The sequence below is a fragment of the Myotis myotis genome, unplaced genomic scaffold, assembly GCF_014108235.1.
Source record: "Myotis myotis isolate mMyoMyo1 unplaced genomic scaffold, mMyoMyo1.p scaffold_m19_p_3, whole genome shotgun sequence".
In the NCBI taxonomy this organism is placed as follows: domain Eukaryota; kingdom Metazoa; phylum Chordata; class Mammalia; order Chiroptera; family Vespertilionidae; genus Myotis; species Myotis myotis.
The window spans coordinates 184,067,056-184,139,144 of NW_023416335.1; positions in this window are offsets into that span (position 1 = coordinate 184,067,056).

Sequence of the window (72,089 nt, forward strand, 5' to 3'; positions counted from 1 at the left end):
TTACAGGCAATTGTAGAGTTATTTATTAGTCTGATTTCAATATTGTTGTGTCTTGGAAAATAGGGAGGCCTGATAAGAGGGAGAGAGATGGGGGAATGGCTGGTCTGTGAAGCAGTCAGAATACACATATTTATGGATGAATTTTGCCGCCTTATATGGATGCAGTTTGTGATGCTCCCAAATAAGTACAATAGTAACATCACAGTTCACTGACCACAGATCACCATAACAAATATAATAAGAATAAAAAAGTTTAAAATTTTGAGGGAGTTATTAAAATGGGACACAAGGACACAAAATGATCAACGGCACTGAGATACTTGCTTGACACAGGGTTGCCACAACCTTCAGTTTTTAAAAAATGCAGTATCTTCAAAGTGCAATAAAGCAAAGTACAGTAAAATGAGGGATGCCTGTATATTGAATCTAATCATTCTAGAAGCTGAGGTTTTAGTGTCCTAAAACTGTGGTCTCTCTTTACTGCTCACCCAGTGGTCTGCATGGTTTGTTTTTGGCCATCTCTGATTTTGAGGCCTTATTTTTTTGAACTTAAATTGTGGGAATCCTATATTTTAAATGTGGGATATATTTCTGAAATTTATTTGTGTATATGTTTTACTACCTATATTCCTTGACAAGAATATAAGCTACTTGAGGCCAGAAATCCCTGTCTTATTCACATTATATTTCCAGTGCCTTGATCGTGGTCTGACATATAGAAATTACTCACTATACAGGTGTTTTTTAATATTTTTCTTCCTCTACTCAACACATACACAGTCTCATACTTTGTTGTGCAATTTCAGAGCTTCCATTGATTCTGAATTAATAACTTCTTTAAATTTATTTAATTGTTCATATATGTATAGCACACTCAGCCTTCAAGAAAGGAAAAAATATGTGTCAAGTATTTTCAGGTCATATTTCCTTAAACTTTTAAAATTTATGCCTCTGAGATGCATACTTTTTAAAGATGTCACTATTGATTTTGGATCAATAGGGTCTCAAAACTTCAAGATAAATGCTTTTGTCATCCTGGTTACAAGGGAGAATATAGTTGGGGATTCCTTACTTAATCCTGAAAATAATTGCATATGTCTCTTGAAGAGACCTTTCTAAGTCACCATAAGTTGTTACAATCTTCAGTATAAATGAGGCAAATGCACAAACATTGCCTTTATTGAACTTGGCATTTCTTAAAATATTAAAAATTATACCTTCTTTAAAAAGTGAAGACCTATTTTATGATTAAGTAGCATACCTCAGGAACACAGAGAAAATATAACCAAATTAATAATGTATTTATGAAGCTACCCAGGAATTTTTATATTTTACCTCTAAGACAAAATATTTTGTATTTTAAAACCACAGTCTTATTAGGCTCGTGCTTAACTTGGCATAAACAATTATAAACTATTTCTCATTCTCAAAGTCTGAGTTTTTCAGACTAGAATCTTCTTTAGGCATTTATTAAATATCCATTGCAGGGTAGTAAGTAGAGCCTCCAAAATGAAACATTTATCTCAATTTAGGGGCTAGAGTACATAAGGCATTTTACAATAGCCACCATACTATCAGTAGACATTGATGTTCGTTAAGGTCATAAAAGAGAATGATAACGAGAACCATGGAATCACTTAAGAAAAATCCTTATGCCACGAGGGAAATGGTCTTAGGAACTGAGTGCTATGTACATTATTGATGGATGGTATGGCTTACCATCAAAGTATCACTCATGGACATCTAATCAGCTATCAGAAGCAACATTTTCATGTAGCTAAAGTAGTTTCATAAAAAATTTGAAGATCTTATGGGAATCACAGAAGATTTAGTGTTTCTACACTTTTCTTCCCAGACAAATGTAAAGCTGTCAGACATTCTACTTCTTCACCACCAGCGTGCTTTGCCTGCAGTTCATCGTGTGAGAATGATTTTATTAGACCACTTTTAAGATAGGAATTCTCAAGCCTGTAGAGAGCTTCTAGATCCTGTGGGTACGCAACAGGGAAGGGAGGCAGTGACTCAATTATCTATGTCGCTGCTTCAGTTCTCTCATTTTGTAGTCCCAGATTTCAACACCGTTTCTGTTATTTATTCTCTTGTGCTTTATTCATTCTGACACTCAGAGTATGGGTGATGGAGATTGATTGAAAGTTTCTTCAACTCACACCAGGGGAACGATGCTTGACGTAGTTGGCAAGAAGACATTATGCATTTCTGAAAATATCAAGACTCTCAGGAAAGACTTTAGCCTTGGAATAGTAGGATAGGGGTCATATTATGCTTGATTTCATGAATAATGGCACGCATAAGACACTAGATGATATTCAGGAAATGTGTGTTGAATGAGAGACTTATTGAATGAGGTAATTACACATTGAAAACAGGATGCCAATATAGCTGGCTCTATCGATGCCAGATAAAAGTAAGGCATTTTTTTTTTTCTGTCAGAGCATCTGAACTGTCTTCCAGAATTATACTCAGAGGTTAAATCTTCAAACCAGAAGTTGAAAACACACTACAAAAATTTGCAAAGTAAAGCAAAAAGCCAGTGCAGGTTGGTTTAAAAAATAAATGTACACTGAGTAAGTATCAGGTTTGTAGTTGTACAAATGACTAATGAAATCACTACCACAATAACACAGAACTTAGCCTGGAAAATATCCAGGTGGACTTGATTATATTACAGTTCCTTTATATCCTTCTCCAAAGCCCAGTGTGGCCTCTTTTATATTCAGGTATTTCCTTCTGGATGAGATTGGTGTGCTATTTGGACTTGTCCTCAGATTGCCTGTTAGATTTCCTTAAAGGACCAAGGTCTCCTTCTTCAACACATTAAGGCAAATGAATCTTTTATAAGATATTAGGAAGCTAATAAAGTCTTCTTTACCTTTTCTTTCCTTTGGGTTGAATGTATTGAAATCCTTCACCCTGTATGTCCCTTCTCTAAGGCACACAGAAATATAATATAAACCTATTATCCAACCAAATGTACTGGAAGAAATTGTTCAAAGCAAAAGGTGCATGAAAAAAAAAAGAGTCATTATGAATACTGACATCTATGGACTGTGCTTGATGGTTAACAAAGAAACTGAATTCATAAGCAAAAAGAAATTTTTGTGATGCAGCATTTCAGTGGAGGCTTTCGTTATGGGACATTAAAGTTTAATAATCATTACCATTATTAAGAATAATGCCACCTGCACAACCAGTCACTCTAACCCAGTCATCTGGAAAAATCACGGCAGCCTCTTTTCTAATTAGTACTTTGAGCTTTTTATTCACAATACAAATTAATCTGAATTTATCAACTTTTTAGGTTTTAGGGCATCCTAGGTGGCAACTGCAACATCACAAGTTCTTCTAAAGATGAAAACTGCTACACTTTCTTCCCACAACTAAAATAAAATTATTTTGGAATCAATGCTTTATCTCTTTCTTAGTAAAAAAATTCTCAGAATTTGGGGGTGATAAAATAATAATAATAATGACAGCAGCTCCTACTTAATGAATGCTTCAGATGTATCAGGCACTAGGGTAAGTGATTTACAAATAAATTTTCTCATTTGTTTTTCTAACTCTCAGACCTCAAAGTAGGTATTATCCCCATTTTACAAGTAAAAATGGAAGCTTAGCAAGTTTAACTTGCCCAAAGACACTTTGCTAATGAGCAGAAGAATGATGAACCTTAGGCTGGGTCTGATATCCAAACCTTTTCTTTTGTGGTCATGTTGCTCTTTTGATTGTGTGGAATATAATAAAAAAGGTTTTACTGCTGGGAAACTTGGTATGGCTAGAGCAGGGTCAAATTTAAGAGACGGCTCTTGACACTTTAGTTTTTTATGGGTACTCTGTCTATGCCTGGGAAGGTGTCATTAACCAGTTGATGATGCCAGCGGGGAGAACTAGTAGTCACTAATTAGGACCTTTCCCTAGGCATCTGTATTTGAGACTTTCAGACACACACACATATAATTCAGTAATTATGTTAGGCAGTTATGTAGAAATTTAACTGTTCCATCCATATATTTATGGCTTATTGAATGTTTTCTACTCGCCTGGTATTGTTTAAATTTCTAAGAACTGTTATTTTCTCTGTTTTCCTGATGAAAAATCTGATGCACAAAGAGTTTAAGCAGGTTGCTCTAAAGAGCACAGATTGTACCTGGCAGAGCTAGGAGTGTAATCAGACCACCCAAGCACAGAGCCCATCACCTAAGCCATGACAGACATTGCTAGGTACTGGGGATTCAGTGACGAAAAGCTCTTTAACCTCCAAAAAAGGTAGAAGAGAGAGATACAAACAAGCAGTTCTCTGCTTTAGTCCATAAATACCAATGAGTTTTCCAAATCTATTGTCAATAGACAACAGAAACTCCCAAGAGGTTGTGAAGAAACTTTCCTCCTTGAGATGAATTTATTTATTAATAGAGTCTTGAACTAATAAAGGTAAGGGTGACAATTAAGATTAACCTGGCTTGAAATTCCACACCTGTATTATTCATGTCAAAACAAGTACTTTTTAAACCAGAATTTCCTAGATATTTAGAATAGTGGCCAATAAATAATCTACTTGTGTTGATATTTTTCCAAACCTATTCTGCACTTATGTGAATTTAGATAAAGAAGACTTGTATAACCCTGATAAAATGAAGCTTGTCTTAATGATATATTTTTTTATGATGGTGGCATAGATATTTTTTTATGTTATTTCTTCCAATATTGTCTAGTGTAGCAACTGGTTAGAATTAACCTCCAGAAATAAAACCTAAAAACATTACAAATATAAGCCATTAGTTAGCTTCTTGAGATTGTCTCGAGTAGTTTAAGTCAATGAAATTTTCAGAAATATAATTTTGTATCAAATACAATACAGAATAACAATAATGCCAATAAACAAATGTGGTGATTTTTAGCACTTATCTCTTACTAATGTATTATCCTTTGATCTTTAAAAATATTTTTAAATAAAAAACTCTTATGAGGTATCTTAGTCAGTTAGGGCTGCTATAACAAAATACATCAGACTAGGTGGCTTATAAACAACATAAATTTATTTCTCACAGCTCTGGAGGCTGGGAATTCCAAGATCAAGGCTCTTTGAGATTCAGTAACTTGTGAGAGCTCTCTTCCTGGTTCACATGTGCTTACATACCAAAAGAAGGGAAGGGAGCTCTCTGGAGTATCCTATCTAATAAAAGAGAAACATGGTAATTAGCGTACGACTGCTACCCTTCCCATTGGCTAATCAGGGCGATATGCAAATTAACTGCCAGCCAAGATGGCGGCCGGCAGCCAGGCAGCTTGAAACTAACATGAGGCTTGCTTGCTTCAGTGACGGAGGACTCCAACGTTCCCCGCCTGCCGCTGCTGGCCTCTGAGCTTGCAGTTTGAAACATTGTAACAAATATAGAAGCTAAACAAAACCCCAGAAACCTGCTTTCAGCCCGCCAGGATCTCAGAGCTGGAGTTGATACAGAGTTTTGATTATAGAACCCAAACAAACCAGATACCTGCTTTCAGCAGCAGAGGCCTCAGAGCTGGAGCCAGAGCTAAAGCTGGCCCAGAATAAAAAAAAGAAAAAAGAATAAAAGGAGCGGTTGGGAGCTTCAGTCACCTGCCAGCCTGAAAACAGCCCTCAGCCCCTCACCCAGACTGGCCAGGCACCCCAGTGGGGACCCCCACCCTGATCCAGGACACCCTTCAGGGCAAACCAGCCAGTCCCCACCCATGCACCAGGCCTCTATCCTATATAGTAAAAGGGTAATATGCCTCCCACCACTGGGATCAGCGGAGCCGAGAGGCCTCCCGGCACCAGGATCAGCATGACAGGGGGCAGCGTCCAAACCCCCTGATTGCCCTGAGGCTCTGTGTGTGACAGGGGGTGGGGCCACAACCTCCCTATCCGCCCTGCTCTGTTCGTGACAGGGGAAGGCACCCCAACCCCCTGATCAGCCCTGCTCTGTGCCTGATAGGGGGGAGCTCCCCAACCCCCTGATTGCCCTGCAGCTCTGTATGTGACAGGGTGCATCACCCCAACCCCTTGATTGGCCCTGCTCTGTGGGTGACGGGGTAGAGCCATAACCTCCCCATGGGCCCTGCCCTGCCCTGAGTGTGAGAGTGGTGGCGCCCCAACCCCCTGATCCGCCCTGCTCTGTGTGTGACAAGGGCGGTGTCCCAACTCCCCTATCGGCCCTACTCTGTGAGTGACAGGGGGGAGCTCCCCAACCCCCTGATTGGCCCTGCTCTGTGTGTGACAGGGGGGAGCTCCCCAACCCCCTGATGGGCCCTGCTCTGTGCGTGACAGGGGGGAGCTCCCCAACCCCCTGATGGGCCCTGCTCTGTGTGTGACAGGGTACAGAGCCCCAACCCCCCTGATGGGCCCCGCTCTGTGCTTGACAGGGGGGAGCTCTCCAACCCCCTGATCGAGCCTGCTCTGTGGGTGATTGAGGGCGGCGCCCCAACTGCCCCCCACGAGCCCTGCTCTGTGTGTGAAGGGGTAGAGGCATAATCTCCCCATCGGCCCTGCCCTGAGGGTTACAGGTTGCAGCGCCCCAACCCCCTGATAGGCCCTGCTCTGATCCCGACCAGGGGCTGCACCTAGGGATTGGGCCTGCCCTCTGTCACCCGGGAGCAGGCCTAAGCCAGCAGGTCGTTATCTCCCGAGGGGTCCCAGACTGCGAGAGGGCACAGGTCGGGCTGAGGGCACAAATTTTTGTGCACCGGGCCTCTAGTCCTATATAATAAAAGCCTAATATGCAGATTGTCCCCTTGACTGGGAGTTCGACTGCTCACTATGATGTGCAATAACCACCAGGGGGTGGTGTGGAACATGGCAGATGTTGGCGACATGGCGCTGGAATCGGGTGACAGTGGAGGTGCTGCTGGCACCAAAGGGCCCCGACTGAAAGTGGGACTGTGGTGGGGTGGTGGAGCAGGTGAATGGGTGGTCCCAGGCCAAGGCAGGTGTGAACGGGACCTGATTGCTCTGCTGATCACCCCGCAGATGGCGACCAGTGGCAGCGGTGGAGGTGGGGGGGAGTGGAGGGGGAGTGGGGGGGCGCCGCCTGGCTCCCAGGTACTGAGGGGCTGGGATGGGGCCTGATGTCTCAGGTGGAGAGGGGTGCATGGGGGACCGGGGTCCCAGGTGCTGCCCAGGGCCCAGAGGTCAGCTGGGACCTGCCCTCTCACACCAGATGCTTGCGCTTTGACCGCCGGCCAGGCCTAGGGACTGCACCCATGCACGAATTGCACTGGGTCTCTAGTCTTTTATAAGAGCACTAATCTCATTGTAAGGGTTCCACCCAAATGGCCTAATTACCTCTTAAGGACCCCTCGCCTCCAAATAACATCACATTGGAGAGTAGGTGTCAATGTATGAATTCTGGTAAGACACCAATTTTGGGAGTCTATAACATGAGGTCAAATTATAAATGAGGCAGTAAAAATGAAAAACAAAACAAAAACAAAAACAAAAAAACCCAGCACCACACCACTTTATAAGCTAAAAAATCAGAATAGAGATCAAGACTTATGGTTTAGATGGCTTGGTAAAGACAGAATTTACTCCTTTATTTATTTGTTTGTTTTTAAACTCATATTGTTCCACAAAGGATTTGAAGTGGTTTACACCAAAACACATATACAATTATGTTAAGAACAGTAGAATTTTTAAATAAAAATATCAAGTAAGTATAACCTAGAAGATCAAGGCAAAATTATGGGCAGAATTAAGTAAAGAGTTTGAGGTAATTATGCATCTGAGTCAGTTCTTAAATTGCTATATATGAAAAGGTAAAAACTTATACTCCTGAATTAACTGCATGGGGCACCTCTACCAGATAATTTGCCTGGGTAGATGCATGATTCACTGGGCATTTCAATATAATTTTTTAGCATGTGTGTAAGTTACAAGATTGCTCTGAAAAGCACAGGCCTATTCATTCATAGAACAAAAGCAGGGCAGACATAAAATCAAGAGGTGATGTCACAGTATTAGTTAAAATATCAAGTCAGTCTCATTTATTTTTTACATCCATAGACTTGATTTGGGAATTTTCCATTGGAAACGGCATTGTGATTGACTTGGAGTACTTTAGCAACACAGACTTAATGAACTACAATATATTTGCCTGCATTAGACATTTCATTGTCAGAAGGATTGGCAGTAGAACGATTCTGGGCTGCTTGTTGGGTACCACCCACACTCCCACCTGCCTCACCATGACCCAACCATTCAGCCACCAGGCTGTGGGACTTGGGAAGCCACCTGTGATCCCTAATGGAAAGCACTCCATGTTCCTGCAGTGAAATCAGCAGGCAACTGCTTATTACTGTTATCACTATCATTCTTTTTGAATGGAACGGGGAAGAAGGAGATGAGGGGGAGAATAGGGATGGGATGGAGATAGCAGATGCCACAAGGGAGAAAAAAAGAGAAGGAAAATACCAGATAGAGGGGAAAAGTGTTTAACAAAGGAGAACTGAGAGGAAAAGAGAAAGAATGAGAGAGAAACTGATAGGAAAGAAACAAGTTTAAGGAGTAGAAACCAGAGATAGAATCAATATGACATCTTTACTTGTCCTGATTGGACCCAACTAATTCCCTGGGGATGTCAACTTGTTCTGGGATGTTGGAGGAGGACAAGCAACAAGATATTAGAGGGCATTGTGGCGGTCACTCTTCAGTAACTCTCTAACCTCTAAGAACTGAAGGCAGCTGTGGCCACAGTGGGAACAAAGCGTGGGGGAGGAGGAAGAGCCTCTGAATGTTGTGATTCATTCTGGCACTGACTTGGCCTTATGAAAGTAATTTAGCTCCACTGGGCTGAACCCAGTCATAATTAATAGCAGGACACCTACTTATATAGTAGTTCATTATTACTAACAAAGAGCTGCCTGGGGCAGAGGCAGGAAGAAACAAAGGCAGAAAGAGAAAAGGAAAGCAAGATAAAGGAATGGAGAGAAGACACTGACTTCCAATATTCTTTAGGTTGAGTCCTGGAAGCGTTTTTAATGCAATTTATGTAATCTGCCCAGCAGTCCTGGGAAGCGGCTGTTATAATCCTCCTTGAACTGACACGAAGAGAAGATAATAGTTTGCTTGGCATGACAGGTTTAAACTTAGGTCTTCAGAGCTTGAATCCTGTTAAATGTTTTTAACTACCAAATAATTGTAAAAATCTAGGTTATTCTTAAAAGAGACAGCTTGCTTATGTATTTAAAAAACAAGTAAGTTTCTACTGGAGTCATTACCTCTCTTTTCCAGTGTCTAACTTTGTCTTACATTCTTAATGTATCAATCTAGCTTTACAAAATATTCGATGATTTTGTGAGGGAAGAAAATGGAAGGAAATGGACTTTGAAGGCAGAGAAATCTGGCCTCAAATTCCATTTTCACAGTTTATTAGCTACAGGATCTTAGGTATCTGTAAAATAGTATTAAGTATATTTTTGAGGATTAAATGAGTATGTGAACATACCTAGCTAGCATAGTGCTTTCCACTTAGGGGGCACTGAATTATTGGTTCCTTTTTTCTTGAAATGTTAGATAGAATTCACTGGTTCCAGAATTTTCCAAATTATGCTCTGAACATTAGGGGCTCTGAAAGATATAATTAAAGTTCTTCATAAAAATATTTTTTAATGGTCAGATATGTATATTTCTGTTTCCTCTTCATTCTTACCTCCCCTATCCCCTAAGTATCCCATGACCTATAGCTCATTGATCAGTTCCAGACAGATTAAACCACTAAATGTGAAAAATAAAAGTAATTTAGGAGAAAATGTAGAAAAATATTTATATGATCTTTTGATAGTGAAAATTTCTTTATTTTTTATTTTAATTTTTTCTTTATTGATTAAGGTATTACATATGTGTCCTTACCCCTCCCTTGCCCCCCACGCCCCCTCATGCCCTCACCCCCCTGGTGTCTGTGTCCATTGGTTAGGCTTATATGCATGCATACAAGTCCTTTGGTTGCTCTGAAAATTTCTTTTAAAAGACACAAAATTCAAAACACGGAGAGAATTTGATTACATTAAACTTCTGTATGACAAAAGATACGATTAAAATTATATACAGGCCATAGACTATAAGAAAGTATTCAAATACATTTAACCAACAAAAGATTAGTATCTAAATATATAAGCACTTATATATTAGTACAAAAAGGCAAACAGTGCAATAAGAAAAATAAGCAAAGGGTGTGAATTCACAAAAGGGTAAGTTGCTTGGCCAAGAACACCCTCCCCCAATTCAACCTCATAGTAATTGAGGAAATGCCAACTAATACAAAAATGAGATGCTTCCAACATACTAAATTTGCAAAAATTAGAAGGGCGAACAATATACACATTTTTATTCAGTTATTATTTCTTCAACATTTTATTAGACGTTCTAGCCAGCACAGCAACATACCTTAACACACTAACACACTAACAGACATAACACCTGAGATAAATCATATAAAGATTGGGAAAAAAAGACACAAACTGTCATTATTTGTAAACAGTGGAATATTTACAAAGAAAGCCAACAGAAACTACAGATAAACTATTAAAACTAATAAGATCATTTATCAAGCTGATAGGATTTAAGATTAAGATTTTTAAAAATTCAATTTTTGTAAACTGTGATCAAACAAATAATAACTGTGAGAGCCATTCATGTTGTTCACTAAATGTTTTTGGTTTTGTCTTAGTACATGGCGGGATTTTACTTTCTTCTCCCTTGAAGTTAGGTTTGACCAGATGGCTTGCTCTGACCAATGACATGTAAGCAGAAGTGATGCCTATCACTTTCAAGTGAAAGCTTTAAGAGCTACAACATGACTTGTAATATTTTTTCACTGTTCCTCAGAATGTGGCAATCTTCTATATGATAACTGTTCTATCAGTTTGAGCCCTGGGTGAGAAGTATCCCAACTGATGCAAGCCAGACATGCAGCATAAACAAAAAGGAAGCTTTGTTGGTCTCAGTCACTGAGATTTTAGGGTTACTTGTTAATGTAGCTTCTTCTAGCTCATTCTGAGTCAACAAATAAACATTTGTTAAGCATTTACCATGTGCCAGAACTGTTCTAAGTATTTCTCTCTTTCTGCTCATTTATCACAATAATTCTTTGATGCAGGAATTTTTAGAATCCTTGGTCTTATAGGTGAATGAATTATCTCCCAGAAGTACAAAGAGGGTAAATTATTTGCTTGAGGTAATACCCTTTCTAAATGGCAAAGCCAGGATTTGAACTCAAGCATTTTGGTTTCAAAATCCGAACTTGTGCTATTAATCACCTGGTAGACGGTCTCCCTTAGAAAATGTACTATAAAGTTTATATATCATTTATAATGGAAAACAAAACTAAACTATAGATATAAAAAAACTTATAAAAAGGTTATTAAGACCCTTATAAAGAAAATGACAAAACTTCATTAAAAGAAAAACTAACTGGGAAGATATAGCATGATCGTGATACCATGATTTGTGGACGGGAAGAACCAAAGTCATAAAGTTGGAAACTTATTCCAAATTAATCTATAGATTCAATGCACTTTGAATAAAAAAATCACCAGTTTCTTTTTAATGGGATTTGACAAGCTAATCAAACTTTTATTGTAGAGATACAGAGGACCAAGAATATTCAATACAATCTTGAAAAAAGAGAATAATGGTGAATTTTCCTGTCTAGATATTAAGATTTCTGTAAATTCATAGGAATAAAATCTGTGAGGGATGACACAAGAATAGGTAAACCAATGGAAAAGAAAATAGAATTTAAAATCAAACCTATTTATTTGGTAACAGTATAATTTGGGAGAAACAAGATAGATTATTAAATAAATGATACTGGGACAATTATTGGTATGAAAAGGTTTATATCTGTACATATATACAAGTTGAATTTCAGGTGGACTAAAAGGCTAAATTTTAAAAAACAAAATAGTAAAATGTTTACAGAAAAACATGGGAAAATAACATTTTAATTATATCAGGTCTAGGTTTCTTATACCTGATGGAAAAGCACAAACTAATAAGGAAAATATTAACAAATCTGACTGCATAATAAAATTTTAAAGATATCATAAAAATGTGAAAAAAGGAGATAAAAAATATTGGAAATTTGTAATGCATGCAACCATCAAAATACGGTATCTAGAATATATAAAGAGCTTCTACAAATTAATGATAAGAAAACAACCTAACCCAATAGAAAAATAGGCAAAGGCCCTGATAGGTAATTAATAAAGAAGAAACTGAATGCCAATAAAAATTTGAAAAGATTTTCAACATGTTTAATATTTAGGGAAATACAAATTAGAAGTCATGACATACCATATCAAGTGTATGAATAAAACAATTCTGATGACACCTACTGGAGAGGTTATGTATTACTAATGGTGTTAGAAGATGATTGTCTGCTGTACTCCAGCAATTATGTTTTTAGGAAGAAATTTATAAGGAAACACAAATATAGTTGTTTTTGACATCATGTTACAGAGCTGTCCAAATAAACTAAATCTGCAGACAACACACAGATAAACCTCAGAAACATTTTTAAGAGGAAAGAGGTTAAAGGGGTGGGTATGTATGTGAAGATTGAAAATATATAAATAGTAGTTAGTATATTTTCTTCATATAAGTAAATTTGCCAAAACTTACGTGGGAATGATTCATAGCAATTTCAGAAAGTGGTTGTTTGAGAGGAAGGAAAGAAGAAAACAAAGGCGGTAGGACTTTAAATTTAGCTGTAACATTTTATTTCTTCAACAAAAGGGGAAGATCTAAAACATATGATGGGAAATGTTCACATGTTTAATATTAACATTTTACTAAATGGGAAATGTTAACATGGTGTGTTAATAAGTAAATGTTACAGTATTTTCTATACTTTTTATGTTTGAAATATTTCATGATTAAGATTTGAATTTAAATATGCTTTGATGGTATATCTTCACATATATACTGTAGTACAATTATTCTTAAATATTACAGCTAAGCCTTAAAATTGTTCTTTGTTTACTATAAATAAGGTAGACATTTTCTTTTTTTAAAGTCTTTTAAGTAGGAGGTCTAATTATTTCTAGGCCCTCATCACTAATCATGGATGTCCTTAAAACATTTTAAAGCCTATAGATTTATTTCAGAGAATTAGCTTTATTGTCACACACCCCAGGAGGTACATGTTGCGATCTTATATGAAAAAAGCGAGAAGACCAGGTCAGATTACCTACAGTCATCAATTAAAATGTAGCAAGACTATTTTTTGGTCTAGATTTTATCCTCTAAAACAAATGATGACCTGACTTTTTTTCTGCCTCCAGTTGTCTTTTTGTTTTGTTTTGGTACAGGATTGCCGGGAGCCGCTCCATCCTTGCTGTTTCAAAGGACCTGGCATATATGGCATACTGTTCTTAAAATGTTTGCTCACCTTCTTGGCACTATGTGTTTTAACCAAGGTCTCCTCTCTGAGAAAGGTTGTTTCCCCAGGTAGGGATTTTCCCCTGAATCCTAAGCAGAACCTCTCTGGAGATCCAGACCAGAACTTGGCTGGAGATCCTGGCTGGAGATCCTGGCTAGGCTGCTGATCAACTGAACACTGTCTCCGTGTCCTTCCTTCTTTGCCGACTCCGTCTACACCTTTGGGATCCCCTGGACCTGCTGGGGTTGGACCCCGGCATCTGGCGCCCAAACAGGGACCCCTAGGTAAGCCCCACTCTCGGGATGGATAGGACTCCACTGTAGGAAGAGGGTGGATAGTCTTCGCCGACTCCGTCCACACCTTTGGGAACCCCTGGAACAGGATTCCCCTGGGTAAGCCCCCCCCCCCCTCATTGAGAACCCCACACTCGGGACGGATAGGACTCCACCAGGGTACTGCAGACCCCCCTATAGAGGATAAGTAGGGTAAGTAGGTGGATAGTACAGAACTTAGATTGAGAAGATGTGCCATACTGAGTCTAAAGAAATAAGACTCTGTATTGATCTTTTAACACATATGCTTGCTAGCAGAGGAATTAAGGTTACTCCCAGTCAGATGGAACATTTTATACAAGAAATACGTCCATGCTTTTCTGAGGAAGGAAAGGTGCCCGAAAGGTAAATGTAGAGGCATGGGAGAAGGTAGGCCCAAGGAGCCTTATTCTTAACCCCACTGCAGCCTTTCCACCCCGGGAACTTGCAGGATTGGCAAGTTCTCCCTGGGGTGATAGATCAGGACTCAGGTAATAGCGGAAAGCGCCAATCCTACTCTTAAAATGGATACAAGAGAGCATTTCAGGTTTTTCTTTTTAATGCCTGGCTTTTAAAAAATAAAAAAGGGGGAATTTGCCGGGAGCCGCTCCATCCTTGCTGTTTCAAAGGACCTGGCATATATGGCATACTGTTCTTAAAATGTTTGCTCACCTTCTTGGAACTAAGTGTTTTAACCAAGGTCTCCTCTCTGAGAAAGATTGTTTCCCCAGGTAGGGATTTTCCCCTGAAGTTAGGGAGGGAATAAAACCCCTCAACTAAGTGCCAGGCGGGTAATTAATCACTTTAACTATGAACAATCATGCTTAAGCTACATAATCTTTACTCCCTGGAATGGAGATAAGAAACGCCCTAACCTTTGTAATAGAGATTGATAGGATTGAATCAACTGGTATAAATACAGATGTAACAAGACAGCAAGAGACAGAACTTAGAAGACAGAACCAAGAAGACAGAACCTACACAGAACCTAGAGACAGAAGAACTTCGCTGGAGAGAACATGGCAAAAGATCCTGGACAGAAACTGGCAACAGAACCTAGAGACAGAACCTAGCGAGAGAACATGGCTGAAGAACCTAGAGACAGAACCTAGCGAGAGAACATGGCAAAAAATCCTGGACTGAACCTGATTACAGAAATTGGCAAGAGAACCTGACTAGAACCTGGTGACTGAACCTGGCTGGAGAACCTGGTGACTGAACCTGGCTGGAGAACCTAGTGAGGGATCATGGCTACAGAACCTGGCTACAGAACCTGGCTACAGAACCTGACTGGAGAACCTACAGAACCTGGCAAGAGAACCCAACCATGCTGATCAACTGAACGCTGCCTCTGTGTCATTCTTTCCTTCTTTGCCGACTCCGTCCACCCTGGACCCACTGGGGTTGGACCCCAGCACAGGATGGGGTCCATATTAGAGCAAAGGTGATTTAGATTTACAGCTCTTTGGCCCCAGCTTCAATGATCTCCTTCCTCATAGCATGCAAATTTGCCTCCAATGGAGGGGAATGCTATGCTAATTATTTTAAGCTTCGCTATAAAAAAATGTGGGGTTTGGGGGAATGAGAGGAGATAAACCAAAGAATTTACATGCTTATAGGCATAGCCCTTGGATACAGGCCAGGGGTGGGCAAACTTTTTGACTCGAGGGCCACAATGGGTTCTTAAACTGGACCGGAGGGCTGGAACAAAAGCATGGATGGAGTGTTTGTGTGAACTAATATAAATTCAAAGTAAACATCATTACATTAAAGGGTACGGTCTTTTATTTTTTTAGTTTTATTCATTTCAAACGGGCCGGATCTGGCCCGTGGGCCATAGTTTGCCCACGGCTGATATAGGCATTATCCAATTACAGGATATTGAAGACATGGGGTGGGTGGGTAGGGGGTGGGAGGGTGGAGGTAAAGGAGGGGAAAAGAGGAGATTTCTGTAGTACTATCAACAATAAAAAAGTATATTTAAAAAAGACAGTCTATAAAAAATTTAAAGGACCTACTTTTAACAAGCATTATAAATTCAGCTGAGAATAAGATGTCCTTCAGGTAACAACTATCTGCGGAAGGAAGGAAGAAGTGAGCAAGGCATGGTGAAATGAACAGGGAGCAGGATGATGGACTGCATACTCATGTGAAAAGGTTAGAGCAGACTCACTTATTTCATCTTAGGTAGGAAGAGAAGGACTGAGGGTTGGGGAGAGAGAGAGAGAGAAGAGGTGCAAGGACCTGGATGATCCAGTGTTGCTGACAACTGCCTCATGGGCTCCTCAGTGGGTTAGGGTTAGGGTTAGGGTTATTATAATCTATTCTCTCCTGTCATGTAGGGCTTTAGGGTGGGATCCTGACTTTAGGAACCCGACACATAACCCAATCTGTTGCAGTCTATGAGCTGACTGTGTGTAGAGCTTGCAATTGGCATTATTAAAAGTGGAATTAGATAAGATATTGGAAGGGCAAGGAAGGAGGAAAAACTTGGCCTTGTGGGAGCTGCAGGAGAAGGGAGTCACTGAAGTGTGTGACGTGTAGGTCTTCTGTCTGCCAAGCGAAGTTCATTAAGTGGCAAGAGTCTACTGTTTTTAGCTCACAAACAGAAAGACGGCAATGACAGCTTGGTTGTCAGTACTAGAAAAAACAACTCTTTCTTGACACTGTTTCTGCAATTATAAGAGGTATCAACTCAAACATTGGAATGATTGTAATTAAAATATATGGCATGATGACTTTCTATATAAATTTTATTTAAAGCATTAGAAGTGAAGACATTTTAGCTAAGTTCCAGCTGAAATTTTATATGAAAAGGAGGAGACAAGTTTAGTAGAGATGGTTTTCATAAATATAATAATAATAAAAGGCCAGAGTCATCATGACCGAAATGACCAAATAACCGGTAACCATGAAGTGCATGGAGCACCTCTCGGTCCCTCCCCTGTGGCCCACAGGCTCTGATTGAAGCGGGCGCAATGAGGCGAGGCGAGGAGAGCGTGGCGAGGTGCTCTCGGGTGGGTGAGGCTATGCAATTTTGCACACTGGGCCTCTAGTATAAGTATAAATGAAAGTTTTAATTACAGATAGATTTGAAAATACTGCACTATTAAGAAAAGCAGATTCTAAGAAGAGAAAAGTAGGGAGATGTGGGAAGCATGGTTGGAATGTCTGTAAGGAGGATTCTCCGAAAGGTGGGGGCCTCTGGGGGACCTTGCCGAAGGCAGCAGCCCCTACTTTGACTTTTCCAAACAAGTTCGATTCCCCAGGTGTTTTGCTGGAATCTCTATGTTTAGTCTTTAAAGACCCGACCTTGTAGAAGCATGAGCTTTCTCAAGGATGCTTACCCTGCTGATTGTATCTAGAGGTTAATTTTAGTTCAAGCTGTTGTTAAAATAAAAGTCCAAGGAGGCAGGCAAATAGGGCAGCTTGCTCCTAAAGCAAAACAGCCCCTTAGCCTCTCTTTCACAGAAACATGTGTCAGAGTAATCTACTCATCCATTGCTCAGGGTCTGCCGATCAGCCCCGGCAGGCAGAACAATAAATATATATATACATAGAAAAATCTCCAATTGCATTTATTTTGGAAAATATCCATCTTGCTGTATGAGACAGATGCATTTAGTAATTGAACTATTTTATTTATTAACTTATAAATTTATATATTAAACCCATATTTATTGAAGGCCTATTATTGTGCCAGGTGTTGTTCTATGTGTTTGGGTTGTGTAACTAAAGCAAAGACACACAAATACCTGATTTTGTGAGTTTTACATTCTAGTGGGGGGAGAAATAAACATAATACCAATAAACAAGCTAATTATTTCATACATTAGAAAGTGATAAGCACTTTAAAAATCAAGCTGAGGAGGGGACAGGGAGTGTCCCCTGGGGAGAGGCAGGCTGAAGAGAACAATATTATGTTTGCAAGGCCTCATGAGGAGTTAATAATTGAGCAAAGACCTGAAGGAGGGGAAAGACCATTTCAGGCAGAGACAACAGCCAGGGGGAAGCCCTCACGTTGCAGCATGCTCCCTGTGTTAATGGATAGCATGGAGGCCAGTGTGGCTGGAGCAGAGTGAGCAAGATGGAGCGTAGAAGATGATATCCAAGGTAACAGGGGCCAGAACCTAAAGGCTACGGTAGGATTTTACCTTCGGGGAGCCATTGGAGCATTTTTGAGAAGAGGGTGACATGATCTAACTTAGATTTTAAAAGAACCACTCTGTTGAGACTAGGTTGTGGGATGGCCAGTGTGGAAGCATGTAGACTGGTAAGGATGGTACTGCAGTAACTCAGGTAAAAGATGATGGTTGGAGCAGGTGACAGCAGGGGAGGTGGTGAGAAGCACTTGGCTTCTGGATATATTTTAGAGGCAAAGCCAATGAGTTTCTCTGATGGAATAGAAGGAAAGGACATGAAGTGAAAAAGAATGACAGAAACCCAGGGTGACCTTAAGGTTTTGACAAGAGCATGTGTAAGGATAGAATTGCTGTCAACTGAGGTGGAAATTCTGCAGGTTTAGATGGAAAGATAAGGAGCTTAATTTTGAACACGTTAAGTTTGAAGTGGCTATTAGATATGCAAATAGAGATGTTGTATAGGAAGTTGGATGAAAGAACCTGAAATCAGAAGAGAAGTCTGGTTGGAGATATGGAAATCATCTTCTGACCCAAGGTGATGGACTGGATAGGACTACCTGGTAAATAAATGTAGATGAATAAAAAGAGAGGTCCAAGGACTAAGCCCCAAGGTCCTCCAATATTAAGAGGTTGAGAGAAGAAGAAAAACCAGCAGCGGAGATTGAGAAGGAAAGCTTGATGAGGCAGGAGGAAAACCAAGAAAATATAATATCACAATAGACCAATGAAGTGAATGTATTAAAAAGGAGTGAGTGATCGAATGCGGGTAATGGGATTCAGTGATGGGGAGGTTATTGGTGACATCAAAAGTACCAGTATGAAGTGGTCAGAGCAAAAGCCTTGCTGGAGCAGATTTTTAACAGCTCTTATATTTTACAAAACATTTTTACAGCTCTGTTAAAAAATTACTTACAAGCCTGTCATTTAGAGTGGACTTTAAAATGTAAACTTGCATTAATTTATCCAAATTATATCTTTGTCTCTTACCACTTTTATTTGTTTTGCAATGTAATTAAGACTACACAATACCCATATCATGTCAAAATGATATTGCTTGTAGTTGCACTGTGTTATTGCGTTAATTATTTTCTCATTTGCCTTTATTTTTCTTCATGGCAGTAACTGTGATAATTTGGGGCCAATTATGTAATATGTACTTACTCATAACTTTTCAAAATATGATAATGTAGTAATTGAAAAAATCTTTGCTTTAATTACACCAAGCACCTTGGCTGGAAGCTTGTTCCCAGTATGAGCACGTTATTTTTAAAGACACAAATGTTGAAATATTTCATCCTGAGTTGTGGGTTTACGGTGATGAAACAGCATATGTTCCTCACTTTGTTCATGCACCAGGCAAGAGTTCAATGGTAGTGGTCAATTTTTCACCCCTCTCTTTAGCCACATTTTTGCAGTGCTCTTTCACCATGGGTGGGGTGACTGGTCCCCGTCCTTGACAGTGGGTTCAACCATGTGACTTGCTTTGTCCATTGTAATATTCACAGACATAATACAAGAAGGGGCTTGAAATGGGGTTGAGTTTGCTCTCTCGTGCCTCTGTAATCAGCCTGGGAACATACTCAAACTGTCCTGCTAGAGATGAGAGATGTGGAACAGAATCATGTCACTCGAGTTTTCCAGTCAAGACTAGTCTATATCTGTCAACTGCCAGCTAACTCCCGAATATGAACAATAAACACTCCTGAAAGCCACTGCAGCTTTGTGGCAATAAATAGCGAGTACTGTACCCTTTTCTGGTCAGGTATGTTCCAGTCAAATATACTTTCAGTACAGTCATGCCATGAGGAGTAGGTAATTGATTTACAAGAATGCAGCTTAGAAACTTTTGTATTTTTCTACCATTGACACATTTCCAATTTTAATCCACTTACCTGTCCACAAGCCTATAGTTGAAATACTGCCCCCATCCCAAGCAGGTGGCTTCATATTCTACTTGTCTGAAAAGATTACATTAAGTAACTATAAGCTCTCTTAACTTTCTCCCTGATAGTGCTCTAATTTGCCTTACAATTATTACTTTATTTCCTTCTTTCAAACTCAAAAGCAGGTACATATCTTCTTAGCTAACCCTGCGGCATTTTTTCTCTTGATTCATCCTTTTTAATGCTCTCCCTGAATTTGCTTCATCGAATATTCTTTTTATTTTCTGTCTTCACTCATTTTTTCTCTACTTAATCTTTCTCCTCAGCATGTAGATTAACTTAGGTTCATTTTGAGAAGAGAACCCCACCTTTTTTTTCAATGTTTCTCTGTCCTCAAGTTATCATTAAAGCTCTTTCCATAGTTTTACTTTTATTGTGTCTGCTTTCTCATTTCTTTTCTATCTTCTTAATGGAGCTATCTAAATCCTGCCAATTGGAACTGCTCTCTTAGACTGCCAATGATCCTCTCCAGCCTTCTAGTAGGCAACCTCTTAAATTTAACAAACTGTTTTACTTACTTTTTTATGAAACTCTCTGTCCTCATTCTTGAGGTACAATACCCAGCCATTTCCGGCTTCCCCTTGCTTCTTGTTTTTGTTTCTTCTCCTAATCTCTCAAATTTAGTTACTCTCCATTGGCTCTTTCCTCCTCTCTCTCTCTGTTAGTATCTTGGCAATTTTGCAGGCTCACATGGCTGCAACTATAATGTCTATGCAGAGGACTCATAAAACTACCTCTTTTGAACCTATCTGACTCCAAATATGTAATTCCAATTGCTCACAGAATATCTTCAGTACTTCATACTCATGTGTACAGAATAATAAGTTATTTTCATGCACTTGTGCTGCATTATTACAAACAGCATGCTCCTCCTCCTGCCATGATAATGTTGGGTTGAGGGTGGGAGAATAACAAGATAGAAAGATATGAGGTACATAATACTGCCCAACTGCAATATAATTCTCTGGACCATCTATTCAGATTTTTAATTATGAGGGAAAACCCCTCTATCTATCTTCTCTACCTAGTTATATTTTTTTCATTGTGTTTGGACTTGAATCTGTTAAAGGCACCTGTTTTATAATAAATTAAAACAAATTTTATGTCTACCAGGTAAATCTGAAACCAAGGAGACTAAAGCTTTCTGATGAGCAAAAGAAACTACCCTTATATATAGGGTGTTGAGATAATAATGATGAGTTGTATAAGGACATTGTAGCTCAGATGGCCAAATTAAAATTTGTATTGAAAATATTGCTTGGAAGAGAAATAAAATTTCCTAAGACAAGATTTGTAGTTATCATATGCTTCAGGGTTAAAGGCCACATTCTTTGATGTGTAACACAAAACTTTGTTAAATGATTTGGGGATCTTTGTTCTCCTCAGTAAACACCGAAAAGGGGCATTTACTTTAATGAAAATAGTAAAACAAACTTACATAGACTTAGATTTAAATAATATCATCTTCTCTCTTAGAAAATACCTGATTTCATAGGTATTTTTTTATTTTACTTCAGTGGTTGGTGAAATATTAGTATTTTTAAATCATTTCCTTCTCTTCCTGAGACAAATAGTGGTCAGGACAACACTTTGACTTCTCACCCAATTTGTTCAACCCAAGGTTTCTTCCAAATATCACTATGACATACATTTTCTATCAATTTTACCCAATGCTGCGTTAAAATTTTTAGATTTATTATTAATATTTCCACTGTAATAAAGAATAAAACCGGCATGACAATGACACACACTGACTCCGGCAGTGACAACCTCTGGGAATAGTAAGATATTAATACCTGCCTAATCTCTGTGGAGGCTACATATATATTGAATTATTTTCTATTTGAAATGCTTTATGATTAGACATTTAAAATGGAGGGATTGGAAGAACAAAAATTGCTCTCAAGTAGGATAATCTTGGAATGTCCTGACCACCTTGGGTTAAACACATAGTCAATCCAAGATCTATTGGTGATTTTTAAAAGCTTTTAATAGATAAATGAATGGAGCTTTTATCCTGTTAAGCTTCCCTACCAATGGACAGGTTATCTGCGGTCTGACTGCCTTAGCACTGTGGTCCTGCATTTTACAGTCACCTGGATCAATACATGTGTAGATCCCGATCTTGCTCTTGACCAAGCTCTTGCCTCAGTTCCTGCCTCTGTTCACCTTCAATCAGTTTTATTACCCCTTGCTCATGACGTTCAACTGCTTGACACTGACACTATCTTGGGGCTTTAGGGTCTCTGAGTTGGATCGATCTACTCAGTCACTAGCTTTCTGTTTCCTGGGCTAATGCCACTGGTTCTCATTATGTCTCATATACTGGGTCTATCTAATCTGAGGCAGTTCTATCAGAGCACTTTTCCCAACTGTTCCCAGATTTTATTTGAGCAGTTCCACTTACTGCTTTTTTTGCTACTCCTCTCTCAAATCTACTTAATCCTTGAAGGCATCTATTGGTGAGCACTGGAGGTTAATGGCCACAGTTAAAAAAAGACCCAGGATTGGAAATAGAGACTTGAGAATGATAAAAATATAATCCATGGAAAAAGAAATGGAATAAATGAAATTATCCCCCAAAACAGCTTAGAAATAACAAAGGAAAAACAAGGACTGAACTCTGGGAAAACCACAAATGTATGGGCAAAGCAGTGGAAGAGGATCCAGCAAAGTGAGTAGGAACTTAACCTGGAGTGAAGCCAGGAAGTAGAAAGTCCCAAGAAAGGGAAGGGGGGGGGGTGTGTGGCGGGAAATGTTCGCTGTTTTGGAAGAGTTAATAAAAATAATGCCATTGGAGCTGAAAATTAAGAGTCATGAAATATTTCAGCAAGAGAAGATCCAAGTGGGGCAGTAGCAGCTGGATCAAATTGCATAGAAGTATGAAGTGAGGAAGTGGAAGTGAGTCCAGCCCACACCAAAGATTCTCTAATGCACCTGAAAAACATTTGGATGGAGCGGTGAAGCAATTAAAAAATATAGATTTTCGAGTCTCACTCTCAGAAGTTTGAATTTAGTCTTAGTAAGGGCCCAACATTTACAGTTTTAAAAGCATCCTACTTTTAATAAAATTTGGATTGTATTAAAAGTGACAATGGCCCTGACCTGTTAGGCTCAGTGGATAGCGCTTCGGTCTGGGGACTGAAGGGTCCCAGGTTCGATTCCGGTCGAGGGCATGTACCTTGGTTGCGGGCACATCCCCAGTGGGGGGTGTGCAGGAGGCAGCTGATCGATGTTTCTCTCTCATCGATGTTTCTGACTCTATCCCTCTCCCTTCCTCTCTGTAAAAAATCAATAAAATATATTTTTTTAAAAAAGTGACAATGAAAAAGATGGAAGGCATGAGGGACAACCTTTCTGTTGGGCAGTGTGTGTGTGTGTGTGTGGGGGGGGGGGTGGGGGGTGGGGGTGAGGGTTTGACACACAAATACCTTGTAATTTTCAACTTGTTTCACTGGGAAAGCTTCTCCCCTGGAGCAATAACATATGTTGGGCGGTCAATACCAAGAGCAGTCTGCTCAACAGTTGTGCTTTTTATTGTAAGTTATTTAATTGCTTTTTTGGTATAAGTCAGTTTGGCCACCATGACTTAATATATCCCAGGGCCTGATGACCCTTGGATAAACTGAATGTTAACATTTTAGCCTTCAATAATTATTTGTTGTTTGATTCTAGCAGAGCCTAGAAACCAAGTACTTGAGAATTAAAAATAAAATTTTGAATCCTTTCCCAATCATCATTTTATTAGCTTCCTTCTGCATTTGCCAAGAACAAAGATGATTAGTGATAAAATTCTAGACAGTCTTTTTTTTAAAAAAAAGCCTTTCACTGTTTCCAATCTTCGACCTTTTACGATTTTCAAGTCCTTTAAAGCGCTTTCTCTTTTTAACCCTTGCCATTTGAATTCTGTGCCTCCTATTCTATTTAATCAAACTATTCAAAGTCACCCAATGCTGCCAAGATCCATATTTAGTTACCTTTTTCTTTACATTTTTGACTACTCTAAAATATTAGAGATTGTTAATGCTACTGTCCTAAAATTATTCTTTGGATGTTCCTTCATTGTGGATGGTCTCAAAGTACCACAATTTCCCAAGTTCATGGTGCCAACAGAAAAACATTAACAGTCGTGATAGTGATTTTCAATCACACCAACATTTGGTGGTTTTCTATTCCATTAGACTTATTAGTCATACGTCATTTATTAGATAACTTTACTTATTAGATTATGTTACTAGATAAACATTAAACCATTTGCATTTGCATTATAGGCTTCCAAGATTTATCTCAATATACCTTTTCAGGTATATTACTCACCCATTATTCATTTTGTGCTCAACTATGCTCCCGGATTATTTACCATACCCAGCATGACTTGCACTTCAATTTATTAATATTTATTTAATGCTTTATGATTAATTACTTACCATGTAGATGAGAGATGTAATATGAAGTGGCTATTAGATATGTAACACCTCATTGAAAAAGCACAGAAACCTAGGAAAGTGAAAGTTTGAATACTTCCGGCCTCTGTTTATACCATCAATTTAAGTAGAATTTAGCCAAGTAAACATTTATTGATTACCTACCATGTAAAAATTACAATTCTTTGTAGATACAAGTGTTTCTTGCTGATCAAGTCCTTTTGGTTTCTGAATTTCTGTGAGCAAATAGTGAGACTCCAGCTAATGAGAGATACTGGCTCTACTTAATTAATTAATTTTTATTTATTTATTTTTCTTTATTGATTAAGGTATTACATAAGTGTCCTTATCCCCCCATTGCCGCCACACCTCCGCACTCATGCCCTCACCCCCCTGTTGTCTGTGTCCATTGGTTAGGCTTATATTCATGCACACAAGTCCTTTGGTTGATCTCTTCCCCTTACTCCCACCCTCCCCTACCTTCCCTCTGAGGTTTGACGGTCTGATTATTTATTTATTTTTAAATACATTTGTATTTATTTCAGAAAGAAAGGGAGAGGGAGAGAGAAAATCATTGATCGGCTGCCTCCTGTACACCCCCTACTGGAGATTCAGCCCATAACCCGGAAGCTGACCAGTCACCAAACACTCAACCAGCCACACCAGGCGGGGCAATACTGGCCCTATTTAAATATTTCTTTGCGTCTTTTTGAACTCAGATAGTGACAGGAGAATTTCTAGTTCCACATAAGTGTCTTATAGATAATGTTTGCTTAATAAGTGCATGTTTAAATAAATGTAATTGATATCAATTACATGAGCATTGGGGTAGTTTTCAGGTAAGTATGGTGAGTTTATTTTTAGGCATACTGGAATAGAGGCATCATATAATGTAAGAGGGGAATTAAAGAGAGATCACATTGGAAGACATAGCTTGAAGCAGCAATTACATAGCCAGGGTAGTTGATGCCAAGGAAGTGAATAAGGTCCCTTAGGGAGAAAGTAAAGAATGGGGAGAGGCAGAACTGGGAAAGCATTGGGGAATGCGTACATTTCATATGTGCTTGCTAGAGCAGGACTGAGATAATTAAAGCATGAATGGAGCAAAAGCAGTAGGAGGTATGAGAATATGCAGGCAGTGTCCAAGGTAATGGAGAGGGAGAGGATGGTAAAAGGCTTGCACATTTATTGAATGACTATTATATGTCTGATAGAAATTAATTGGCAATTGACATAATTTGCCTCATTTAATCTTTATACTATTTCCCATGAAATAGGCAATATTCTTCTTCTTTTATAGGTGAGAAAGCTTATGCTCAGACAATTGAATATATTTTCTTATGATCCTATGGCTGGGAAGTAGTGTAGCTGAGTTAATTAATATTAAGCATGGTGAGGTCATGTTGTTTCATGTCTGCCTTGTATACATACCATTGATCTGCAGAGCCTACTTTAGTCACTCACACATTCTGTGCATTCTATAAATACTTATTGATTGCATTAAATCAAATTTAGGTTCGTTTGGCTTCACAGCTCACAGTCTGTGCATAATGCCTCATTGAAGGATCACAGAAACCTAGGAAAGTGAAAGTTTGAATACAAAGGCAGACACTAAAACACTGAGAGATGCTGCTTTAGAAGAGTGCATTGACTTTTTCAGTATGGAAGGTAGTTATTGGCAACTTTTAAATGAAAATTTTCCATAGACTAGGCTTAGAAGTCAGAATGTAATAGGTTGAAGATTGGCTTGCCCCAGAAAATGCTGGGATCGTATATTAGTTCTTACATAGAGCAGCAACACTCCACGGTGCAGAGACAACTGCAGCTTATCAGTCCATTTCTATGGCCTGATTATGGGTGCACCTCACAACTTCAGGGCTCACATGCTAAGCTTCAACAGCAGACTCCCTGAGGCTCCCTTATGAGCTCTGAGAGCATCCCCACTGCCACGGAGGATGGGACAGTCTTAGAAAGAAACTCACTTAGAAATTCCTTTCCCTACCTCCACTTTCGTTTAACAATTTATTTTCTATGTGGATGAGGGATTCAGGCATGATTTCGAATGAACTATTTTAAAAATTCTATAAATGGCCTAGTAGCTTCTTTGGCATGCAACAGCTATTGTGTTGGTGCCTCCATTGAAACTTAGATTTTTTTTTAACATGCTCTCATTTGCATTTTTAATTAAAAATGGGACAAAATAAGTAAACCTTGTTGTTTTTTTTAAATCAAGCTTTACTCTGTAATTACTACATTTTGAAAAACATAAATTTACCATTAACTTATAATTTAACATGCTGTTACATTAGTAAATATTTGCAAAACAGTGTAATGCGTGTTATATAAGTAGTACAAAAAGATATGGAGTAAGGGAAAGGGGATCACCTGGGGTGGGGATGGGGACGGGGTCAGGCAGGACTTCAGAGGAAATGTGATGGTTGGCTTGGGTTTTGAAAGATGGCAGCATGGGGGTGGCACGGGGTTTCGACAGTGAATGGCTCATACTGTTCTTCCTGCAGCTATGTCTTTCCCTTATTGCCCTCTTTCCAAATTCCTCCAGTATAAGCAGCAAAGTACGAGTGCACAGCACTGGCTTTGTCATTAGTTGAAATGATCTTTCCTATTTTTTCTTTCAGTTTATGTAAAAACCAGTTCTGCTGCTGCCACTGGCTTGCTTCAAGGTTTGCTCCGATGCAGTCGATAGAAAAGAAAAAGCATTGTTTTATATAAGCAAGTTGAGTCATAGACATAATTTAATGTGTTAAAATCAATTCTCACAGATTTAACCAAACCAGGTAACATTAATATAAATGCGGTAATGAAATAACTTTTAAGTTGAATTTCAGACCAGGTCGGTAAAACGAAAGAATGTTGAGGATGCTTGTCAGGAGATGATTTAAGAAGACTGTTTGGAGGTGGAGAGAATCTGGGTCTTAGAGTGGAGACCTGGGCTCAAAATCCAATTGTGCTCATTTCTTTGTTTTGACTTTGGGAAAACTGCTCCCTCTAAGCCTCCATGTTCTCATGGCTAACATGAAAATGAGGATCCCTTTGTTATGTTTAGTTATGCAAATTAAATGAGTTTAGGTATCGAGTGCCTGGACCAAAGCAGTTGCTCAATAAATATTGGTTATTTTCTCACTTCTCTTGTTTTCTTTTCAATCCCCTCTTGATCTTCCCATCTATTCCTTTTCACTTCTCCTCCCATCGAAAGATGGGAAAAATAATATCCTATCTAACAAAAGAGAAACATGGTAATTAGCGTACGACCGCTACCCTTCCCATTGGCTAATCAGGGTGATATGCAAATTAACTGCCAGCCAAGATGGCAGCCGGCAGCCAGGCAGCTTAAACTGAACATGAGGCTTGCTTGCTTCAGTGACAAAGGACTGCAACGTTCCCTGCCTGACTTGCTGGCCTCTGAGCTTGCAGTTTAAGAAACATTGTAACAAATATAGAAGCTAAACAAAACCCCAGAAACCAGCTTTCAGCTGGCTGGGATCTCAGAGCTGGAGTTGATACAGAGTTTCGATTATAAACCTGAAACAAATCAGATACCTGCTTTCAGCAGCGGAGGCCTAAGAGCTGGAGCCTCAGAGCTAAAGCTGGCCCAGAATAAAAAAAAAAAAAAAAAAAAGAAAAAAAGGAGCAGTTGGGAGCTTCAGTCCCAGCCTGAAAACAGCCCTCAGCCCCTCACCCAGACTGGCCAGGCACCCCAGTGGGGACCCCCACCCTGAAAGGTGTGTGACCAGCTGCAAACAGCCATCATCCCCTCACCCAGGCTGGCCAGGCACCCCAGTGGGGACCCCCATCCTGATCCAGGACACCCTTCAGGGCAAACCAGCCAGTCCCCACCCATGCACCAGGCCTCTATTCTATATAGTAAAAGGGTAATATGCCTCCCAGCACCGGGATCAGCAGAGCCTCGAGGCCTCCCAGCACCGGGATCAGCGTGACAGGGGGCAGTGCCCCAACCCCCTGATCGGCCCTGCTCTGTGCCTGATAGGGGGGAGCTCCCTAACCCCCTGATCGCCCTGCGGCTCTGTGTGTGACAGGGTGCGGCGCCCCAACCCCTCACCCCACGGGCCCTGCTCTGTGTGTGATGGGGTAGAGCCATAACCTCCCATTCGGCCCTGCCCTGAGTGTGACAGTGGCAGGGCCCCAACCCCCTGATCGGCCCTGCTCTGTGGGTGATAGAGGGCGGCGCCCCAACCCCCTTATCTGCCCTGCTCTGTGTGTGACAGGGGGCGGTGCCCCAACTCCCGTATCGGCCCTACTCTGTGAGTGACAGGGGGGAGCTCCCCAACCCCCTGATGGGCCCTGCTCTGTGCATGACAGGGGGGAGCTCCCCAACCCCCTGATGGGCCCTGCTCTGTGCGTGACAGGGCAGAGCTCCCCAATCCCCTGATGGGCCCTGCTCTGTGCATGACAGGGGGGAGCTCCCCAACCCCCTGATGGGCCCTGCTCTGTGCGTGACAGGGCAGAGCTCCCCAATCCCCTGATGGGCCCTGCTCTGTGCATGACAGGGGGGAGCTCCCCAACCCCCTGATGGGCCCTGCTCTGTGCGTGACAGGGGAGAGCTCCCCAACCCCCTGACTGGCCCTACTCTGTGCATGACAGGGGGTGGCGCCGCAACCTCCCCATCGACCCTGCCTTGAGTGTGACAGGGGGTGGTGCCCCAACCCCCCAATTGGCCCTACCCTGAGCGTGACTGAGGGTGGCATTGCAACCTCCCAATCCGCCCTGCTCTGTGCATGACAGGGGGCGGTGCCCCAACTCCCCAATTGGCCCTGCTCTGAGCCTGACCAGGGGCTGCCCCTAGGGATTGGGCCTTCCCTCTGCCACCCGGGAGCAGGCCTAAGCCAGCAGGTCATTATCTCCTGAGGGTCCCAGACTGCGAGAGGGCACAGGCCGGGCTGAAGGACCCCCCTCGACCCCCCCCTCCCCGAGCTCACAAATTTTTGTGCACCGGGCCTCTAGTATGGTATATTTAAGGAAAATCTCAGTCATCATCAAAATTCAAGAATTAAGGATCAGCTCTTCCATAAAAACATAACATAATCAGATATCATGTTGAAGATTTTAATATTTTTGCTCTCATTATCCATATTAAGAAAATTAATGGAGAGATCAAATAGTTTGTCAATCTTTATCCCTAATAAGAGTCAGATCCAGAATTTGAACCTCCCATCTTTTTGACTCTAAAGAGCAAGCCTCTAAACACAATTCACACTATTGACTAACAGTGACCTTGCTGTGAACTCAACTAAATTCCTCATTTCACCTTCTGCCCTGCAGCCGCAGCTCCCTCAGCCTTTACTTGAAGAGCAGGGATCTTTTCTTTTTCTTGTCGTTGTACTGACCTCACATTTATCCTTATTAAACTCCATCTTGTCAGGTTTGGCCCATCACTCAAGCCTGTTAAGATCTTTTTGGCTCACAATACTGGCATACTGTCATCCAACATATTCCTTATCCTTCCAAGCTTTGTATTATCTACAAATGTAACACGCATATATTTTCCATCTTCATTCAAGTCATTGATAAAATTGTTGAACAAGACAGGCTGAAAGCAAAGTCCACAGACTGTGATATCGTTTCATTAATCAACATCCTCAAGAAATGGCTTTTCAATTAATTGCAAATCCATCCAATTGTATTAGCATGCAACCTCTTACTCTCTCTTTCACAAGGGCATTAAAAAAATGTTGTCAAGCCTTTGAGCCTTGATGAAGTCTAGTTACCTGATATCTACTGCATTTCTGATGTACATTGCCCTGTCAAAAAGGGGCCTCTTCAGTTCTCAACCAGATTGTATTATTCCATGTTATTTTCTAAAATATTTCCATTCAAGAAAGGATGAAGTCCCACTCAGTATTTTCATGCACAACTACCTAGTTAAAATGAAACTTAACTACACAGATATTAGAGCTCTTGATTGTAGCTGTTATTTTGAACAAAGGTTTTCACATATGCCTCCTTCTAAATACCTAAGACTCACAACTCATTCCCATAGGCATGTTAATTTTTATAATTTTTATAATTCACAAATTCTCAAGGGAGTATGGTTAAAGCTTCTAATTTTCCCTAGATGAGGAATCTGAAGATTAATTCCAGGAAGTTGACATTATTTAGAACTATATGAAACTGCCCCTTTTCAAAGTCAAACAATTGTATATTGATAATTTCATATGGCTTAGCACAATAATTATTTGAACTTTGAGAGATAACTTTATTAAAGCAATTTCTCTATAACTGGTTGATAGCAGCAAGAAACTATTTTGTGTATGATTTCTGATGTAATAGAGCCATTACCATCTTTCCATTTATTGTAATTGTCACTGAATAAAATTTCCCATATTATGAAAAGGAATGAGTGCTCCATATGATGCCAAAGAAGAAAATATACAGCATTTGGATGTCAAAATAGAATCTTCATAGTGATGAAACAAACAATACATGCAATGCTTGCCAAAGTGAATATCGTGGTTGGAAACAAGTTAAGACAGAGCAGTGTTTAGCTTTTGAGGACAATGAACAGATGGCCTGTTCTCACCATCAGAATGATGCTGGGTCACTTTGCGTCAGTTACTGTGAATCAGAGATCTTACATCATATGTTGGAGAAGAGGATTAGGAATGTTTGGATGGCTTTGCTGTTAACCTCTTTTAACCACACTTAAAAGATTTAAAAACCTGAAATGAAAGAAGTGAGATGGAAATATTGGGTGAATTATATCTCATTCATTTATAGAATCGGGTATTGATCCCAATGGCATTTTATAAACAATACGGAGTGAGAAAAGCCCCATGGTTGTAAACCTCAGCACAGGTTTATATTATGAAAGTCTGTGCCTTTTCCAAAGTTCCACTTTGTCCTTGGAAGCTCTTCCTATACTTCCTTTATCTTAACTTGTTAAGTGGACCCTTTCTGTCGGTTAAATACATCCTGAAATCTCATCTCTTTCTCAAAGCCTTTCAGCACGGATCATACCGTAGAACCATGTGCTCCTGGGGCTTTGTTTCATCTTTCTTCAGTTTTGAATTGCATTGGATGCATGCCTTGCTGTTCATGTGTGTCTCAGTTAGAAGTTCTTATTTTGTATGTTTTCATAAGCATTTTGTCATTTTAGAATATCTCTATGTGGGTAACTATAGCAGTACATCAAGTGAAATATTGTGTGAAGTACTTTTTGAATTGTAAAATAGCATGTAAATATAAAGAATTATTATTGGTCTATTTCTATTGAGTTTTAAACCCCATACGATAGTGGCTAGGTTATGTTTCTGAAGTTCTTAGTTATATCAGTATGCAAGGCCAACTATGGTGTTGATGTGTGTTAGAAAGGGTGTGCTGGCGGTCTTTAGAAAGGGCAAAGAATCAGAACCAACAAAACTTTGTATTCCTGGCCCAGTTTGAGACCTAAGTAAAAAGGTTATCAGTTAGTGTACCGTTCTAAAAATTAAGTACCATTGTGTTAAGAGCTTTGTGATCTTTGCTAGGATCTCCCAGTGCTTAGTGCAATAGGAGCTGAATAAAATTTGTTGATGAATGAATAAAATGATTAAGGTTATTTTTAAAGTGTATACATATTCTGTCTAATTTAGCTATTTAGAGCCTAAATATTTACTAAGTTTTATTTTCTGGTATGATCTATTTTAATTAGTGGCCAATGAACATGATGCATGAGGAATTAACTATTGACTAATTAGAGGAAGATAATGAGTGAGTTAATTTATCCCAAATTATATTCATATCTGTGGGATTATAAGCCTTTCTTTAATTCTCTCTCTTTCCTTTATCCTGCTAATATTGGCATATACACACACACACACATATATGGCATCTATATGTATACATGTACACTCTCATGTATACATGCACACGCATATATCATTTACATGTATGCAAATAAGAGAACTAGAAATTGTTATTACTTTATGGTGTTCAGACCATATTCATTCTTATTAACAACTAACATAAACTGGATTTATCTAGTATTTGGCATTCAAAGGAATAACTGCATCTTGAAACTGTATGTTTCAAGAATTTAGCTGTGAATATTTCTCAGGATAGACCATATGTAAATGGTAATCTTTAGTTAAAATATTATAGATATTTAAGGTAGTCATTGACAATGATAGAGTAAAAATGATAATTTACATATTACATCAATGTAAAATGAAAGCCAATAATTTCTTAAGCAATTTGAAATGGCTCAGATGAATAATTTTTCACAATAGTACTATCATTCATATTCTAGGATGAAATTCACTTATTTTTATACTAAACTTTAACAATCTCTTTCCCCTACATTTTATTTTTAAATGCTTTCTTACAATAAATTCTCACAAATTATAGAAATAAAATGCAAACTACAGTATAATCACACATCAAACCAAAATAGCCCATCATGCTTTATTTATAACTAGGTACTAAACATAATGCAGAGGATAAAAATAAAGACAAAACTCATGTGTACCAAGCTCTGTAGCTACTGCGTGCAAAAATCCTGGATCTTTGCCCCAGATGATGGAAGACACCTTTAATTTAACTGCAGTAGACTTAGAACTTTGTTCTTTCCTCTGCCAAAGATAATTTAGAAATACCTAATGACAAAACCTAATTTCTCCTGAATTCAATCCTGAAAACATTTCACCTTGACCAGTTAGAAACAGGGGCATATTTGCTTTAGCCTTAGGAATAAAACCAATTTATGCACACTCTGGCAACTCCAGTACTAGTCATTAGAAATTTGCATAAGATATTTGCATATACTAGTCTGCCTGTCCTCCTTTTTTCTTTTTTAAAATATATTTTATTGATTTTTTACAGAGAGGAAGGAAGAGGGATAGAGAGCCAGAAACATCGATGAGAGAGAAACATTGATCAGCTGCCTCCTGCACACCCCCACTGGGGATGTGCCTGCAACCAAGGCACATGCCCCTGACCGGAATCGAACCTGGGACCCCTCAGCCCGCAGGCCGACACTCTATCCACTGAGCCAAACCGGTTAGGGCTGTCCTCCTTTTGGACCTGGGTAACTCATAGTTATCCTTCCAATTTCAATACAAGTGTCACTTTCTTGGGAAAGCTTTTCCTGAATTTTTTTTTCTGAAAGTTTTCCAAATTCCAGTATAAGCTTTCATATTATTTCCATGACCTTCTCATTTCATAGCAGTTATCAGTTCCATACTTTTGTGTGATTTGATTATCTTTCCTGCCCCTTTCCCTCCAAGGTAATCTTTGAGAATAAGGAATATTTTTTGTTTTGCTGCTCGTTTTTCCTGTCACTGAGTGTGGTGGTTGGTTCATCACAGGCACTAAATGCGTAACAGCTGAATGAATGAATGAGCATGATGAATTGTACTCAGCAAATTTATAGGAGGCAATCTAAAGGACAAAGAGAAAGAAAATAAAGGAAATAAAAATGTGTTTTAAAATGGTGGGATGAGTAATAAAATATTATCCTCAAATAGAGGGTTGGTGCAAATAAATCATTATGTCCTAACACAGTTCACTGCATCGCTTAATATGAAGTTACCTGAATAGGAAATGTAATGGATGTAACAGTCACATTCTAGCCAGGGTTTTATAGCCATTGTGGGCCTAATTACAGCACATAATAGTCCTTGTTATGGTTTTATAGAGCCCCATTAAAGAAAGTTATCAGAATGACAACCATTACTAAATTTTGGCCACTCTTTAATTCCTTTAATCCAGTATTTCTTCAGCCAAGGAACATGTAGGACATGAAGGAAAAAACTTGTATAAGAAATTAGTTATTATACAGTTCTATAATAAGTTCTCAGATCATTTAGCAAGCAATGGACAATCATTCTCATGATTTACCAAAGAATTTTTAAACACTCTTGCTAATATTGGCAAGAAATTGGAAAATAAGAAAATTTAAATTTGGTATCTTAACTCTGCTGCATATGCCCAATCTTTATTTTGGCTCTTCAATTAGAGGTCTTTGAAATGGTCAAGCTTGACATAAAGACTGATCCATGTTACAGGATGACACATTTCTGATTCAAGCCTAATTTCACTCTCATGCAGGTTTCAGGTATAGGAAACCCCATTCTTTTTCTCTCTCCTGGAAGTTAGTAAGAAAACATTTGGAATGATGAATGACACCAGTAATTCTGATGTAAAAATCTATGCTATGAAATATACAAGTATCCCCAAACAAATACTCTTGGTGGCTTATGCTGTTGGTTTTATTGCCTCCTGTGTTTCCAACCTTAAACAATTTTTTTTTTTAATGAAGCAGGCTTACAGGCCAACTCCCTGGTGTTTTTTACAACTATGGATAATGCAGACAGAATTATCTCTCTCTAGAGAACTCTCAGAATCTGCTAAGGTGCTGCTGACAGCTTGCGTTGTCTTTTAAAAAAAGTTTCTGCTTATACCTAAGTTAGCTCAATTGGCTAGGTTACTAATGAGAGCAAGCTCAGGGTGCTAAACCTTAATAGAGCCAGTCAGCTTTCTACCATTCTATAGTAACCCACTATCCTTCAGTCCTACAGTTGTTTTATAAATGCAAGCTGTCATTCATAACAGGATCTGGGCAAGAGAGAAAATGGATCAAGACAAGTTTATCACTACTGGTAAATAAGCAGCCAAAATAAACAGGAAAGTTTATATCAGTTTTGCATATGAAATACAATATATCATTGCATAGTAAATTATTTTCCCCAAAACTTGTGATTCTTCTCATAGATTAATTAGCTATTGACCTCTCCCACTCTCTGATTCTCTCTTTTACACACAAATGCTCAAACTTTATTCAGGAATGATTGTTACACTAATGAATGCAGAAGACTGCTCCATTAAAATAGGTTAATATACGTTTATGAAATGACTTTGAAATTTTGAGTGTAAGAAAGCACTAAAAAGGACTTTTCTTTGCATATTAACTTGCACTATCTTTCAGTTTTCAAAGCAGTTATTATGTAAATAATTTCAAATATGCCATTAATCTTAGACAGTCACATAAACAGTTTTCTCTGACTTTTGACTTGTCTTCCGAGCACTCATGCCTTACTTTCAACTACCTGTGGAATGTATCCATCTAGATGTCCTAGTCATCAATGAGAACAGTGTTGGAGAAATATGATATCAATCCTGGCTACAGGATCATAATATGAAAAATCATGTCTGGCCACAATAGGATCTTGTAATGTCTCCAGAGGAAATATATACATTAAGAAAAGTGCCAGGAAGAAGCCATACTCCTATTAATAGCTGGGACTCGATATGAAACCACAATGTAGACCCCTGTCGAAAGTAAAGGATGCCTTTTACTTTTACAATAGCAGAGCTGGCCAGATTCCCATTTTGACCCAAGGTATGCATTGGTAGGTAGGCAAGATTCATCTTCCAGATGGTCCAGAAATGTGGCGCTAAGAGAGAGTCATAGAAACTGTTCTAAAGCCAGTGAACCTTAAAGGACTTCAGCAGAAGTAATGTGAATTTGATCCCTAGGGGTAAGCTTCTATAACCTTGGACACATGGAATTTTGTAAATGATAATTCCCACTGCATATGAAAAACATTATAAATCATGCAATGAGACAGAGTAAGCAGATGAAAGATATGGGAGTGTTTATACCTGAGGAGTATATGGTCTGTCTAAGAAAAGCTCTGAAATGAGTATGCCTAAAATGCTCAAAGTTCTCTCTTGAGAAATGAGGTGATCCATAAAACAAGAACACAGCATTGAAGAAAACAACAGGCAGATTAAAAATCACCCAAGTAAACATTACAGAAATAGAAAATATAGTTATTGAAATAAAATTCTTAATAGGTAAGTTAACAATATACTAGTGGAGGTTAAAGAGGTTGATGACAGCTCTGAGGAAATTATGTGCAGCATATAACATAGTGAGATAGAAATAGGAAATATTTAAGGGATGTTTAAAGATGTCAAAGATCTAAATCTCCAATGTGTGTCTAATATTCATTGCAGAAGAGAAAATAGAGATGAGGTGAATTAAGGGACATATGGTTGAGAATTTTCAGAATTGAAGAACGATTTGAGAGCTCAGGAAAAGCACAGAGTCCTGGGAAATAGAAATAAAAATAAAATTATACTTAGATATAGTTTATTCATTTACTCATTCAGCAAAAAAAAATTTTTTTTAATACCTATTATGTGCTAGTTATTGTTCTAGACACAGAGGATTGATCAAAACAGGAGAACTTCCTGCCCCCCTGGAGATTACATTGTATTGTATGGGTGGGGGAGAGAGAAAATAAATAAATAATACCTCAGATAGTAATGGATGATAAGGAGAAATTAAACAGAACATAAGAAGTAGGAAATACTAGTGGGAGGGCAGGGTAGATTAGGGTTTTATTTTATACTAGAGGCCCAGTGCATGAAAATTCATGCACTACAGGAGGGGGGACCTTCAACTTGGCCTGCCCCTCTCACAGTCCCAGAGCCCTCAAGGGCGGGAGGTGACCCGGCAGTTAGGGGAAGGTGACACTCCCATCACACCTCTGCTGCTGCCACTGCCGGCAGCATAAGCCTCAGCTGGCCCTGGTTACCTGAGCCTCGGGTGGCCCTGGGCGGCTAAGCAGCTGCTATCCAAGATGTGCCTGCACCTTGGCCGGCCCTGCTTGCCTAAGCCTCAGTCAGTGGGGGGTGCAGGAGGACCTGAGGCCTCCAGAGGGGCTGAGGGGACTCCGGCAGTAGGTGCGCAGAGCGGCCAACCCCAGATGAGAAATGGAGGATACTCTCAACAACATGAGTTATAACTTCGAATTTGTTGGACACCATAGTCAGCCTTCAGCTCTGGGAAGGGAGGAAGAAAGGGATTGGTAGCTCTTTGGAGGAGCCTGGGCTAGCTGTCAGTCAGTGGGGGGTTCAGGAGGACCTGAGGCCCTCGGGGGTGCTGAGGAGACTCCGGTGGCAAGGAGTGTGGAGCAGCCGGCCCTGCCCCCACTGTGGGCGCTGCCGTCATGTGAGGGCATGATGGTCAATTTGCATATTACCTCTTTATTAAATAGGATAGATGGGCCAGCAAAGACCTGGTTCAGCCCTGTGCTCTGACAGGGCGCATTTGAAGGAAGTGAGCCAAGTAGCAAGAGAAGAAGTGGAAAGATTCCTGGCTTGATTGAAGAACAGCAAGGGTCTAGTGTCGCTAAAGTGGAATGCTGAGCATAAAGGGAAAGATTGATAAATTGAACTATGTTAATAGTAAGATGTTTTGTTCCACAAAAGATGTCTTGTGGTGAATGAAAAGGCAAGGTGCAGAGTAGGGAACATATATGCAATATGTATTTCTAATAAAAGGTCTGGTGGCCACAATATATAAAAACAACACAGTTGTAAGAAAAAGAAAACAACAGGAAAATGGGCACGATATATGAATGTCTTCAGAAAGTAAATATTCAAAAGACTTATGAACATATGAAAAGATGCTCAATCTCATTAGTCGTTAGAGAAATGCAACTTAAAACCACATTATGATGCCATGCCATACCTAGAAGATGGTTTTTTGTTTTTTTCTGCTACCAACCCTTGTGTCGAGGGCTGACTTTCAATAGATCACAGCGAGGGAGCTGCTCTGCTACGTTTGAAACCCCGACCCAGAAGCAGGTCGTCTACGAATGGTTTAGCGTGGTTCCCCACGAACATACGTTCGGTGAAGGGCGTGGGGGCAGCCCCCTATTTGGCTGCAGCCTGTTTCCCAGGACTAAGGGCTCTCTGCACTGGACCCAGTCCCGACGCTCAGCGGGGCACCTGCGCCGCAGCCCGCCGGTGGGACAGTGGGGGACCGGCTACCTGAGGCCAATCGAGGCTCCATGGTGCTGCCGTATCGTTTGGCCTGGGCAAGATTTTTTTTTTCAAGTACAATATCAAGTAGTGACAAAGATATTGAGCAACTAGAATTCTCATACATTGCAGGTGGGAGTGTAAATTGATAAAACAACTCTGCAAAATTGGGGTATCTAATCAAGTTGAACATAATCATATTCCATGACCCCATAATTTCAGTTGTAGCTATTTACCTAACTAAAATGTTGTCTTAGTCCTTTTGAGCTGCTATAACAAAATACCACAGACTGTTATTAGCTTATAAACAACATATACTTATTTCTCCTAGTTCTGGAGGCTAAGAGCCTGAGATGCAGGTGCCAGCACGGTCCACTGAAGGCCCATTCCAGCTATCAAGCTTCTTACTGAATCCTCATGTGGTGCAAGGGGAACGGGAGTTCAGTAAGATCTTATTCATAAAAGCACTAATCCCATTTATGAGGGTTCCAACCTAATGACCTAAGCACCATACAAGTCACCCTCCTAAAACACATTCAGTGTTAGGATTTCAACATATGAATTTTGAGGGAACACAAACATTCAGACCATAGCAAACGTATACATTTGATTACCATACAAGAATCTTCATTGTACCACTATTTGTAAAAACGAAAACCTAAGACTAACCAAAATGTAGTAGAGTAGATGCAAATTTATGGTCTAGCCATATAATAATACTATACAACAATGGAAATGACCGAATTCATGCTGCATGAAATAACATGGATGACTCTCACGACAATACTATCTAACAAAGCTAGATAGAAAAGGGCACATAAGGTATGATTCCATTAATATGAAGTTTAAAAACAGGTAAAAATATTTTGTGTGGTGGTTATCTTTTGGGGAGGGGGTAATGATTGGCAAAAGGAGGCTTCCTGTATGCTGATAATGTGTTACTGCTTATTGTGGGTAAGATTACACAGGTGTGTTTATTTTGAGAATATTCAATGAGTTTATAATTAGGATTTGTGCATTTTTCATATATGTTGTTAAACCTTTCAGGAATGACCAAGATCACTAGTTCTCAACCTTTTTGCTTTATGAATCTTTGTAAAAGAAACTGTGTTAAATAACCCAATTTTTGTTAAAGAGCTTGAGTCATTTAGATTTTTTTCCTATTCTAGGGAAAAAGTTCTTACTTTAGCTGAAGACATCTGTACATTTATAAACATTCTTCTAAATGTCTTAGTAATTATTATAAAAAACTTCATTTCTCAGTTCTTTGGATCTACTGTACATATAGCAGCACTGAAAGTCACTAATTGTTTCCTTTCTAGCTAAATATCAAAGCCTTGGTGCTCATTATGTTTTCAAGGAGACTTAAACATTAATTTCTCATTCATTGAGTTAGACTTAGAAAGATCACAATTAACTGAAGTGCTTTAGTTGCTTCTTCAGATAATGCAATTGTTGATCGATATTTTATTTCAAAAACGGGCAAAATTTTGGACTTACTTAGCCTTGTACTTTAATCTCAATATTTAGAAATAAGTTTAGAAATGAGTAGGCAAGTAACTAGGACAGTAGACACTATGTAGAATATATTCCTAATTATGTGGTTCAGCAAAAAATTATGTTTTTTGAATCACTCTGACAAGATTCATGAAGACAGATATAAGGGAAAGGGCAAGCTTCTCATTTCCCATACTCAGTCTGCTGCAGAGGACTCTCATCTAACTAAAGTGAAAAGTCAACTTACTTTTTGTTGACTCTGAAATTTTAAATTCTCCCAATACCAAAACTTTAAAAAATCAATTTTAAATTTTTCTTAATTTAGTTATCAGGTCACCTGAAATAAGAGATCTTATAGGGGAAATAGTAATACTTGATATATAAATGTGGTAGACTCATTTTGGGATGAGAACTTTGGTTTTTTTAGATAGCAGAGATTCGTGGAACTTAGGGAAAATTAGCTTTCTAATTTTCTCTATTTCCCTTCCTATCATATGTATGAGCTCTGTTCAGGGTTGATATAGGAAACGGAGAGTGAGATTTGCAGTTTGGTAACAAACAAGTTAGGATGTTTTCCTTCACAAGGGAGAGAAACAAACTTAATGAGCCAGGAAATGACTTAATACTGAGCTGTAAACCAAGGAAATCCCGAGGCCTGTCCATGGATACTCATAGACTCATAGACTCAAACAGCTGTGGAGAGTCTAAAGATATTTGAGTGGTGCTAGTTATTCTGGAAACTATCAGAGATTTTGGGAGATTTTTAAACTGACTTTTTGTCTAAATTTTAAAAGACAATTTTATTAAAAAAAGTAGCACCTCCTGTGGAAAGCCACTGCTCGCCAATACTATCATGAGAGTGCACTAAGGAACGCAGAAGGCTGATGGACCTTGAGCATTAGCAGGACTGACGCTAAGCACCGATTGTTCGTGTTGAGATAGTGGTGGCTCAAAGCAATCTCCTGACCTGATAATCTCCAAGTAAATGTTTACTGGACCTTACTGATATTTACTGACCTTAGAGAAGGTCTGTCTGCTACCTGTTTGCTGTGCTTTACTGAGGGCAAGATGTGTATCTAAAACTGAATAAAAAGCGGATAAGGCCAGGTTTCAGTGTGTCTCTTCAAGAAAGAAGTTCCACCTGGCCCCCTCACCTTAATAATTCATATTTGTGTCTAGTATTTTCATTTGTGCGTTGGCCCCTCCTTCAGATTCTGAACACAGCCGTGCAGGTTGCGGCAACTTACCCTTATATACAGAGTTGTATATATAGCACTTAAAAGTGCTATAGAAACCAACTGGGCAACAATAGTTTGTATTTCAATTTATTGACTTTAATTCTTTCCCAAATACTTTTGCTTGTTTGGGGGGAGAAGTTGAGTGGGAATGAGATGGGAGGGGAATATATGATAAACTGTCTCATTTTATTCTTTGCTTTTTTGTAACTTATGATCTGCAGGCTAGAGTTTTCAGTCTCCATAAAATGAAAGGTAGGCTTAGTAGTAATATTACTAGAATATGAAATGGAGAAATGACCTGGAATCCACCTTAATTTGGTTTATGATAACAGAGACAGCTGTTTTTTTTTTTTCCCCCTGTAAACCTTTAATGAATGAATTCACAAGAGGTACAAAGATAGATTGCTCTTCTGAGAGTCTTATCATCTTTAGTCTGTGCCTTCATGATGACAGTCAATGTTTAGTTATTTCAGCTCAACTGAGTACAGTGCTTATCAGTTCCAGATCATTAATTTAGTTCTCACATGGGCCACTTGGCTGTGTTCAGTTCCGTGGCCACAGGTTAACTCTGGACAAATAGGTACTATTGATCACTGAAGACAGAACCAGTGATTGTGAAGGCATAAGCTCAAATCCATCCCCACTGTCAGAATGTATCTCAAAACAGGCCACACCGTGGCAAATTAGTGTCATCTTTTATGTATACAAAAGAAAATAATGACTTTTATTTATGTTAGTATTCAAGGTCTATACAAGCATGTTTAAATTAACTCATTTAATTCTCTCAACAACTCATTGAAAGATGTATTTTATTTCATTTATACTTATGAGAAAATAAGATTAAGTCAGGTTAAATATGACAACATGAGAAAGATGACATGCTTTGGACTTAAATACACTTGAGTTTGAAGTCTAGCTTTGTGGGAAAACTTACCTAGTTTCTTAATGAAATAGGATTAAAAATATTTGCCTTACTTGTAAAGGTGGAAAGAAGTAATGCCTATAAATCACTTAGCACTAAGCCTGGAATATAATAAATATTGTTATGAAATGATCTGCTGGAGAACACACAATTAGTGGCAAAACTAGAACTTGCCCATGGGTCCTCTGCCTCTAAGTTGAGTGATGGTTGATAAATGTGAAATGAAGAGTAAGAGAGAAAGTCATCATTACATTTCTCTATATAGTGGCTCCTAAGTCTGCCTGTGCATTAGTGGCACTTGAGGAATATGGTTGGGTACTTGGGTTCCCCCCAGATTGTTCACCATGCCTTCCTGGGCACATGGCTGTCCAGTTACAGACTTGTTTCCAAGTCAAATGTAAACCCTCACCAAGAGAATGGAGTGGGAGTGGTGTGGGCAACTTCTGCCCCACTTGCTGATAAAAATATTGCTTGGCTTGAACTTCTGCTCTTTATTTTTCTAAGAGCTGGAAAGTGAATATGACAGTGACCTCACTTTGACCAAAAGGTCAAGGGCAAAACCCTAAGCACTAGGTTTGTAAAAGTGCTTCTTGGTTGTTGAAACTGGTTGTCAGGATGGACAAGAAGGAAGGATATTGGGATCTTTAATGGCTAGATGGAGCCCAGCTAATCTGCCCATCTGGGTGGCATATGTTAGGACTGTTAAGTGAGAAAGAAATACATTTTTATCTTATTTACATTGTCATATTCTTTGAGAGGGGGCGGCGGGGGAAGGTGTTCTTTGCTTCAGGAGTTTAACCTTTGCTGTAAGCCACTTAGGGAACTTAAACATATACATTTTCAAGCCCTACCAGACTTCTAAATAATCTTTGTGAGTGAGACTCGGGAATCTATGTCAGTAAAATGTACTGATGTACAGCTAGACTTGAAAACCACTGGTTTATATAATAAAAATCATTTTCTTCTTTCAAGAAAGATGTTGAGGAGAGAGAGAGAGAGAGAGAGAATAGTATGGAGAGAAGAATACATCAAATGAACAGAGAAAACCTGAAACAAGACTGAAGTTTCCTAATGCAGTGTTTCTATTTTTGGATCTAGTCCCTTTTCAAAGTCGACTTAGCATTCCTGCTCTTGAGACACTTACATATACTTAAAACAGTAAAAAGAGAAAATGTTTATTATTTACATTTTTTTTCTTCTGTCCAAGTAGGTGGGCGCTTAGTCTCAAGACTGAAGCATATGAGGCTGGGGGGTGGGGGGGATGCAAGTTAGAGACCTCAATGGCTTTGCATACTGGAAAAGCTGGAAGAGTAGGAATTAAAGAAGAGATAGAGGCTGCTGCACTGAGAGAGAATTGAAGGGAAATGACAGAAGTTTGGCCATAGTTAAAAAATATAACCCTCTTTGCCATCTCCCCACGAAAACTTCAGTAAAATATCTTTTTGTGTGCAGGTAGTATGTTGAAACATCTACATGCCTGGGATATTTCAAAGTACTAAGTCCAGCTTGCAGTTTGGTGTTAAATGAGATAAGCAATTGTCCATGGGAGCCAACCAATATATCTTACAATAGTTTCTGTAATTAGCAACCAAAAATCAACCAACCAAACAAAAAGCCCCCAACACACATGCACACACGCACACAAAACAAAAACCAAAAACCACCAACTAGGACTTTTTCTATTGAATAGCTACAAACTTTAGACTTTTAGTATAATCCTCACGCTAACTTCTATATACCTATTCTATATTTGATAGCTAGTTCTGTGCTTTTCAATAATGGCCCTTGAATGTTTATTCCCTCCATACCTGATACTTATACTTTAGATATCAACTTGAGTCTAGGAAGAGAAAAATAATGACGGTGTTTTCAACTGGGCATAGTAGTCATCTCATCTTCCTGTTTTAAGCTGCTACTCTTATTATGATGAACAACCACACTTCATTTTGCAACAGCTGCATTTTATTGATGTAGCTTATGTTGGTAAAAAGCCCATAGGTTACAGGTCGGCTCGACTGCAAAGTGCTCTGATTAATGACCACCCTCAAGGTGACAAGTGATAAAGCTCTTGAGGAGTCGATGGATGAAGAGACAACCTTGTAGCATTATTAGAGGCTCCTGAATTTCAAGTTACTTAAGAATATATTTTAAAAGATGGACTAATACCAACAATGTCCAAGAGGTTAGAATTCAGGGTAAGCACCTCCATCTCTTGTCAAGAGCTGTTGCCAAGTTCTATTACTCTTCAGTTAGACAAGGGTCAGAATGTGCGCATGGTATTGGAAAACTGGAGAAGACTTTCCAGTGTAACACATTATTGTTTTTACTTTTTGTGTTTAGGTTACAGACTAATAAATTCCAGGATTTCCTTTTATAATCAAGAGACACTATACCCAGGATCACAGGAATATCCCAGAAGTATTCATGAAGAAAACTGCTAGGAGAGTTGATTTGCTTGTGTCCTTTTTTGCTGTTGCTATTTTCTTTGATTTTGCTTTTCTAACTTCTCAGAATAAGAGAGTAATTGCTTCTGCTGCTATAGCCTTTCCTCAAGACACCCATATGGGGCATATTTTAGATGAAGTAGAGTCTCTCAGTGACAGCAATTCCCTTTCATTTCATTCTATTATTAAGAATCTCTTCCTTCTAACCACTTCTTAAAATTTACATCTGGAGTAGGAAATAGAAGATTCTAAATATGTCTTTGAAAATTAATATTACAGTCAGCCTCCTTGCCATCTAGGGGATTGAACCGTAGCTGCAGGTTCCCTTTAAGTGGGCTCTGTGGATGCAGAGCAGGGCCCAGTTAGTGAGCAAGAGGAAGTGTGTATTGAAAACAAGGGGACGTTAGGGATGGCCATCAGCAAGCATTACACAGCTCCTGTTTTTAAAAATGAGCTCTGAACCAGAAGTCATAATTACCCAGTCACCTGCTGGGTTCATTTACCCTTCAGAAATGAGGACATCTCAAAGTGCAGAATATTGTAATAGAATAGCTCCAGACAAGGTAGTTATATAAAATTGTATTTGACAGGCTAGGGCTTGTTTCCAATATTCCTTTCCTGAATTACATGAAAAACTGTGTTCTAGGGTTACATTGTGAAAGGACGCATTGTAGATGATATACAAATAAGATGATACCTTTCTCCATTTCTTTACCCAGATTATCTTCCCAGGGCTGTGACTACTAGATCTCTCAATAAGGCAACTAAATAGTCAGTTGGTTTAATGAGGTTACTCCAATGACAGACTGGGAAAAATGACACCAATAGATGCACTGTTTAAGCATGCAGTTCAGTAAAGTAAACCTGATAGAGGCATTGTTGGGAAAATGGTAAGGCATTGCAACCAATTATTATATTTCCTTTGTAAAGTCTTTGTAAGGACCTGTATATAAAGTGACATTCCAACCTTGTCTTTTAAGAGAATAGCAGCATTAAGTTAATAATTAATAGTAATTTTTTTTTACCTTTCTTGAAAATTTTGGACACATTCACTATTTCTGATAAGAGAAGGTGTTGAGGGCCTTGCTGACTTGCAATCTATGTTCAGGAATAGATAAAATTCCACAAATTGTGATCTGCAGTTCACAAGTGCATAGTGGATTGAACTGAATGGGAAATGAGGATCACTCTCCCATAATCTATTTTTTCTCAGACTGGGAACAGGTTGTATCAGAATGGCATCTGAATAGCCCATTTTAGGCTGCCTAGGAACTTCAAAACACCATCCAGCCTTGTTGCTCTCTAGCTACACATTTCCAACAGCATTTTCTCCATCCTTTCTTTTCTTCTTCTTTTCAATCATTTTTTTCAATCAAAGTTTACATTCAATAGCATTGTGTGCCAGTTTCAAATGTACAGAAAAATGGCCACAAAACCATGCACTCTACAGAGTGGTCCCCCGATGCCTCAAGCACCCACCACCTGGTCCTTTACCCCATTATCTCGACATTATTGACTATATATATTCTCCATGGTACAATCTGCATTTCTGTGGCTATTACAGTTAATCCCTTCATCTTTTTCACTCAGCACCCCTAAACCCTCCTCCCTCTCTGACAGTTTTCAGTCTGTTTTCTGTATCTATGAGTCTGGCTCTATTTTGTTTTGGTTTTTTTTGTTTTTTTTTTCATTAGATTCCACATATAAGTGAAATCATATGGCATTTGTCTTTCTCTGATTCCACTTAGCATAATGTCCTCTAGGTCCATCCATGCTGTCACTAATGGTAAGATTCCTTCTTTTTTATGGTCGAGTAGTATTCCATTGTGTAGCTGTGGTACATTTACACAATAGAATACTATTCATGCATCCTTTTGAAGAGCCTCATAAATCAGAAAATCTTACACTTTATTTCAAACTTCTTATCATATTACTATGTTCATAGTAGAAAATTCAGAAATGATAAATAAAAAATTCTATTTCCAGACATAACTGATATTAACATTTTGGTGTTTTTTCTTTCTTCCTTCTTCCACACTCTTTCCTTACCCCTGTGTCACTCTTTCCCACCTTTTATTTCAGATTACATTGAATTGTAAATAAAGGGGACAGTCCTCCATATAACACATAAGAGAATTCATCATTGGGAAGCAGAATCTCTACCAGGCAATTTTGGTCCATCAGTTCCTCAGGTATACAATGAATGTACACATACAAAGATATTTTCCCAATATTTAGGATGCTGCTTATATGTTACTTAGCTATGTCTCCTGGAGTCTTTTCATAGACACTTATCTCTAACTTCTAACATAGGTATTAGAGACTGTATTGAATGGAGAGTATTGAATAGAGACTGTATTGAATATAGAGACTTATGAGAGAGTGTCTAATCCTGGCGTAAGCATAAACTCAGCTCATGGAGAGCATATGGGAAGGGATAGCAGACATGTTTATTCTTATTTTTTTCATTTCTAGCCTAGCAAAGAGCCATACAAGGGGAATGTGAAATTTATGAATAATTTAGTAGGAAAATCAGGTTCTTAAGTCAGACAGACTTAGTCATGATGAGTGATCTTAGAGAAATCTCTCCAATTATTTAAGCTCTCATGTCCTCATCTATAAAACATAGATAATACCGTCTACCTTATAAGGTCTTGTGAGCATTACTCTCCCTTTTATCTACTCCGTTGTTATAACACCTTCCTTCAAAATAAGCTCTTATATTCATTTTGGTTGAAGTTACAGTGTCTTGGGTTGAGTTTTTAGAAAAATACCCCGGGACAGGTTTCTGCGCAGGAAGTTTACTGAGGTAGCGTCCCCACTCAGGACAATGCCTGAAAGGAAGCTGGGAGGCAGAAATAGGCAGGGGGAAAGGCTGATGGCCTGTGATGCAGTTTTAATAAAGGCCTTCATTTGGCACATTAATTTTTTGTTGTTGTTGTTAATTCTCACCCTAGGATATTTAGCCATTGATTTTTAGGGAGAGTGGAAGAGAGAGGGAAAGACAGAGAGAAATATTGATGTGAGAGAAACACATCAATTAGTTGCCTCCTGCACTTGCTCTGACCAGGGCCTGGGTTGGGGATGAGCCTGCAACAGAGATATGTGCCCTTGACTGGAATTGAACCTGGGATCCTTCAGTCCACAAGCCGAGGCTCTATCCCAGTGGTCGGCAAACTCACTAGTCAACAGAGCTAAATATCAACAGTACAACGATTGAAATTTCTTCTGAGAGCCAAATTTTTTAAATTTAAACTATATAGGTAGGTACATTGTTATTAACTTAATTAGGGTACTCCTAAGCTGGCCTCTGCTAAAAACGTCCTCAATCTGATTGAGGTACATTCCCTGAGGTCGACCCCTTCCAACTCTCCCATCCACACTCGTCTTGTATACTTGTTTCGTCTATCTCCTTTCCGAAAACCGACTTCTGCGCATGGGCCACGAAGTTTCAATTGCACGGTACGTGTGCACCCGCAAGTGGTATTTTGTGGAAGAGCCACACTCAAGGGGCCAAAGAGCCACATGTGGCTCGTGAGCTGTGGCTTGCCAACCACTGCTCTATCCCCTGAGCAAAACTGGCTAGGGCTGGCACATGAATCCTGAAGTGATTGGGTAATAGTCAAAGCTCCCTGTGTTCCCTGGGGAAGCATTCACCATCTTGGAACCAGAGCCTCCACACTAGCAGAGTCCAGATGTGTAGGGGTTAGGAACACAAATTCTCTAGGTAGATCACTGGGCGCATGGTAAACAGAGCCCATCTTCCTGCTCTTTAGCTCTTGGGCCCATGTATTTTATTCACTAGGGGCCCAATACCATGCAATAGTAATTATTTTAAGGCACATGCTGTGTTTTCACTGATGGTGCCCCATCCTCACAAGTCTCTTCAAGCTGATACCTCAACTGTGCCTTCAACCTGGTAGCTTCTAGTGATGTGGTTTGTAATGGTATTAATGGATCCCATGGTCATGTTCCTATTGATACACTTACATTGCTGTAAAATGTGTCTATGAGTCCAATGCAATGTTAAGAGGAATTTCCATGTGAGTTGATCAAATACTCTTTGAATTCTTGTAGAGGTACTGGCCAAGGCCTGGAGGTCAGGAAAAACAATGCATTTTTGGAAGAAGAGCTGCCACCACTTTGAGAATTGAAAGGGTCCAATGAAATCAAATCGTCATCAAGTAATTGACTGGGTCTTCTCTGGAAATGGAGACATATCAAGGGCTGTCTCCAAGGGAAGGAACAAAGCATCTCCCTACGTCGAAGGTAAATTTTGGATGAAATGCTTCTTTGCTCCTGCCAACTGGAAGAATAAGAATTTCAGTCCTGAAGGGTATTATGGGGTGGCACTCTACTGCATCCACTGCACATAGAAAATAAATTTAGTAAGCTTAAGTTAAAAAAAAAAAAAGGAGACTATATTGGAAGAATTTTGGGCTTGGGGGTAACTCATGTTGAATATCAGGAAAAGGCAGAAAGCAGATTGGCCCTAGGGACTTCAGGTGAAAGAGTACTGCTGTCAATTTGATTGAGCTCCCATAACTCCTAATCTTGGTTTGAATTTCCCACTTTCAAATTTCAAATTTCTAGACTAGAAAAGGTCATTTGTTCAGCTTAGACCAAGAGTCCTACTGTTTACCAGTAATCCTCCTGTCTACTGGTAAACAGCCAGGTAGAATCATGTTTCAAACATCTGGCCTGCAGGAACCCATCCTGTATAGGAAGGCTAAATCCAGACTGGGGAGGGAGGTGCTCACTGTGAATTTAGCAGCTGGCCTAACTAGTATTTAGTCATTTCTCCCACTTTTTTTCTTACCAAGATACTAATTTTTTGTTTGTATAATCATATTTTTTCAGAACTAAAATTTATTACACACTGCAATCATTCTGATAAACATGTAGCCTAACTCGACATTATGCAACCTATATAATGCTGGGTTCTCATAGCCCAGTCTTGCATGACTTGCAATTCAAGAAATATTTTCTGTAGTCAAGGATTTGTTTCTAATTAGATAATTAGAAGTATCTCTATCTTTGCTGTTGGCGATGTTGAAAGTTAAATATATTATATTTTACAACAACATTCACTGACACTCCTTTAAGAAAGCTTTTAAAAAATATATTATTATTCTTGAAAATGCAAAGGGAAATGTAGTCACAGTACTACATTAGTTTCCTTAAATTTTTCTTTCAACATCTCTCGATGGTAGATGGCACCATTATTTTGATTACCTCTCTGTATCCACACTTGTAGCTGTTTGTTACGTGAAGAGTCCCCAATAATCATAGCTCCCTGTATCCATGCCTTTGTGTAATCTCTTGAACTGACCCTGGACTTGGCTCTGTGATTTTCTTTGACTGTGGAAATTGGTTTGATTAATGGGACATTAGCAATCATGACACAAAGCACTGGTCTATTAGGCCTTGCTCTCTTTTGCTTTTGTAAACCAGCTACCATCAGGAATTCTGGGTTAGCCTATTAACGATACATGGTCCAAATGACAGCTAACACCAACTGTCAGACTCGTGTGTGAGGACATCTTTGATTATTCATCCTCAGCTAAATTGTTGATTAAGCCCAGAAAAGATCTGCAGAACAATCCCCCTCAAAAGTAAGAAAATTCAATGGTGACTTTTGTTGCTAGGTTTGGGGTGGTTTTTAATGGAGTGACAGGTAACTGACACAGCACCCTTTGCCTTATTGCTTTGTATTTTCTCTTACTAAAGAGGCAGAGTCCATCTGACCATCTTCTTGGTTCCGAGTTTGGTCACAGCACTTGCTTTGGACAATGGGATATTAGAGGAATCTAGTATGAAGCAAGCAGAGGCTTGAAAAAGCACTTGTGTGTTTTTGTTCTCTCACTTGTCCCTCTGCCTTTGCATTAAGCAAGCCTAGCTTGGTGGAGAAGAGAGTCATTAGCTTGCCAGTTCAAAATTACTCCAGCTTCATCTGAGACTTTTCAAGATCAGGTGACTTGCAGCTGATTGCCAGACAAGTGAGTAAGCCCAGCTAAGGCCAGAATTGCCAGCTTAATTCAATGACTCACAGGCCTGTGACTAAGTAAATGTCTATTGTTTTAAGCTTTGATTTTGCAGGTAATTTGTTATGCAGCATTATTATGAATAGATAACTAATGCATCACCCTTGCCTAAATGTTATGTGCTCACAGCAGCCACTAAGATAGTCTCATCTATCCAAATCTTTCCATATGGTTCTCAGTGCTCTAATTTTCTCAGGGTATATTTCATCCTCTTCTCCCCTGCCCAACTCCATCTTGGTGACTCAGGTTGAAACTCTGTTTTTTGGTCCTACTCTCAAAGGCCCTCTAGCATCACCTCAGACCTGATGATCCTCATAACTCAGAATTCTGCAGCCCTCACTTTTATGATAAAACTCAGGATTTTTGAAGAGTTGATTAGTAAAAGTCACATTTGTTGGGAGTGACTCAATAAATTCTGAAGCTCAAGGGTTAGCTTTACTATTATTCCTGGAGAGCTTGTCACTACAGCAGTGCCTCCAATAGAAACACAAAAATGGAACATTTCTCCCCATTTTGATGTTTGGTTATGAATTTCACATACAAATCCTTGCTAATTTTACGCTTTCTCCCACAGGGAAACAGTCTACCAGGGATATGGAGACTCTGGAGTTTTGAATTTTTGAAATAAACTCAGATGCTGTGTCCTGTACATTCTCACGTAATCCTCTGGTCTTATAAACTGCCAAAACCTGTTGCCCTTCCAGCATGTCTAGTGCTGTGTGCTAATCATGATGCAAATGACTCCTGATGAGATGATGCTGTCTGGGAATTTTACTGTTTCTGGTGTTATATGACCTATATCAGTATAAGAGAATGCTTGGACCAATTGAAAGACCCATCAAGTCTCCATTCACAGAATCCAGTTATTAAAACAGGAATATAAATGTGAACTAGTCCAAGTCTGTCTGATCAATCTTTCTCTTGCAAAAAAATAGCAAGCATATGGGATAAAACAAAACCCATTGTTTATAAGAAGTCGTTCATTAGGAGACAAATATACATTATTAAAAGTAATCATAATTAGTCTTCATTTTACTGAGTAATATTCCATTTTAATTGCCTCAATAAAATGTAAGATAGGTGGTATCATTAACAGTATTGAATGGAACTGTAAGTTTAATATATAAAATCTGCTGCAGTGTCCTAAGATATTTTTTAAAGGGTTTTTTTTCTGATTCTTGCCAACAAACTGCACTTTATGCATGATGTTTAATGAACCAGACATAGCAGGATTCTTTTATACCTATAGCTAGTGTTCCTTTCATCATTTAAGTTGAACTGGACTATGTTATCCTACAAAAGAATATTTTGTTTTGCCAAAATGATGAGTGCTAAGTGCAATGTAATAATCAGTTTTCCACCGATTACCCTGTATTGTCTTAGCTGCCTTATCGCTTATGATTGACCTTCATTTGGCAATAGCTACTTAACCCACTTCCCTTATAAGAGGTCTTACAAATCAGTAAACAAACACTCACAGGCACCAAGGGAGTGATTTTTAAAGAAGTCCTTGTAATTCAAATAATCACCCCCTAAGGCTTTATAAGTTTTTGTTTTGTTTTGTTTTGTTTTGTTTTTTATAGAAGCTTGCTCTTGCATTGTACATTATCCCATGGGAAATGAGCACTTTCTCCAAAGGTAACATGAACATATCTTTTTAAGTAGATTACACAGTTAGAAGTAAATAATAAACAGTCTCTACAGAGGAAGATAATAAAATCTAAAGAAGCAAACACAGGGACTTCAATAACATTGAAGGATTTCTAGTGAGAATTGATATCTAAAGGATTCATAGCAAGTCTGTTGAACAAGAAAAAGCACAAGTGTATGGGGAAAAAGAATCAAATTGACATAAACAAGAATAAAGAGCAAGGGGCTCCCCAAACAAGATGAGTCAAATATTAAAAAAAATAAAATAAAATAAAAGCAAGAGGGTAGGTTTTATAAAGTATCGTTGAGTCTCTTAATAACTTCTCCTCTCCTCTCCCAAGGGGCCTGCATCTTATACAATCATATTAAATGTCAAGTGTTGCGAAAACCGGTGATGCCCTTTCATTGCTGTCATCACTTATATGCTGAGCATACAGAAGGCTTCTCTGATTAGAAATCACTGACAGAGAAGCTCAGCATGGCTTCTTTTGAACAGACATAAGTAGCTGAAGCCTTGTTGTATGCATCCAATTAGAATTCTTAATCGTTTCCAAGTGGAGAAAATATCAACTTCTATAATTTAAAAATATCTTTGGTCATGTGTTCAAATAACATTCAGAGCCTGAGCAATCAGACCAAAACCTCTTTTAAGTAATATTGAATTTAATGTTTAGAATCATCGGATCTGATTCTTACAGGATCAAGTGTCCTTTCAGGTTCATATCTTTGGAGATTACATTACTTTCTTTGAGAAGAACAATCACATCCTAACAGCTGGACAGGCCTCAAGTTTAGTTTTTCTTTGTCTAAATTCATGGCAGAGCCACTGCTAGAACCCAGTCTCCAACTTTCATCTCCCATGGTCCTTCTATAGCAACACCACTCCATGTCCAAGGATACCACATTGTAATACAATTATCCTTCAGTGGAGATGTAGGCTGTCTTTTATTTATTACTAGAGGCCCAGTGCACGAATTCATGCATGAGTGGGGTCCCTCGGCCTGGCCTGCAGGATCTGGCCAAAACCGGCTCTCCAACATCCCCTGAGGGGTCCTGGGTTGTGAGAGGGTGCAGGCCAGGCCGAGGGACCCCATTGGTGCATGATTGGGATCAGGGAGGGACACAGGAGGTTGGCCAGCTGGGAAGGAACTGTGGGAGGGCCCCAGGGTGTGTCCAGCCTGTCTCGCTCAGTCCTGATCGGCCAGACCCCAGCAGCAAGCTAATCTACTGGTTGGAGTGTCTGCTCCCTGGTGGTCAGTGCATGTCATAGCAAGTGGTTGAGTGGCTTTAGCATATGATTAGCATATTATGCTTTGACTGGTTGAACAGACGACTGGACGACCAGCCACTTAGCATATTAGGCTTTTATTGTATAGGATTTTCTCAATGGGCAGAAGGATTGAGTTCTTCAGTCCTTTTACTAGCTGTAAAATTTAATCAAATTACTAAGCTTCTCTGAGCTTCAGTTTCTCATCAGTAAAATGATCAGGAAGTGAGATTATTCTGTAAGATCTCTTCAAACACCCAGATTCGGACTTTATCCTATGCTTTTCACTTTTGAACATGTTACATTTAACATCTGAGAAGGACTTATCAGACATCTTCCTATTGGCATGTGACAAAGAAATCAACCTTCACAGCTAACAGAGCTGGTGAAACTCTCAAATACTAAAAAGATCCATAATGTTTGATCCTGCAGGACAAAAACTCTGGGCTTTCATAGATGTTTAATATCTTCATGGACAATTATGGAAACCTCTCCTTAGTATTTGTCAACTTGTGACTTGTCTTTTCTCTCCTGTTTAGCAGCATTAGAATTCTACACCCTACTTGAGTGTCCAAGCTTCTGTTCAGCCCTAGTGACATCAGGATAAGGGGGGAAAGTCTGCAATCCTAATGCATTAAGGAATTGGGTTGAGGTGTTCCTCAGCTGTAGTAGGGTATACATTTTTGTTCTCATTCCCTCACATCTATTTTTTAAATATATTTTATTGATTTTTTATAGAAAGGAAGGGAGAGGGATAGAGAGCTAGAAATATTGATGAGAGAGAAATACCGATCAGCAGCCTCCTGCACACCCCCTATTGGGGATGTGCCTGCAACCAAGGTACATGTATGCCCTTGACCGGAATCGAATCTGGGACCCTTGAGTCCGCAGGCCGACGCTCTATCCACTGAGCCAAACCGGTTAGGGCTCACATCTATTTTTTATATGTGTCTGAGTTTGAACTTTGGCTGGGTAGCTCAATTGGTTAGAGTGCCAAGGTAGCTCAGCTGGTTAGAGTGTCCCATTATGTCAAGGTTACAGGCTCAATTTCTAGTCAAGGCACATACAAGAATCAACCAATGAATGCATAAATAAATGACACAACAAATCAATGTCTCTCTCCCTCTCTCCTCTTCTCTCTTTCTCTCTCTCCCATTCCTCTCTCTGTCAAATCAATGAAAAGACTTTACATTAAAAAAATAAAGTTCAGAGTCTGTGGTCTCTCTCTACTTGTACAAGTGCTTCCAGAAAAGGAAAAATGTGATTCTGTCCTTGAGGACCACAAAACCTACATTATTATAGTTCACAGAAAAGTGTTGTGTTACAGTTTAGTTCTATTAGATATTGTAAATATCCAAACCAAAGGAGGAGGACATGAGCAACATTTGGACACTGTGAAGAGGAGGATCTCCAAGCAAGCCATCACGTTCTGATATTCGGTGAGGGCAGGGGCAGACAGAGAAGAGTGAATCAATTTGAAAAAGTGGTTCTCCAGGTAGGTGAGCACCTTCCAAGCATTTGTCACTCTAGTTGATTTCCCCATTCTTATAAATAAAGAACCAGGTTCTGGGAAGTTAAGTAATTTATGCAGTCACATAATTAGTAATTAGCAGCAAATCCTGCTTTTAAATTCATGCCCGGGTAATTTCACAAGACACTGTTTTCCTATCCCTTATCCAAATCCCTCGGTGCCAGATGTATTTTGAATATCAGAATTTAGAAGGCAATACAGTGCAAATATCATGTATTATATAAACAATCCCAGCAAGGTCTGGTGCTCCCTGTAATCAAACAGATTCATCTTTGGCGGAGAAACATGAATATTCACCTCAAGTGGCATAAATGTAGTCTATAAATAGCCTCATACCAGTTCAGGTTAGGTTTTGCAGCCAAATGATTCATGTCAATTCAGTTTTGCTACCAAAAAAACTTTAAAACTTTATGGATTTCCAGATTTTGGATGTAAGGACTGTGTACTTGATTACCAGCCTGCCTGGATCTATTCAGGGAGTTTTGAGTGGACCCTGGGTTTTCTGAGAGAGGAGGCTGTGTCTCTATCTTCGGCCTTCGCCTAGTCCTATAAGAACTGGCGCAAAGGTTCAGGGGCCTGGGCTCTCCCTGTGGGGCATAGAAGTCACTGAACAGTAGGGCCCAGGGTAGTCAGAGATGTGCAGGGGTCTATGCCAAGGAGAGCCTCTAGGGACCATGGTTTTACTGCCCCTTGAACGTCCTTCATGTCAAAAGTTTAGAGTGAACCATTTCAATGCTAACATATATTCTATTATATTTGGTAGGTCGCTGAAAAATATAGGACTTACTTTGTATAAATTTACATTGCATTGAATTAAATGAAGCATATCTAATTTGAAAAGTGATGGATATCTATTGTTAATGAGCCAAAACTGTATTATGCTAAGGTTATTTGAAAATAGCCCTCTATTAGAAGTAGAAGTGACAGGGTTGTTGTTTTTTTCCCACAGGCAAGGCTACTGAGACAAGGAAAAGTTAACATGTACCTGAAATACTTTAAAAACTAATGTATAATCATTTTTAAAGTAGTATTTGAAATATAACTAGTTGATGGCCTTTTAAAATCTATAGCCCCTATTGGTTCTACATCTTAACATGGGATAAGCATTAATAATTTCTAAATTGTGATTGCATATAAAGTTGATGTTATGAGGACATTAAGAATTCATGCCATGGCAGTAGCCTGAAATATGGAGGTGCATTCTGCTGTACCCAAAATAAATTTGACCTTGGTGCTTCATATGTATTAATCCCTTTATTCTGGGCACAATAATAGAACACTAACTGGCTATGTATCATGAATGCAAAATTTTTAGATTCATTTTTAGCATTTTAGTCTTTGTCTGAACACCAAATGAAATTAAATTAGGATTCTGGTTCTCTTTCAACTGTTCAAATTGCCAGATATTTTTAATTTATTAGGCTCAGAGGGTTTTTTCTCTCTAGCATTAAGCAAACTAAATAACTGCTACTGTGAAGACAGTGTCCTATAGATGTATTGTCTTTCCCTTATCTCTATCATGAAATCCACGTTGATGAGCTTAGATGATAAAAACTGAGCATGCTAGATTCCAACAAAGCACCAAGGATCAAGCAGTGCATCTATGCAGTGATAGGTGAGAGTGAATTTACATAAATAAGAATCATCAAAGACATATCTGGTGATGGAGCTAATCTGATAATAAAATTTTAAAATAAAATTAAGTCTTTTCCATAAATTGACTAAAGAGTGTATATGCTGAGTTTATACCACCAGTTGGATAAAGATCTTTAACCTAAGAACTAGCACATAGGACACTGGTCTTCTTTTTTTTTAAATTGGGGTGACATTGGTTAATAAAATTATATGTTTCATGTATACAATTATATAATATACCATCTGTATATTGTATTGTGTATTTACCACCCCAGGTCACATCTCCTTCTATCACTATTTATCTCCACTTTACCATCTCCTACCTCCCTCCAGTCCCCTTTCCCTCTGGTAATTACTATATGGTAACATACTGATCTTTACCCATTATATTCCAAGAATTAGAACATAACTTGAACTTAAGTTTGATGGACTCACGATTACTAGATTAATTTTGTTTAATAAATATTCTCAAATACAGAACCTAAAACACTTTAATATGTTGTGCTTTTAAATATAGAAATTTCAAAATCTGTCTTAACATTGCAGAATGAGGTAAAGAGGGGTAAATATAAATAAATGAATGAAAATAAAAGAACTAAGTCAGTCTCTATGATTGTGAAATAATACATCCACAATTCTTTTGCATTTAGAAAAGTAATGTTCAGCAGTTTGGCTATTATTGGGTGATTATTTTTCCTACTAAAGAAAAGTTTGATTGTACAGAGATGTCCAAAGGATGTTTACACATAAATTATATTTTCCTTCCTGCTACTAAGATATTTATTTTCAACTTTTCCTTAAAAGGCGCGTATGGCTGCATCTTCATTCTTTATGGGGATTATTTCCACTAAAATAAAATCAGCATGAGACAAATCTTCAATCATATATAAGTGACTGAAGTGTGTATTTTGCATTAAGATTAGAGCCTCAAGCTAGCTAAGAATTGTTTCATAATTAGATGATGTTTCAGTTTTCTCAGAAACATTCTTTCCTGAAGGAATGTAGGATGATAATCCCTGAAGATGGTTATAGTATCATGCTGGTAGCTACTGTTTATATAGGTCTAAATAGAAAATATTTTTCCTTAATCAGTGTGGAATGACGGTGGCACATGTTTCAGCGTTGTTTTCAGTTTGGGACTACACATCATGATTATTATGACATGTATTAAATTCTATATAATAAACTAAATATTGATATCTCCTAATCAAATTATTCAAAAATAAAAAATAATGTAGTACATGCTATACTTTCCTAGGGAGGAATAGTTGCAGTTATTTGTTGTGCATTTTATTAATATCATCCTCAGATGAAACACAATTATAATCCATTCTGTGAGATAATACACCATGCAGAATGTGAAAATTAATCTAGCTGCAGAGGCTGGCAATGAAAATCAATTAATAAATGGTTGTCTTGGTCTGTGTGGCTCAGTTCCTTGGAACATCATCCTATACACAGAAGGGTCACAGGTTCACTTCCTGGTCAGGGCACATACCCAGATTGCAGGTTAGATGCTCTGAGCCCATATGGGAGGCAACTGATTGATGTTTCTCTCTCTCTCCCTTCCTCTTTTTGGAATGAATGAAAAAACATATCCTTGGGTGAGGATTAAAAAATTTAAACTCTTAAAAGCAATTAATAAATGTTTGTTTTCAATAAAGATAGTTTTAAATAGATAAAATGTCAAATACTTTTAACATGTACATTGATTGTGAAGTCTCTCTTGAAGAATGGGCCTTTTCTCTGAGACTTGAGCCATTCAGTAACCAGTAGTAGGATCGTGGCCATGAGTAGATCACTACTCTCTAGGGGACGGGTCTTATAAATTATTTAAATGACACTATGAAACATTTTTATGAGCCCTAACACTGACTGTAAAGCTGGACACATTACAGTGGAATAAGATTTTCGAAGCCTTTTTTAAAATGTCCATTTGGGGATATAGATGATACTTGTTCAGACCTTGCCTCCTGTGAGAGTAAAATACTATAAGTTTATGTAAGAAAACAAATGAAAAAGAAGGGAAACATTTCCAAGTGAAAAGACTACTTTCATTCTCTAGCTGGTTTATTCTTTCTTGCACACCATTGTAATCAGAAACTTTTAGTAACATATACTCATAATTAATGATATCAGTCTAAGATTGCTTCAGGCATTTGTTTCCCCAGTGAATGGATTATATGTGTCTCTGGAACAAAACGGATTCAGTCACTGGGCTGAGGTTTCCTCTGTGAGGAGTGCAGTGTTAACTGTTGTAACCTTCCTTGTTCCCTGCTTCCATAGCTGACAGGTCCCTGTTTTATATATACATATTCTTTCTGGAGTAATATTATGTTTTTCTATTTACAACATTTTAGGAGTCTTCATCATATCCCCTACAAACAATAACAGGACCATAATGTTATAACTAACATTATAATTTTGGAAAATGGATCACCTTTTAAAACATAAAGTATACTCTAGTCTAGATCCATCCGGATGAGACCAGAATACTAGAATTTACAAGGGTAGGTAAATTGGTATTGCCAAGTGGGCCATATATAGCTCTGCAGGGAGAATCAAAGAACAAATACAAAAATATTTATTTAATGCAAACTTTTCCATCAACTGTGTTTTAAAAGGCATTGTCTGTGGTCCACTAGAAAGGAATATAGGGTGGACAGAGTTCAGGGAAATATTCCTTAAATTATTAAATTGAGAAAAATAGGTCTCTACGATTCCAATTGGGAATTCTTCCTTGAACTCAGTGCTGACAATCACGCTCTGAGTAATTATATCTGAGAATGGTCTTATTCCCTATTTTAATTGTCAAGCCCAGATCATCACACTAGAATATTAAGGAGATTTTAGTGTGATTTAAATCACATAAGATTTTAGGTACTTTCTGAATTCTTAGATGATGATGACTGCTTTCCATTGTCCCTATCAAACAGCAATTAGCAGGATGAACCTCATTAAAACTCAAACATAAAATATATCTTTATTTTTCATTCAATACATGCTTTGTAAGCACATGTGCTCAGTTCTGTCACAGAAAAAGTTCCTTACTCTTAAGGATCTTAAATGGTCGGGAAGGACATATAAATAAGTAAAGAAGTATATAATATCTTAGATGCTGATAAGTCCTATGGGATAGGCAGGCAGGGAGTTCTTAGGTAAGGTGGGGGTGGGTTTCTGTCTTATAGAAAGTGGTCAAGAAAGGTCTTACTAATACGATGAAATCTGCACAGAGATGAGAATGGAGTGACCCCCGTGGCTTTCTGGGGGACCAGTGGTCAGGCGGCAGAAGTACTGAAGTGAGGAGGCATGTTTGTAGTATTTGTGACAAGTGGCCAGTGTGGCCCACTGATAATGGGGAAGAATGATAGGGTCAGAGTTCAGAGAGGTAACAGAAAGCCAGATTATGAAGGGCATTTTAAGGATTTAGGAAGTTATTATTAGTATTTTCTAATCCTCACCTGTAATTATGTTTTTCATTGATTCTAGAAAGAGAGTAAGGGAGAGAGAGAGAGAAGCATCGATGTGAAAAACATCAACTGTTGTCTTCCCTATGCATCCCAACTGGGAATCAAACCCACAACTCTTTGGTGCACTGGACGATGCTCTAACCAACTGAGCCACACTGGCCAGGGCTAGGACGTTAATTTAAAGGATTTGGGAAACTACTGAAAGATTTTGGGTAAATGAGTACCAAATCTAATTTTTTATCTTCAAAGATCAATTGGATATCTATGAGAAGCCTACAGCCAGCATCATATTTAATTGTGAAAGACTGTAAACTACTCACCCCATGATCAGTAACAGGGTAGAGATATCTATCTGCTCTAATTATTTCTATTCAACATTTTACTGGAAGGCCTAACTAGTACAATAAAGCTAAAAAAGGAAATAAAGGGTTCAAGGTTGGAAACAGAGAATCAAAATTATTGTTATCAGATGACATTTTTTTTAAAAATGGAGAAAATCCTAAAAAATCTAACAGACAAGTAATAGAATAGATAAGTGAATCTAACAAAGCTATAGTTTACTAGGTAAATATATGTAAATGCAGTGTATTTCTATACACTAGCAACAAACAATTGGGAAATGAAATAAATAAAAGCCTAATATGCTAAGTGTCCGGTCATCGGGTGGGCCGTTCAACCAATCAAAGTGTAATATGCTAATGATATACTAAGGCTGGTCAACCACTCGCTATGACGTGCACTGACCACCAGAGGGTAGATGCTCCAACTAGTAGGTTAGCTTGCTGCTGGGGTCTGGCCATGGAGCCCTTCCGCGGTCCCTCCCCTGCTGGCCAACTTCCCACGTCCCTCTCTGGCCCTGATCATGCGCCAGTGGGCTCCCTCGGCCTGGCCTGCACCCTCTCACAATCCAGGATCCCTCAGGGGATGTTTTGGCCTAATCCCACAGGCCAGGCTGAGGGAACCCACCAGTGCATGAATTCGTGCACCAGGCCTCTAGTAATTCATAATAACATATTAAAACAAAATACATTGGGATAAATTTTTTTTAATATATTTTTTATTGATTAAGATATTACGTATGTGTCCTTGTCCCCACGTTACCCTCTACCCTCCCCCCCCCCCCGCTCATGCCCTCACCCCCCCGTTGTCCGTGTCCATTGGTTAGGCCTATATGCTTGCATATAAGTCCTTTGGTTGATCTTTCCCCCTTACCCTTACCCCTCCCCTCCCCTACCTTCCCTCCAAGGCCCAACAGTCCAATCAATGCCTCTCCATCTCTGGATCAGTCCTTGTTCATCAGTTTATGTTGTTCATTATATTCCACAAATGAGTGAGATCCTGTGGTATTTATCCGCTCTCCAGTTCCATCCATGCTGTGGCAAATGGTAAGAGTGCCTTTTTCTTCTTCCTCTTCTTAAAGAATACCTTTCAGCATTTCATATAATGCTGGTTTGGTGGTGATGAACTCCTTTAGCTTTTTCTTATCCGTGAAGCTCTTTATCTGACCTTCTATTCTGAATGATAGCTTTGCTGGATAAAGTAATCTTGGTTGCAGGTTCTTGCTATTCATCACTTTGAATATTTCTTGCCAGTCTCTTCTGGCCTGCATGGTTTCTGTTGAGAAATCAGCTGACAGTCGTATGGGTACTCCCTTGTAGGTAACTGACTGTCTTTCTCTTGCTGCTTTTAAGATTCTCTCTTTATCTTTTGCTCTTGGCATTTTAATTATGATGTGTCTTGGTGTGGTCCTCTTTGAATTCCTTTTGTTTGGGGTTCTCTGTGCTTCCTGGACTTGTAAGTCCATTTCTTTCACCAGGTAGGGGAAGTTTTCTGTCATTATTTCTTCAAAAAGGTTTTCAATATCTTGCCCTCTCTCTCCTTCTGGTACCCCTATAATTCTGATGTTGGTACGCTTGAAGTTGTCCCAGAGGTTCCTTACACTATCTTCATATTTTTGGAATCTCTTTTCTTTTTTCTTTTTCGGTTGGGTATTTTTTGTCTCTTTGTATTTCAAATCTTTGACTTGATTCTTGGGATCCTCTTGTCTGCTGTTGGACCTCTGTAAATTATTCTTTATTTCAGTCAGTGTATGCTTAATTTCTAGTTGGTCCTTTTTCATGTCCTCCATGGTCTCACTATACTTATTGAGGGATTCATTAAATTTATTGGCGGTTTCCATAAAATTCTTGAAAAACCTTATAAATGTGGCCTTGAACTCTATATCCAGTCGTTTGCTTTCCTCCATTTCTGTCATTTGTGACCTGTTTCTTTGTCTCCGCATTTTGGCTGCTTCCCTGTGTTGATAGAGTGGCCCTGAGCTCCAGGTGTCCTGTAGGGCCCAGTGGCTCAGCCTCCCCAGTTACCTGAGGTGGACACTCTTGGTGCACTCTTGGTGCCTTGGTTGTTGTAGGATCACTGGGAGGAATTGACCTCCAGGCCAATTGGCTGTGAGAATCAGCTGTGTCTGAAGTGGGAGAACTTCTGTGCTGAAGACACCCTTCTGGGGCAAGACTTGCTTCAGTGGGGCTTTGGTGCTCACTGAGTCTGCTCCCTGAGTGTGTCCCTTATGGATCTGAGGAGTTGCAATCTGGATGGTCCCCCTCTGACCACTGGGTACAGTGGCTTCTGGATCTAAGGAGGTGCTAATTCAGCCTCTGCCTGAGGGCACACAGTAGGAGCCACGAAGAGGCTCAGCTGTGAAGCAATGCAAGCCGCTGCGGGGCCTTGGGCCTTCTCTTGGAAGTTCCGGGTCTGCCTGGCTCGGCTGCAGTTAGGTACATTCACATGCAAAAGCCTCTGCCGAAGCCTGGGTGGGGCAGGGTCTCAGGGAATCAAAGGGCGGAGAAAGCAGCTATGGCTAATTCTCCGCCCGGAGTCGCACGTCTCAGTGTCCCGGTAACGGCTGCAAGCACCTCTGAGGGAAAGCTGCCCTCAAGTTCACCCGCTGCCCGACAGACCAGCTTCTCCCCGTATGAGTCCTGGGTCCCCAGAGACATCCCGGAACCGGAGTTCAGAGCAGTCGGGAGCTTGTGATTCAAAAAAAACAGCCGCGTCCTCAGGTGCCACCCCCTTTCCGCGCTCGCACGCGCGAGCCGCCGTACCTCTGCCACATTGGGATAAATTTAACAAGAGATTTGCAAAACTTAAATACAGACAACTACAAAGCATTGAGTGGCATTAAAGAAGACAAATACATTGGGTAGATGCATCATGTTCATGGATTAGAGGACACGATATTAAGATGGCAAGTCTCCGTGAAATAACAGCCAGCTTAGTGACTTGAACTTGGAGAAACAAATCCCTATTTAGGAAGCCATGGCATTTGGGATATTTCCCCGAGATTTATGGATATCTGTGTGACTAGCCATTAGTCAAAGAGTTTTTTTTCTTTCTGAAAAGAAAAACAAAAGGCTTACAATTGTTTATATAAAGTGATGAGTTTTATAAAACTCTGCTCTTCAACAAACATACAATATTAAACTCTATTACAAAGGCCAGTGCCTAGGAAGGCTTATCTTTTGAAACTCAATCAGCATATTTGAAGTAAAAACAAACAAAATCTCCTACTGAAGCCAGACTTTAGAGTATCTTATATTTAAAAAGGCAATTTGCTAGTTACTTCAAATTATAGTTATATTAATTTGTGGTATATTTCTTCCGAGTCTTTTACTTACTTAAAAGCCTGTGATTCTCAGGCCAATATTTTATGTAAAGGTCAGGTTTTATATATGGCTACTCCACACCTAGTAAATCAAGGATAATATTAGATAATTTGTGACTTTTATGGATACTCATTCAGAATCATTAGACTTCTGTGGGATTTAGAAGCCGTCAATGGCCACTCCCAGAAAGAGGAATTTGCTAACAACATGTGGTTATGTTTTACTTGCTTCTCCTACTATACTCCCTTCCTGTTTTAAATTTATACCTTCATCTTCTTGTGCCACTTTTGAATGAGCTGGGTGCATATGCTTATTATAAAAGACAAAAAGATAAGTTTTGTTTAATGTGCTACAGCATGACCTTGCTAGTTAGTAATTGCCAGAAAAGGGCTTCCAATCCTCTTTCTGAAACTAAATTTTTAAAAATCTTTATTCAAAAATTTTGTTACCTATTTCTTAAATGTTAACTGGGCAAAGAATAGCAATCTCCTATAAAACAGAGTGATTATGTTTTTGGCTAATAGTTTATCCTGGAAGGAATATGAAGAAACCACTAAGCACACTGAGGTTGCTTGATGGAGAGTTTGTTTTGTCAAGGCAGAATTCTGGTTTCACCTGCCCTCAAAGTTTTCTAGGCTAAAATGATTTTGACCACACTCTTTAGAAGAGAACCTTTAAACTTGGCTTCTGTGTTTGTCTTTGTCCTGGAGGAGACGCAGAATAATTTTCTGAGAAGAGCCCTGGCTCAACTCATAGCAAAGGTGATGTAAATCAGACTTGTTGGTTCTTATCTTGCTTTTTTCTTTGCAAGGAACAGAAGCCTGTTCAAATGAGCTCTAATGGAAATAGGGCTGATTGCGAAGTTAGAGGGGTTATGTCAGTTTGGCAGGGCTGCCATAACAAAGTGCCACAAACTGAATGGCTTACACAACAGGAATTTATTGTCGCACCGTTCTGGAGGATAGAAGTCTGCACAGTTGGTGCTAAGTGAAATAAGCCAGTCAGAGAAAGACAAATACCATATGATCTCACTTATATGTGGAACCTAATGGACAAAATAAACTGACAAAACAGAAGCAGAGGCATGGAGGCATGGAACAGACTGACAGCTGTCAGAGGGGAGTGGGGGACTGGATGAAAGAAGGTGAAGGGATTAGCCAAAAAACATATACACATAACCCGTAGACACAGACGATAGTGTGGTGATAGCCAGAGGTGGGGTGGAGGTGGAGGTGGGCAAAGGGCAGAAGTGTCGGGGGAGGAGGGTGGGAATGGAAAGAAACTTGGCTTGTGGCAATGGGCGCATAATGCAGCCTGCAGATAATGTTTTCTTGACTTGTACACTTGAAACCTGTATGGTTTTGTGAGCCAATGTCACCCCAATATAGGGTAGAAGCCTGGTGCATGCGTGGGGGCCGGCTGGTTTGCCCTGAAGGGTGTCCTGGATCAGGGTGGGGGTCCCCACTGGGGTGCCTGGCCAGCCTGGGTGAGGGGATGATGGCTGTTTGCAGCTGGTCACACACCCTTCAGGGTGGGGGTCCCCACTGGGGTGCCTGGCCAGTCTGGGTGAGGGGCTGAGGGTTGTTTTCAGGCTGTGGGTGACTGAAGCTCCCAACTACTCCTTTTTTTCTTTTATTCTGGGCCAGCTTTAGCTTGAGGCTTGGCTCCAGCTCTTAGGCCTCCGCTGCTGAAAGTAGATTTCTGGCCTTTGCTTACAATGTTGCGAATCTGCTGGCTGAAGTCCAGCGGTATTTGTTACAGAGTTTCTTAAACTGCCTGCTCAGAGGCCTGCAGCCGCAGGCGGGGAACGTTGGCTTCCCCCGTCACTGAGGCAAGCAAGCCTCATGTTAGTTTCAAGCTGCCTGGCTGCCGGCCGCCATCTTGGCTGACAGTTAATTTGCATATCTCGCTGATTAGCCAATGAAAAGGGTAGCGGTCGTACGCCAATTACCATGTTTCTCTTTTATTAGTGTAGATATTAGAACAGGAGCCCGCCCTACTTCAGTATGACAGCTTAACCAATTACATCTAGGATTCTGGTAAAATTATGCATTGAAAGTTAGATTATAATATAAGGTCAAATCTGCATAAACCAGAATACATGGGAAAACACTTTTTAGACCCATAAGATGAAAGAGCCTAAAGAAAAGAAAGAAAAGAACATGGAATATTATTATTCATTTTAACGAAACACATAGAGCTTCTAGTAGAGTATTGGAAGTTGAAAATGTCTTCTCTAGGTTTCCCCTCCCGCCATCCTGAATATTGAGGCTCAGTGTTCCCATTTTAACGAAACACATAGAGCTTCTAGTAGAGTATTGGAAGTTGAAAATGTCTTCTCTAGGTTTCCCCTCCCGCCATCCTGAATATTGAGGCTCAGTGTTCCCAGAGAGGAGAACGCAGCTGGGCCTGCTCCTGGCCTCTTTCGTGGGCCTGTGCCCTGCACTGTGGGCACACCCATGAGACCCAGTGGCTCTGCCAGTTAGAAATCGTGGGCAATGTGGCGTGAACCAGGCTCAGTGCCCAGAGTACTTTAGATAGTTGGCAGAAACCCATACTTTGATTACATGCTAACAAATTACTTCTACATTTTAACTTTTTAATCAAACACACCATTTGTATCTAGCCACAAAAAATACAAATGTGTAATTATCACTTTGAGTCTTTAAAAAGTCTGGTATACTAAGTTCATTATTATTATCTCTTTAAGGGGAAAATGTGCTATTTTTGCCGATTCTTTTCTGTAAGGTTCACTAACAATTTTTCAATTGGTATGAAGTTTCCTGTGTCATCATTTGAGCTCAACCTTTGTCCCTTGCTAACTATTGATTGTAGATAAATACTTGATTTCTGTTATCCTCCATTTCCTGGTCTGTAGAGAGATTAGAATAGAATTTATCTCATAGGATTAGTCATTAAATAGAAAATGCAAAAAAGAAAAATGAAATGAAAACCTTTCCATAAATTACTGCCATATAGTAAGCCTTAAATGCTATTATTAACATTAATGTTTATGTATAACAACTCTTGAAATATTGACATCTGTTCTACACTTAACATTCCCAACTGGAATTCTAACATATTGCTACCACTATTCATGTCTTTTTCGGTTATGCCATTAAAAATCCCCAAACCTTTATGACCTAAATGAAATTAATATTCTAGCATATAAATATGTTGACCTCTATTATCAGTGAAATTAATTCTGTTTCTGAATTATTCTAGTCAGCTATCATTTTTATAAAGATATGCAATTAAATTTGACGGATTTATTTTACAGGCTGGAGTCTTGCTGGATTATTGTCTCTAGTAATAGTTTCAATATTTTTTCCTTTTGCCTTCCCAGACACATATTCATGCTATTTGCAAATATTGACAATTTATATCTTCAGTCTTATGTTTATGCTCTTATTTCTTTTCCTGTTGAATAGTAATTGCCCATAATAATACACAAATTGAAAGTATTATTATCTTAAAATAATATATATAGAAGTACTAAAAGGGGGCTATTGCCTTTTTAAAAAATATATATTTTTATTAATTTCAGAGAGGGATGGAGAGGGAGAGAGAGATGGAAACATCAATGATGAAAGAGAATCATTGATCAGGTGCCTCCTGCATTCCCCCTATTGGGGAATGAGCCTGCAACCCATTGACAGGAATCAAACTGGGACCCTTCAGGCCACAGGCCGATGCTCTATCCACTGAGCCAAACCAGCCAGGGCTTTATTGTCTTTTTTTTTTAAAAAAAGAACGACTCCAGTGAATTTGTATTAAATATATCAACACATGGCTTGAAATAGGCATTGGCTTTGATAATCACTTAAGAGATTCTCAATACCTTTAGTTTTAGATACAAAATTTAGAACACTTGTGTCAAATGTGTTTTGGGCATTTATTGAGAAGCTTCGAAGATTTCAGTTTTTTTCTTCTTGTTAATGTTATGATATGTTGATTTTTTTTGTGTGCTATATCAATTTGAAATGTCAGGATAAATCCCTGGCAATTTTTATAATATTTGGATATTCATAGATATTTTATATTTGAGATTGGCCTATCTTACTTTTTTTGGTACTTCCTTTTTAGATTTTGGAATCAAAATAGTTTTTGCATTATAGACATGTTTGGGCTATGTTTTAATTTTAAATATTTCTGTACAGCTGTTATTATCGATGTGTCATCCTTTGAAATTTTTACAAAGTTTTATAAGAATCTGTGACATGAAATACTGTTATTATGTAGTGACTTTTTTACTGTTTTGTCTAGTTGATTTTATTAATGTGGGTTTTTTTTATGTTACATTTGTTTGAATATTCTATTTTTGTGAGTATAAATGCTGCTTTGTTCTTTAGTTGAATAAACGTTATAGATGAGAATATTTGTTATAATTTAAACATTCTTTTAAAATATAATGTCTTAAGTAAAAAATATTGAGCCAATGATTGATCAACAATAGTTTTTTCTGTTGGTTAATGAGCTCTGAGCACCCAGGATTGGATTGAAAAGCCAAACACACATAGAACACGAGTCTGGCCTTGTTCCAAACTTGACTAAAAATAAGGTGAAGGACACAGGCAGTCAAAAAGTTCAGATGCAACAGAGTGAAGTTCTACCTGTTTTGAGTATGCTGCTCTGGTCCTGAATGGATAGTTTGTATGTGAGGTCGATGAGAGTATTTCAGTGGAAGCATCTCTGTTTTATACCCTGTGTGAATAGCCAGTGTGACATTCTCCAAGGAGCCATGCCCTATACATCTTGGATTCTATTTAGAGTAGGTAATCTTTAGCCAGAGACCTCCTGTTGAAATTGGTTTTCTTTTTCCTAACAGATAGGACTAATCTATTCAGCTGGATATCTTGTTGACAAGGAAGTCACTTGTTCTTCTTGGGGGTCCCTCCATCCCATGAAGGGAGTGAATGAAAGGAAAGCCAGCTGCTTTGACTCCTTTCTCCTATTTATTTATTGTTTCTGGTGATCAATTGTTACTGACTTTTGTCTCCCTTTCTTAAACATTCTTGTTTCTGCTCTTAGTTGCCTCATTTTTATTTTCCAGTTTTATTTGGATTCATACTTTGTTTTTCCTCCCAAGTCTTAGGATGGTGTCAGTTAACATATATGTTTACAAATATATATATATTTAAATGTTATTTTTAAGTATTACTTTGGCAATATCTTATGAATTTTGACATATTACATTTTTACATTCAAATATTTTGATACCTTATTTCTCCCTTAAATAACATTTTTATGTTGGATTTTTAATTTCTTTTTTATTGGATAACTGTTTTTGTCTACTATTGTTATAAATATTGCAAATATAGCATAAGTTTCTGCTTTTGGAATCTTTCAAGTAAATACTTGAGCTTCAGAATAGCATCTATTTACAGTGTCTTCAAAGATTCACCAAGTTCCTAAAATGTGCCAAGTACTGCTATTTCCTCTCATTTCTTATGGATTTTGTTATTACACCATCTTTCACTGGCATTATCACTTTTCCCTTTCTACCAGATTATTATAATTAACATATTCTCATGTCTCCAATTTCAAATGGGACAGAAGGACTTTGGGGGAATCAGTGTATGTCGTAATCTCCAAAACTTATGGCTCTGTTTCCTTATATAGCAAAAAGGACTTTTCAGATATTATTAAATATCTTAAAATAGGGACATTATTCTGGATTATCCTGGTGGGCCTAATAAAAGGGAAGGAGGAGGATCAGGGCTAGAGAAGGAGATGTGATAAGAAGCAGAGTGGTGCATGATCTCACTCATTCATGGATAATAGAGACCATTATAAACCTTTGAACAATAATAGATACAGAGGCAGAGCTGCCTCAAACAGATTGTCAAACTGCAGTGGGAAGGCCAGGGAGGGTTGGGGCAGGAGGGAGGGGAGTAAGAGATCAAGTGAAGGACTTGTATGCATGCATATAAGCATAACCAATGGATATAAGACACTGGGGGGTAGGGGAGGCCAGGGGATTGTCAAGGGCGGGGAAAAAAAAAAGGACACATATGTAATATCCTTTGTAATACTTTAAGCAATAAAAAAAAATAAAAAATAAAATAAAATAAAATGCTGTTCATAAAAAAAAAAATTCACAAAGGACAGCCATTCAGCCCCCCCCCCCCCCAAAAAAAAAGAAGCAGAGTGGTGAAGCCATGACCCAAGGAATGCAGGTAGCCTCTAGAAATTGGGAAGTCAAAGACACAGATCTTCCAGAGAGCCTCTAAAAGGAACACAGCCCTGCCAACCCATTTTAGATTTTGACCTCCAGAACTATAAGATAATAAATGTATGTCATTTTAGGGCACTAAGTTTGTGGTAAATTTTTACGGCAGCAATAGCAAACTAATACACTCTGAAAATTATTCTCCCAACTGAGAGTGCTACCTTATGTCCTATTTTGGTACCATCTTTGTGCAATCAAGTTTCAATATTTTTGCTACGTAGGCACCTGATACAAGGTTAACAGTGTCTTTTGTTGCCTTTCTGTAACAGCCAGTTTTGGTAAAGTGATAATAAACTGATCTGTATTCACAAAGGAGTGATACAGAGACTATGTAGTAATTTTTAGGTTTGTAATATCTTTGGATTTAGGTGTAACTCTTATAAGCAACAGCTTGTTAAATTTTAAAAATTTAATTAAGGTCGATTGCATTTTATGGGAAAATGTAGCTTCCTTACTTAATAGTTAATTTTTTACTTCATTCAATTGCATTATTCATTATCTGCTTATAAATTAAAATTCAATGGTGTCATTCTTTGCTTTCTCTTTTCATTTACATGATATCTTAATGGAAATCAAACTTTTCAAACACTGCATTTTGTTTCATGCCATTTTTAGGAGATTCCTAAGTAATATATTGATATATATATTACTCTCCTGGGGGATTGGGCCTAAGCTGGCAATCAGACATACCTCTGGCAGCCTGGGAGCCCTCGGGGGATGTCCACTTGCCAGCGGGGAGCAGGCCTAAGTTGCAGTTGGACATCCTTAGCGCTGCTGAGGAGGCAGGAGAGGCTCCCACCACCACCGCTGTACTGGCAGCCATCAGCCTGGCTTGTGGCTGAGCAGAGCTCCCCCTGTGGGAGCACACTGACCACCAGGGGGCAGCTCCTGCATTGAACACCTGCCCTTGGTGGTCAGTGTGTGTCATAGTGACCAGTCATTCCCAGTCGTTCTGCTGTTAGGGTCAGTTTGCATATTCCCCTTTTATTATATAGGATAGAGGCCTGGTGCATGGGTGGGGGCTGGCTGGTTTGCCCTGAAGGGTGTCCTGGATCAGGGTAGGGGTCCCGCTTGGGTGCCTGGCCAACTTGGGTGAGGGGCTGATGGCTGTTTGCAGGGTGGTCACACCCCCTTCAGGGTGGGGGTCCCCACTGGGGTGTATGGCCAGTCTGGGTGAGGGGCTGAGGGCTGTTTTCAGGTTGGCCAAGCCCGTCGGCAACAGAAGCTCCCAGCCTCTCCTTTTTCTCTTTTTTTTTTTTTCTTTTTTATTCTGGGACTTATTTACTTTCTATAATTGAAACTTTGTTGCTTTCAGTGGAGCTAAGAGCCGGCTCCTGCTCGCTCCAGCTCCATGGCCATGGCCGGCTGAAAGCAGGTATCTGGGGTTTATTTACCTATTTCTATAATTGAAACTTTGTTGCTTTCAGTGTAGCTCAGAGCCGGGCCACGACAGGTGGGAACCCTTCATCACTGGAACAAGCAAGCCTCCTGCTCACTTCGGCTCCGTGGCTGCTGGCCGCCATCTTGGTTGGGTTAATTTGCATACAGTCACTCTGATTGGCTGGTGGGTGTGGCTTAAGGCATAGCGAAGGTACAGTCAATTTGCATGTTTCTCTTTTATTATATATATATACACATCCCTATCTTCAAAATTTCCATTGAAATAAGTAATTAAAAGAAAATCTTAGATTATGTATAAGGGCTAAAAGTCAAAGTGTTCTCAAAATTTTTTTGTGTGCCAGTGAATATTATTAGACAATGGAGGAAAGTTATAAAATTCTGGGGGGAAATTGTTAGAAATAAATAATGCTGTAACCAGGCAATTTTTTATTGTGAGTGAAGATACTGGAAGTTCTCAGTTATGCAAGAATACTCGAGTCAAAGACAAGAATTAAAAATTAAATTAGATAGGAAGTATCAAGTTTATTAAAATGTCTGTACTATCCAAAGCAATCTATAGATTTAATGCAATTCCTATCAAAATACCAATGATGTATTTCACAGAACTAGAATAAATAGTCCAAACATTTATCTGGAATCACAAAAGACCCTGATTAGCCACAGAAATCTTGATAAAGAACAAAGTTGGTGAGTTATCATGCTGCTAGATATTAAACTATACTATAAGGTCATAGTAATCAAAATAGCATGGTACTGGCATAAAAAAAAGACATATAGATCAATGGAAAAGCATAGAGCCCAGAAATCAATCCACACCTATATGGTCATTGCTATTTGACAAGTGAGACAAAAACATGAAATGGGGAAAAGACAGTCTATTCAATAAATGGTGTTGGGAAGATTGGGCAGATATGTGTAAAAATATAAAACTAGACCACCTTCTTATACCATATATAAAAATAAACTCAAAATGGATTAAAGTCTTAAATGTAAGACTTAATACTGTAAAAAATAGGCAATAAAATCTTGTACCTTTCTCATAGCAATATTTTTCCTGATATATCTCTTTA